Genomic DNA, 72,089 nt, shown 5'->3' with positions numbered 1-72,089 from the left:
ATGTGATAGAAAATACCCAATGAAATGCATAAAATATCTTATGTCTTGGGTCACGGATGGACTGTATAACTTTTCATGGATGCTTATGCGGCAGATCAAAGATAAGATTAAGTTACCCATTGTACTTAAGAATTACCACAGAACTTAAATTCGATTGAAAACGTTAATCTATTATCTTGTCGACTTAAAAGCGCGCAAAGACAGATAGCTTATATTCTGAGAAGAGACCTTGATGAATTTCGAAATAAGCTTCACAGGAACGCAGATTTTGTAAAAATGTTATAGTTACTAGATCACCAACGACGTAATTTAAAGTACTAGTAATAAGATGTCAAGGTCGAAAATAGTTCTAGCTCATAATGAAGAAAATGTCAACCGTCTTATATTTTGATTTGAGCGTCACTGATGAGTCTTATGGAGACGAAACGCGCGTCAGGCGTACTTAACTATAATCCTGGTACTTTTGATAACTATTATATTTTTGGTCCATCTGATTTTTAAAGTTCGTTCTTATGTTGTACAGTTATAGTCGCTATATATAATACCACTGTCCCCTGGTTAGGGGGAGGCTTTGGATCCCGCTCACATGTTTAACCCCGCCACATTCTGTATGTATGTGCCATATTTCGATATCATTGGTAATGAATCCATGCAACTTTTAATTTGATTTTTGGACAGAGATGGTTTGTGCATATGCACAGCAAGTTAAGTTATTCATTGAAAGGTTAAAAAATAATTTCAAAATTGAAGCAAGGAATGCATTTTTTCCAATTGGTTATTTACTACTGAATTATTCACTTTAAAAATTTGTGTTGATGTGTAGTCTTCCATTCAATATGGACCTCCAACGAAGTTTTCCGCACCATATTGAGTATAAGGCCAAACACTTACACACCTTTTCAAAGTAAACAATTCAATGGTTTATTTTTGTTTCACTTCAGTGTTCTTTTCGTTCCTTTATTTCCTTTTGTATTTGATATGTTTCCCTCGTTTTCTCACTCTCAGTCGATTCATGACTTTTAAACACCGGTATATACTACAGTAGCTTTTATTTACAGATATGACGTCGTTGATACAAATTTTAAACAGAAAAAAATCATTGGTCTACTATGAAAATCATTCTATATCTATATTGTAACACAAAATGTTGTCGTTCACCTGTTTATCACTATGTGGTCTTAAACAAAGGGTCAATATACTAGTATAAGATTTTTTAACAAGCACAGTATATATTGACCGTTTACTTGGAAAACCGATGACATCCAGAAATTATGGATCTGATTTGTGTCCAACAAAGATCTACATCTTTCATCACCTTACTGAATTGACATTCCAATTATTCAAGTGTCCTTTAAACAATGTTATATTACTTTATTGCATAATACACAACAGCCGACTTCTGTACCATAAGTAACTCACAATTTGTAAAGGTAACCTTCTGGTAAGAAATAATGTTCTGTAACTGACATCTTTAAGATAATAAGAAAGTTTTTGACAAAATATGTATCACCTTAGTGTACTGAATATTTAACAAACATAACTTGAGTATTTTTATGAAAATTAAATAAAATTGAAAACGAAAATGAAGAATGTATCAAACAGACAACAATCCGATTTAAATTTATTCGAGCGACTTGATTCTTTATTCCTGATACCAAAGCTTGTAAAGACCCATATTTGCCTTTATACTTATGTTTTTCTAAATCGAGGATTTCCTTTCTTTGATTGTAGTTAGTAGTTATCAAAGGTACCAGGATTGTAATTTAGAACGCCAGACGCGCGTTTCGTATACTAGTACATCAAACGCACCAATGACGCTCATATCAAAATATTTATAAAGCCAAACAAGTACAAAGTTAAAAAAAGTTTGGTTAACGTGACTATAGTGATCGCCTATACATGTATGTCATTGAAATTGTAATGCAGGATTACACAGATACAGCTAAGTTTGTTCATATTTTAACTTACGTCATACATATCATTTATATTGAGGGTAGTTTTAGTTCTCGACATAACAGCACCAGAGTTTTACGGTGTATACTTGTGTTAACTGTTATGGAACACTTTTGGGTACACGAATAGCAATAAAAACACTTTTTTAATTGGCAATTAAAATATTAAACAAATAGAATGAAGGGAAACTATCTTTATTTGCAACATAACTACAGTTTAACATTTAAGATCTTGTTTTCCTTTAATCCAAAGACCTGCGTGTTTATCTTTCTTCAAGGTGCTTATCTTAAACAAATAGTAATTTTGCTTACTAATGAAGAGAAAAGTATATGGACCAATTCCGGTGACAGCATCTATACGTTTTGGTTGGATATTTTTGTACGTTGATCTATATGGGTTATACCTGTTCCTACTGCGGAATGGTCTGATGACCATATGATCATTAGATGCATCATAAACGTAATTCCTTGAAAATATATGAGTGGACGAACCGTTGACGATCAAACCATCTATTCTATTTGGCACATCAGGACGAAAGTGTTCATACACAGTTTCTCTTTTAATTGAACTTGCATGCCATAAAGATGAGTATGTAAATACACTGGAACCTAAATAAAAATAAAACAAACTCGTTACATATGACGATAGTATACTGTATTATGTCAAGTTTAGAATTCACAAGTCCTGGTCTAGATAGAATACCACGAGAAAATGTAGATTGAGACAAGCTGTACTTTACTGTTTATAACTTTTTATTTTCAGCTTCATTGGTATCAAGTTTTGTGGTTAGAGAAAAAAACCCACACCAATATTTTGATTTTTATATTATTTTCAATAAGGAAACGTGATTTTTAAATAGAAAGACTCGTTAAGATATTAGGAATTTTTAAGACTTGTCTAGTCAGAAGACTGTAAGCATTACATTTAAGTGCCAAACTATTAAAGTTTTTTGTATGAATTAGATAAATAGAAGAGCGTATTCCTAAATTTAATAGTTAACGTTTTAAGAAATATTTATCGATATTTTTTTTATTCATGACTTTTTCCGATATTTGACTAGAGTTGTCGTGATAAACAATGTTTCATTAATAATGACTTCTAAATGTGTGATAAGAAGCAATGTCCATAAACACAATATGTAATGCTGCTTTCAGTTTATGCCAGTGGTTGAATATTACTCCAACTAGATGGTGACATGCAGTCCTTTGTTATCATTAATCAAGTACGAACGATCGATACCAAAAGTTAAGAAAAACATTAGAATAACATGCAAGTTGTTGACAGCATAAAGATCAAAAGACCTTGAACACTGTAGTGGTGAAGAATGACACCATAATCTATAATTTATAAATTTATTCTCTTTTCATGACAGAAATCGACTATAAAATCGATTCAAATTGATTCATAGATTCATAAACCTTTCATCAATTGTATTGAGAAAAAATATTCTCTAGAATAAAACCGATGGATAACAACGATAAAAGATAAAGTTTGATAAAATGTGATTCTTTTCCTGAAAATACCATTTTAACTTGATAATAGAAATATAATAGAACCAAATCTGCTTTATATTAAAAAAATATTTCTCTCAATATGACCAATTCTCATATGTTTTCAGTTTGTTTTGATCTTCTGTACACTGATTTCTATTATGAATGTTGCAATTGTAATAACGCTGTATGAAGTGAGCTATCAAAGTTTTCTTCCTTTATATTCTAAATGTAAGAATTGTACATTTTATTTAATCAAATTTCTTTTATCCGAAAATTCCATTGCCGAAAGACATGTAAATTGTAGGAATTCTCTCGACATAAGAGCTTCCGTAAAAGTATTTTTTTCATTTTACAGATACATGTACTAGTATATTGTTCCTTGTAAACAAATCTAACGGTAACATTTTTTTTAAAATTAAACAAGAATAATACATTTGTACTCATATGAATTTTCTACAAAACCTTTATATAAGCGTTTTTTCAAGTAAACGGAAGATACCCAAACGATAACTATTATTTCAGCGAAATTTTTGCATCTCAAATATACCAGTGAACTTGTTAAAGTTTATCAGGTGGATATTTTTTTTTTCAGAATTGATTCATATGTAAAATCTCCCCTAACAGACATTTATATTGATTTTATAATCTTTAAAAAAAGAACATAGATATAGGCAGATGTGGTGTGGGTTCCAATGAGACAACTTTCCATCTAAATAACAATTTTCAAAAGTAAACCATTATAGGTCAATACTTACCTACAATTAAATAAACTCGTTTGTCCTTAGAATATCCGGCTGTAACTGGACCTGGTAGATCGGCAAACCTTTCCTTAATTGGTCTTCTTCTAAAATCTTCTATACCTAACGCATCAGATGAACTGTAGATGTACAACCAAAGGTCAGAAAACAACCATATTTCTTTTAGCATACTGATGAAAACTGCGCCAACTATTTTACACACAGAACTTGTCGTAGTTGGTGTAGCAGTTGGTAGTGACATTTGTTTGGTTGGTGGTGGATAACATTCTTTTAAGTTCTAAAAAGAAAAGAGTACAATAAAGGCAACAGTAGTATACCGCTGTTCAAAACTCATAAATACATGGACAAAAACAAAATCGGGGTAACAAACTAAAACCGAGTGAAACGCATTAAATATAAGAGGAGAAAAACGACACAACACAGAAACGGACCAAGCATCAGACAAAACACCACGAGAATAACAAATATAACATGAAAACCAAATACATGAATTTGGGATAGACAAGTACCGTGCCACGTCTTATCTCAATATCTCAAAAATAAGAGAAAACACAAACGACTCAACGTTAACATGCAACACACACAGAAACGAACAATAATATAACAATGGCAATCTTTCTGACTTGGTACAGGGCACTTTTAAAGGGGAATAAAAGTGGTGGGTTGAACCTGGTTTTGTGGCATGCTAAACCTCGCACTTTAATGGCAAAGTTAAACATTGTGTTACTGCTTATATTTAGTAATGTTTTTAAAAAGAAAGGGTTTTTGATGACTTGTTTACTTTAGAAGGTATGCGACATTTTAGTTCATTTTTCTATTAATTCAATAAAAAAAAAAAAAAAAAAAAAATCGGGAAAATTTCCCGAATTTTTCATTGTACTAATGAACTCAAAATCGTTAACTTTTTTTTCAGATCTAGTTCCTGTTCCGGTTTTCCCGCATTTTCGCAGAAATCTGTCTTGTTTGCATGAGACTTTGATTTTTTTTTATATTTACCAGTCTAGTAAAACATAAGATTGGATCTCAATACAAATTCAATTTTAATAATTGTTTGATATGAAAAAAACCCGTTACGTTTCCTGATGAAAGCGTTTCTTTTGTTTACATCGAATATGACGTCATAACTTAAAGAACGTCACAGCTAATTCCCTAACAACAGAACCAAAATCGGGAACGTTACGTACGGTATTTCGGTTTCTTTTATCAACATGATTGAATTAAGAAATTAATACATACAGACTTCGTCCCCATTCACAGGTTATGCCTGCCTCATATTATTTCTGCTTCTCCTTTAAAAAACCATTATGACTTTAAATTTTTGAATTGAAAAACATCCAGTACTTTATTGACAGTCCATTTTCCTAAAAGACATTTATTTTTTCTAGGAACACAAACGTATGTATGATACATTGATATACTTGATAAGGTTATCAAATTATCTATGATTACGGTTTTATTTAAAGACCAGGTACAAATATATCATAGTTATACATATTTATGATTTGGAATTAAAGATAGTATCATTTATACCGAGAAGATATATAATTTTGATTTTCTATCCAAAAAGAAGACTAAAAACTATTTTTTGTTTGTTTCCATTTTTCTACTAGGAAAATACATGATATCAGCCTTTCATATATATTTCAGACTTTTAAAGTGCATTCTAAAATAAAACCAATAAAAATTAAAATCACAAAAATACTGAACTCCGAGGAAAATTCAAAAAAGAAAGTCCGTAATCAAAAGGCAAAAACAATTGGTATTAATGATTTTCCCATAGAATTTAAATTTGAATTTCATGCACTAGTATTTTTAGACATTTAATGTAAGATATTTACAGGACAAACATTAAATGATCATGATGATTATGACTTACTTATATTCGATATTAAAACACTTACCTGTGGTTTAATTCTCCCATGTTTGGCAATAATAACAGTATTTTCTCGGTATTGTTTAGCCTCTATGAGTTCTGATCTCATGAGAAAAACACATTCAGCTGTCAAATTACCTCCGTCACATTCTTCGTTTTTCAAACAGGTGCCCGCTGCTGAGGTATTGAGAAGTGAATGTAACTGAAGACCGTCGCATTCATTTTGTGCTGCACACTTTCTAGCACACTGTATCAAGCTTCTTACTGGAAAAATATCCTTTTCCAAAAAACAGTTAATACTCACTTTCATAAAATCTATGATAACTATATTAGATTTCATATAATTTATGTTTAACATGGAAACGTACAAGCTGAAGTACAGAGACGTGTTTTTCATGCTCGGTCTTTCATTTCATATAACTAGAAATGCATTTCGTATTATTAAATTATAGTACCAAAATTGCCATAGAATGATAACAATAACTTTATCGTAAGGGTGTTTCTTATTGCAATAAAAGATTTTTTATCGCCCAAGGCGATGTTTCAATCTAGGAATTACACCAAATGCGTAACCTGTTTCTAACAGAGAAACAATGATAACGTATTGCGCATGGCTCATTTATGATATTAATTTCACTCCAAATCATCATTACTGGCCGGCAATAGAAAATATTTCTTAAAAAAAAGATAATATTATGCAGCTTTACAACTGAAATTACCAGGATATAATCACATTGATAAGGTATAAAACAACTTTTAAGAGCACGTCCTGTAAAACTTTTGACAATTCATGATTCTTAAATATCATTGCTTTCTATGGATATTACTATCTTAATACACAAATAACTAAATAAATCCTTTTGAACCTTAGAATGTAAAGTTTTAATAGCCAGATTTTGAAAGATAATTATACTTATATGGTCCAACCCTTTAATCATCAAAACGAGAACAGAATCACATGGTGAAACCATACGCGTATAGTCAGACCATATAAGTATACACATATTTGGTCAACTTTGTTTGGTGGAAGCCAATGCTTCGTGTTGAGGGCCATACTTTGACTTTCAATGATTTGCTTTTTACAAATTGTGATTTGGATGGAGAGTTATCTCATTGGTACCCATCTTCTAACATCTAATGATTAAACGCTTATGGTCAAATTACTCATATGTTCCGAAACAAATGCATAAATCAGTTGATATCAAGCGATATCCGATTCTCAGGCGTTATGAACATTACATATTTGTGATTATCGAACTCATTTTGTGATATAAGACATTTTTCAATGACGATATGCACCAACATAAGTGTCATTTTGAAAGTCATGTAAATAATAACTAAAAATAAAATATCAAATATTTGAAAGTTAACGTTAATTGACCATTTGAATTTTCTTAATGGAAGTGATGGCACTTAATAAAAATGAATTTAACATTAAGTTAACTGATGTGAAGCATTATTCAATTACTTTCTATCGTGACTACTTTCTATATATATTAATAGCTCTATCGTAATTAATGATATTTTACAGGAATAATCTTTCAGCAACAATTAACTTGTACATGCAGCTTATAGAACTTTAATGGAAACGAAAATTGTAAATTAACTACCTTGATGCCTTGTAACTATAATTATAAACGTAATTAGCTATAGTGCAGAATTTTAACGAAACATCTCCCCTGAGAACAATTCTGTTATAATACAAATTTCACTAGGTTTAAATGAATAATACTTTTCTCAACATGATCTTTTAAATATAACGATCTAACTCCAATTTTACTACTAGTAATTTAGAATTTTAAGTTCTTTAAAACAATGACGGGTCTAACATTTCAAATATCATTTATTTTGACATGAATTTGATTTTCCATAAATGACGATTTCTGTACAATTTGCATGAAATTTGCCTATCGTCGTATCTAAAAAATCATAATGAGATAGATAAAATTAATTAATGAAACATGTTTACTCAACAATTCATGGACTACATTTAAAAAAATGGATAATTATTACTGTATGTCAAAAAAGTTTGAGTTAGGTAATTAATTATTTAAACGTAAGATAATCAAGGAGGATGTTACACATTACCATGAGAATAGTCCCCCCCTGGTGCATGTAAAACATTATATGTGTCTCTGTACGAATGAAAAATTTGATACTGCTTTATATCAACTCGAGATATTAATTTTTGATGAAATGATAAACTAGATGCGTACAAGCAAAAAGAACAGAAGAGGCCTAAACAGAACACCCATATACGTCTAATGTTAACTCTACTCTGCATAATTAGCGGAACAATTTAAAAGAGCAGCACATGCTAATAGACAGATCTTGAAATAAGATAGTGAAAAGTATAATTCAAAGAAAAATTGGAATAAGTGAAGCTCTAATGGTATAGAATAATTATCTAATACATCTTAATCCATTGCAGTTTATCAAAAATAGAGCAATGTACATGAGCTGATTAAAAACCAATCTTGTTGTAGATAGGTTTCACTGTATACACATATGCTGTATTCAAATTAATGTTGTATGTTAGATGTGTATGACTTTTGTGTTAAGTTGAACATACTGACTTGAATAAAACGGCTACCATGTGTAATCTTATAAGTAAAATTGACATTCAACTCGCCTGCTTTCCGTTGACAGGAGCGAGAAAGTAATATAATGACCCTTAGTACTGTAATTGTAACATGAAAAAAACCAATATTAAAACCAAACTAAAAAAACAACATATTTTTAATAACTGTTGCTTCTTGGATGATGATACACACACAAGCATTAGAATAGACACAGTGGATGTAAAAACTCATCAAAGTTTCCAGGATTTTGGTTAAGAACGCCAGCCACATGTTTCATTTCATTTCACTAGATTCATTAGTGGTACTGAACTCAAGACAATTGGAAGTCTAAGTTATTGAAAGAATTATAAGGAGTATTGAAAATTCAATAAGTTTGGCAAAGGTCATATGTTAGTATCGTGATTGATAAACTGTAATGTTGAGATTGTTTTTAAAGTTTTCTGAACAATGAACGGAACACATAAGTGTACCAATGATATGGTATATCAGCACATGAAAACTTGCGACCAATCTCACTAAAATATATGTTTTTGTTAACATCATATAAGAAAGTTAAGATAAATACGTCATTTTAATTAGATGTACTTGCTAAAGGGTTGGACAAGATAATTGCTTCGGAAGTGACATCGAACCATTTATTGAAAAACTCATCAAATCTATCAGGCCTTTAATTTAGTTCGACAAAGTCATGTTTTGACTACAGCTGATTTATTGTGCTCGTATTCATTGCAAAACATTCCAACAAGATGTTTTAAGTAGAAGGTTATATCCATGCAACAAGCTCTTGTTCATCAATTCATATATATACTCATGGAAAAAAGTATTGGAACACCTTGATTTTTTAAAAATTGAAAAATCAGTCTCTTTTTTTTTGATGGAATATGATAAAATATTTGTAAAATAATATTGAAACGTAATTAATGATTACATTGGCTTTAAAACGAACAAAAATGTATGAAAAAAAGGTTTTATCGAACCAAAATTTTTATAACAAAATGAAGTGTTTTTTGCACAAAAAAATGCATTTTACACGTTTTACTGTAGTCGAACTTTACAATGTCAGACATTTCAAAATTAATCTTAAGATGATTGTTCACATCATGGTTGGTCGATATACGCCAAATAATTAGTACTTTGTGCGCAGCTTCCATTCAAACGGATAACCGCATCTTAATGTCTTCTGATTCCTGCCATAAGTCGACTCATTTGTTGCTAAGCTAGCAGCAACCATTCTTGCCAAGGGTATTGTTTATTTCATGACCTGTTTGAACTGGGGTGTCCTTTCGTGCACTTTACGCCCAACAGTGTCCCATATATGCTCGATATGGTTCAAATTCGGGCTACGATAGGGCCAAGGAAGATAAACCGAATTCCATTGGAACAATGGATCTTCCTCCACGACGTTAATTTCCAACTTTGGCGAGCTCTGCACAATATTGGATACGGGCAGCTGTGTGTCTGTTCGTAGGCAAAGGTCCCCGAAATGGTATTATCGCACGATAACCAGTAGCGATGAGCCGATCTTGAACAGTTCTTGCTTAAAGGCTCCTGTATGGTCACTATTCTCTTTTTAGGATTGTATTGTTTGCAATGGGTTTCCTTCTGTCCAACCTTCATTATGCTTAATTCCCCTTGCAGATGTTATAGGGGGTCTTCTTGACCTTGGAAGGTCTTTAACATCGTTTCTTGCCTGATTTTTACTTATAGTGAAATGAAGATGACCAACAATACGTGCAATTATCACAGCGGCATACCTGCTTCCCTCATGCTGGATATCAGCGATCTTGCTGCAGTTATGAGTTGTGGATGACCAATTACAAGGTGTCAATAACATAAATTTATAAACTTGGTTATTTTAAGTGTTGAAAACAATAAGGATTAAAACATCTGTTTTAGTGTTTACGAGTACAGTAGCTGCATGTGCAGATAAGAACTGATAGAGTCGATATGTATTGATTAAACTCAGGTGATATTTAAATAATGTTTAACTAGTTCTATTTCAACAAATTATTTAACAAAAAAATAAAAAGTATTTTTTTAATTTGAATTTGAATTTGGGTTTGCAATACTTTTTTCCAGGTGTATACATACAAATCAGTATTACACTGATATATTACTGCCTCTAACAGGAAAACTATTGAAACAAGGCTTTCTTTGATATATCTAAAGACGTATTGTACAGGAAAGTATAATTAACTTTAAATTTAGATTCTATCTCTCTATTTGAAATTAAGAAAAGGGGATACAACAAATGCACCAACCGCTGTCTCATATATTTACTTGCACATAGAAATAAACTATAATTTTCGGTTTAAAATATGTGATGAAAAAAGTACGATTCAAAATTTATGGCAATTATGACAGTCTGACAAAGTATTTTGAAATCGTGAGAGCAGTAAGCAAATCCAATTGAAATATTCAAAAAGAAAAAGAAAATGAATATTTCATATCAAAGAAATTAGAATAAAATAAAAAAATTTCACATGAAATGTACATATTCGTCTGTTGAAATTTAATTGAAAAATCAATTCGATAATCGATCTGATTATGTCTAAATGTTTCTTGATATGCAATGTGTACACATTTAAAAACGAATACCATTATATTTTACCGAAAGTTATATGTCAACTAAAACATTCAGGAACAATTACTTGCTATATGATTGTTATACTTTGTCTAGTCATGACAAATACATCATACATGTATCTATTTATAAATATAACTTTATTATCAAACAAAGGCGAATACAAGTACTTTTTCAGTTAGGTCTGGAGATATTAAGCTGTAAATCATTTATTAATATGAGAAAGGTTTTATTACAGTGTGTAGATAAAGTAAGAAAAACAATACAATTATGAGTATAGATTTTTAATCAAGTCGTGGACATTGAGTAAATGATGATAATTTCGAATTGTACGTTGTTAGGGAACATTGATTTAGAATATGAATAATGTGATGTAATCATGTAATCATGTTAACATGATTAACATGCATTCACAGAAAACTACATACAATGCAGGAAGTGTATAAATATAACTCGGATCAGGTTTTTTTAGTATTATATAATCTTCATGTACTATATATTTTGTACAACAAGCAGATCCAAAATATTTCAGATTAATTGTAAGTAATTTCTTGGAATGCGCGGTAGTTGAACACATCGCGCGATCATTAGACTGTCAATATCGTAGGACAATTGGACGATATAACTTATAATGTTCAGTGGAAATTATTAGAAAACAAAGTGTATTAATTCTTCGGATGGCTGATCGTATTTTCAATGTATATTTAGTTTAGAAATCAACCAGTCTTCCAGAACACAGTTTGAATAACCACCATATTCAATCCACGACAGGAATAGATTGTTTTTAAGTGCTATTTATAGATTAGTGATTTTTATTCCTTTAATTATTTAAAAATCTACTGAACTTTGTTACATTCATGGATGTTAATCAATGGATTAGACAAGAATAAAAAAATCGAATTTGATTTTGAAGTTAGCCTTTCATAGGATTTATCGTTAATCAATACTGTGATCTATAACAAGCTAAACCAAAAATGTCAATTGCAGTTTAGTAATATCGGATATAAAGTGTGTTTTCACGTCTGTTTTAATATAACATGCTTAATTTCCAAATGTAAATTGACAAGTTATTTGATTGGCAATATTCCTGGTAATTATTCAAGGAAACTTGTAATAAATGGACCTTTTATGATTCCCAATACGGAAAAAAAAGGATTGAAGTTTTGAAGTGAAGTAAAAATTGGCAATGAGGCGAATTTTAAGGACCAGTCATGAACATAGAAGACGTGCAAGTTTAAAATCAGATGAGGAAAACTTGATAAATCCGCCAGAAAGAAGACACTCTTTAGCGCCAATTATTGATAGCAGACGCCGTAAATCACTCCCAGCTTACGCATTCTTCACCGGGCAAAACAATCAACCAAAAACGCAGACATATACTGCGCGGAAGAAACTTCGAAGGTTTTTGACAATTAAAGATGAAGCGTTTGAATCTAAGTACTTAGTTACTGTTGGAATAATATGTGTAGTAGTTTTGTTGATTATTATTCTGTCTTTGTACCAGCTGCTTATTGATTAGGAGTTTTTAATTATTTACCAGTATATATTGCTATTGGATCTCAACAAGCATATTCAGGTACGGTAGTTTAATTTAGATTTATGATGGGCAGTGAACGATGGATAGAATGTATTATTGTTATATTGTGTCTTGTTTAAGATGGATGCTGGAAGCAATGAAATAAAACGACTTTCTTATTGGAAATTCAATTTTCTAATGAAAAGAATGTCGACTTTTCATAGCCATGATTTACTTAACAATGTCGTTAAATGACAGAAACCTTGGAAATGTTTTTGATATTAATCTGTGATTCAATATCTTAAGATACAAAACCTTATCAATATTTATTTTTATATTGTTATAGATGTATTATGATAATGGTTTTTTTTTTTATTAAAACTAAAATTACATGATGTACGATTAATTTCGGTTTAGCTGTTCTCTCCCTTTTGACCCAAATGTATCTAATTCGTAAATATTCGATGACTTCTCCAGGCTTACGATTTTGTAGACTAGCAACCCGGTTCAGCTGTATAATAAAATTAAGAATGGAAATGGGAATGTGTTAAGTAACTAATGTATAGACTATGAAATCAAATCAATGGGTCAGACAAAAAATAATGAATACTTTTCAATTGGTAATTTGTATTTGTATTCGTATTCGTAATGTATAGCTCATATGACCTGATTAAATACAGCACTTATACCGGAAAGAGACCGCGATAAAATCAATAACAATTTATCAGTGAAATGAATTTAATGAATGTTTACCAAGCCATTATTGTTCATTTCCAAAGAAATATTTTGACTGCTAATTGTTTTTCGATTACCCTGGATACAAGCAATGTTTATTTCGGCATTGAAAATGCCTGTACCAATTCAGGAATATGACAGTTCTTGTCCATTCGTTTTTGATGCGTTTTGTTATTTGATTTTGCCATGTGATTATGGACTTTCCAAATTGATTTTCCTCTGAGTTCAGTATTTTTGTGATTTTACTTTTTTCTGACTGAATTGAACACATCTTAATGTCGATGATACAAAAATGTAACAAATGAAGGAAGGTAGGACCATCATGATCCTTATATTCTAAAAAAGAAGCATTACAAGATTTGTCCCGAAACGCAAATCTACAACAAAGAAATGCACAGAAACAGGTGTGAAAGTAAAGCTTCAGAATCACCGTGTCATCATTTGAGATTTTGACAAAACTAAACATGAAATCATTAAAAAAAATGTTATAATTGTACCTTTCAAAAGTAACTCTCTTTGTTAGAGAGAATGGTAACCCTCATTTTCGCAGAAAAACAATCCACCAATCTGTTTTTCCCGTTCAAAATGTTTCATTTTATAACATGAGCACAAAAACACTGGCTGTTAGGCTGATGATGATTCCTTATAAAAGTCATATGAAACTTCAAATTAAAAAAAAGTTGAATATCTTTAATATACTTGAATGGCTAAGTTTTACTATTAAACAAGTCTACGTGAACTGTCTTGTATACATAAGAAAATCCTGTATTTGTTAAAAATCTTTATAAATGTACTGATATTGACATATTGTCTTCCCTTTTATAAATTTGCTCGCCGATATTGTTCCTTCGCAGTGACTTTACGACGAGACCTCTCGTTAGACTTCGGCTACCACACAGCGCAAGTACGAGATGAAAACATTTATAAAATAATGAAAATAAAAGTACACTGGAAGGTAAACAGTAACTATCTAATTCCTTAAGAACAACAAAATGATTAAACAATTGTGTAGAACCATTCTGATTAATAAATTGGGTCACATGAAGTTATGTAAAAAATCAAGTGGCTCTGTCAATTCACTTCAATTTTCATGTGCTTCCAACGCTCTTTGTTAATTTCTTATCAACGTCACTATCCGGTAAACTCCGGTAATAAACACGAAAATTGATAAGCTGAACGCTGCATTGAATATTGTTTATTGATAATATGTTATAGATTCGTAATATATGTAAAATAAAAAAATCGTTCAACCATAGTTGTATGTATGCATGCATTGGTCTAAAACCCGTTAATTTCGATAATATTATGAATAAATGAAACGTGTTTGCTTAGGGACTTTCGGCTTATAATTGTTTTCAGAGTTGGATATGTTTTGTTATTTTACTTTTTTCATGTGACTTAAACAAAAGTATTTGTAAGCCAAGTAAATTAGACTTTCTGAAGCATTGAAACTTCAAGACCTTCACTAAACAACCGTATTACATTAATTCTACCTTAGTTTAATGTATTCTAATCCTTTATACATGTTATCATAGTGCAAACACTATATTCAAGTATGTACATAACCTATAACCATATCATATTATATACACTTATATTTTAAGGATTGTCATTCGGAATGTTTGAAACTAATCATTTAAAAAAAAAGCCTTAAAGTATTTCAATAATTCAAAGTTTTTGTACATTTAATTTATACTGATGACCATATCAATGATAAAGCATGTCAACACAGAAGTTCTGACTACTAAGCAATTGGTGTTCTCGTGGAATGCAAACTCCACCAGCAGTGGCATCGATCCAACAAACCAAGGCTTCGTAATTGAAGGCCATATGTTGACCTAAAGTTGTTTAATTTTTACTCGGAGTTAATAATTTTTGTAATTTTACATTATACCTTATTACTTAGTTGGAGAATTGGTTGCATTGGCACTCGTACCACATGTTCTTAGTGTCCTTCATGTCCTTCATGTCCTTCTCCATCCCGATTATTCAGTTGCGGAAAACTATTAATTTATGATTTTTAACAATTGATCGTTTATATAAAATTTTATGATATAAAAAGAATAGAGTGAAAAGAAAATCTGAGTTAATCTGATTATCCAGCATTTTAAGAAGATATTACAGCATTTCCATTGGCTATTCGTTAGGTCATTGATGACTTTCAAAGATTACGATGATATAGATTTCGTACATGGCAATGGACATACTCAAATTCGTCAATAATATACAAAACACTGACACTTTTCACCAGACAATCTTCTTTTTGCCTTTCTGGAATGTGCAAAAGACTAGATCATCGTTTCAAGGAGCTGTTGATAAAACACAATGAAAATGTTGACCATAAGAGAAATACCAAACTAAGTAGGTTGAATATCTTATGAGAATGAATACTGCTTAATATCAACTCTCGTTATTTAATCTTAATAGAAATTATATACTCGCCCAAGACTCGTTTATTATTATATTGAAATACAATAACTCTCGTGGTTTTCTCTTTGTGTTGAAGACCAATTGGTGGCCTTCGGCTGTTGTCTTTTTATTGTTGGGTTATTGTCTCTTTCACACATTCCCCATTTCAATTCACATTCTCAACTTTAATTTGTTGATTAGAATGAGTGGAAGTAAAGTTAAAACAGTTGAAATGTCAAAACTTCCAACCGAATTGAAAGGACCAAAAACAACACATAATTTATCTAAACCATCTGAAGAATTGTCTACACTAAGTATAATAGTTCAGTCTACTCTTTTTATATGCTTTATTACATAAGTTAATGATAAGTCCTCTGATAGTTTTTAAGGAACTAGCTTAAAGCAATGATAGATTAACTGTTAAATGCTAACGAGTTGCTTACCGAGATGAAACTATATTTCACGGGTTTGATGTAACTTCAAAGGTACAGAAGATGCATTAAGCTTAGATGTGGTGATAATGTAATTGTTTACTGTATATATGACTCTCTGTGGAGTGCACGAACCTAGAAGTAGAAGAATTTATAATTTCATTACGATGAAATTTCTCGTAGTGTTTACGTCATACCTTAGTATTGACAACTGAACTGGTGTTACCCTACTGGACTGATAGTACACCCACTGATATAACGACCAAGTGCTGTAAAAAAATTAACTCATTTTAAATTGCATTCGTAATTAAGTATTAAATGATAGAGTCATTAGATATATTTGATAAGTTGTTAAAAAAATCAATACCTCTGTTAATAAATTTGATTTTCAGAAAATTGAGTTTATGGCCTTTAGATGCACAGGAACATGATGACAAACATGACATTTAATGCTATGCGTACATTCAAATGGTAAACATGAGATCTTACCTAGCAAATATCGTGTTATTTACAAATGTACAAATTGTTATTTGACCAAGTCTACACAATAATTGATGGTTACCACTTTTGTTTCTGATAATAGTGTAAACGATGCTTAATTTGTTTCATTTTATTGAAAGTGTAGCAAAACCGATGGTCCAAAAAATGCTTCTGCTATCCTTTTCATTCTTTTTCTGACATTTACTAGTATATACTTTTAGGCGCTCAGTATGATTATCTCGTATGTTTCCTGAGAAATTAACTTTCACACGAACGACAATTTGCTTGAATATGCAGTACTATCAAAACCACGAAATTAGATATCCACCAATATGCAAGTTTTAGTACCCAGAAATTGGTACCCATGAAAATAAATGTATCCACGGTAACACAAACGGTCACAATGTTACTGCATAAGCTTCTGCATTTCTAAACAGTGATGAATCCAAATAAAGGCAAAAGTAGATTACCGCTGTTCAATAGTTATAAATCGATTTAACTGAAATAAATCCGGGCTGCTAATCAAAACTGAGGGAAACACATTTACTACAAGACAACACTAAACTGCTACAAAAACAAACGCCAACATACATAGAAACGGACAATTTGATAACTACTGCCATGTTCATGACTTAGTACAGGACATATAACGATAACAATGGTGGGAGAAATATTTTAACAAGTCCAAAACCTAATAAAATCATTAAAGAGCTGATAAAACTTAAATGACCAAAAGTAAACATAATAGTTATCAAAGGTACCAGGATTATAATTTAGTACGCCAGACGCGCGTTTCGTCTACATAAGACTCACCGGTGACGCTCATATCGAAATAGTTATAAACCAAACAAATACAAAGTTGAAGAGCATTGAGGATCCCAAATTTCAAAAAGTTGTGCCAAATACGGCTAAGGTAATCTATGCCTGGGATAAGAAAATCCTTAGTTTTTTCGAAAAATTCAAAGTTTTGTAAACAGGAAATTTATAAAAATGACCACATAATTGATATTCATTTCAACACCGAAGTGCTGACTACTGGGCTGGTGATACCCTCGGGGACGAATCATAAACTAGGACATGGAGCCAATGAAGGAGATACATTCCCTATTTTTTAAGTTGATTCCAAACTTTTATAAATTCTGTTAATTCTGTTCTATTTAGACCATTTTGCGTTATATATATTTTGCATTACGAAATTACGAGTTAACTCAATTAAAGGTGTTGTTTTCATGGAAATCATTTATTTTGTTAATGTCATGTATCATAATGACTCTTCATCATGGATGTGTTAAAAACCATTTATTGAACACATGTCCTAATTGATATTTATGTAAACACCAAAGTTCCAAATTCGAAAACGTTGTGCCAAATACGGCTAAGGTAATCTGGCCTTCTTTTACTTTAGGGGTCCCAAACCTAATACAGCATTTCTAAACTATTCTAAACCTAAAATCTTAACCTAACCTATACCCAACCATACCACTTGCCCTAACCATGAAACATAATCCGAACCTAAAACATCCCTAAACCTAACCATTACCCATAAATGAACTCTACCCCTAAAGTATAGGAACCCTTAAAGTAAAAGATGGCCGGTAATCTATGCTTGGGATAAGAAAATGATTAGTTTTTCGAATAATTCAAACATTTGCAAACAGTACATTTATAAAAAATAAAACACGAATAGAATGACGGATAGGATGAGAAGGTGTCTCAACTCAATAGCGACATTTTGCACAGTATTATATAGATTGATACCAGCATAGGCGTCTGATCTGTAGTTTTACAAATTATATTCTATTTCCTTTATCGACATTTTGACAGGATAATAGTTTGAATGGCGACTGACTCATGAATAGCAGATGACGCTTGCCCTGTCGATGCGTCTGGTATCTTCTCTTTCCATTTCATGTGATTCCCTAAATATTTTGTTTGTTTCCTTAATTTGTCCGCTTCAGAACAATCTGTACGCGTTTCCTTAATTTGGCATTACGAGATGATGATGTTATTCAAGCGGAGACGTTATTCTAATGGAAATCATGTTTGGTTTTTATCATGTTGGACTCTCAAACATGGCTGTTTACAAAGCGCTTTGAATTTCTAGTTTATATGTCCTTATCTCTTACAATATAATTGTATTGTCATACATCATTTTAGAACATGGATAAAGACCATGATAGACTGTCATCAATAATTCTCTTATAATTAAACTCATTATAGATATCAGACTTAAAAGGTGTCATTACATCGGCTTGAAGAGAATATATGTGGTTTGATTGTAGATAACATCATTATTCAGAAAGGATCATAAACGTGAAAATATATTGGTAGAACAATAAAATCGAAATCCTAAAGTAAGATATTAATGTGACCTACCGAATTACACTATTTACTGGGTTTGTAATAACATGAGCAATACGACGGGTGCCACATGTGGAACAAGATCTGCTTACCCTTCTGAAGCACCTGAGATCACCCCCTGTTGCTGGTGTTCTTGTTGCTAAGTATTTTGTTTTCTATGTTGTGTCTTGTTTACTATTATTTGTCTGTTTGTCTTTTTTTTCTTTTTCAGTCATGGCTTTGTCAGTTTATTTTCAGTCTATGAGTTAGAATGTCACTCTTGTATCTTTTGCCCCCCTTTTCAAATGTCCCAGGATAACAAACTCTTTAAAAATTCTAAATAATGACATCAACGAAAGATCATCACGTGGTTAAAGGTTCCTTGCCTCAGATAGGAAAATATAGACTATGGTAGGGTTATTTATGTTTGTTAGATATGAGGATCCCCTAATCTTTGAAAAAGATATAACAACAAAAGACCAATAAAAAGAGAAATTCAGAAAATGCGAATTTTGTTATACGTTAAGCGATTAACAAATTCAAAAAAAAAAGTTTGCACATTGTTCTTAACTGTGATTACTCTTGGGTAATGAAAAAGTACAATTTTAAAAAAAATGAACTCCAAGGAAAATCCAAAACGGAAAGTCCCTATTCAAATGGCAAAATAAAAAGCTCAAAAACATCAAACGAATGGATAACAACTGTCATATTACTTACTTGGTACAGATATTTTGTAAAAAGTGGTGGATTGAACCTGGTTTTATAGCTAGCTTTAATTTTCACGTGTGTGACAGTCGCATCAAATTCCATGATATTAACAATGATCCATGAATAGAGCAAACAGACTCATTAGGTAAAAATGACAAAAATACAGTTGTCAACATTGTGTTATAAATCAAAACCCAAACAAACACGTAACAAAGAAGCACAAACTTGAACGCATCATTGTAAATAAAATGGAATTTGATGAGACTGTCATCAAAGTGAGAGGGTTAGCGCTATAAAACCAGGTTTAATCCACCATTTTTACATTTGAAAATGCTTGTACCAATTTAGGAATATGACTGCTTTTTTCCATTCGTGTTTTATGCGTTTTGTCATTTGATTTTGCCATGTGATTCTGGACTTTCCGATTAGATTTTCCTCTAAGTTCAGTATTGTTGTGAGTTACTTTTTGCATATACACCAAACAATTAGCAAAAATCAATGACGAGATTAGACACATTTACCATAGCTGTTTCAAAACCAAAGTCTATCTTTTTAATAAATAAATGAAATTGAGAATTGAAATGTGGAATGTGTCAAAGCGACAACAACCCAAAATTAGGGCAGACAACAACCGAAGGCCACCAAACCATGTTTTCAAGCGCTCAAATATTTACCAGCACCAGAAAATCCAACGAATCTAATGAAAAGATTACAAGCTGTCTGAGAAAAGCTAGACTTTGTGAAACTTAAAAATATCAATGTAGAAAAAATGTGTTAACACAATAAGTGCAAATAATAGGACAGAATCAAACATCAAGTCATGCAGACATCAATTCAGAGCCAATAATAATAAGGACATAATTAAAAAATGAGAACATCACGTTAAAATCGTAAACTTAAAGCTTATTCAAAAGACCCACTAGTCTCATATGGTCGCCACCACCGCAAACATTATAGTGTCATTCATGTTTGTAATAAGATTGCACAGATGCAGTCAAATTAATACACTAAATGTTTGTAACTTTAAACGAAAACTCTGATTATATAATGCATAACCTATTCAGGTAAAAGAAACAGATATGTCAAACGACGCTTAGAAATAAACAAACAGCAAGGAGAGACATATCTGTCTAAAAAACAAATTGAATTATAAGCCTGGTTTGTTGGTAACTATTTACACCTATGCGTCGATGTGTCTGCTGGTGGAAATTTCGTCACCTAGGGTATTACCAGCCTGCACTTTGGTGTTGACATAAATATCAATTATATGGTCATTTTTATAAATTTCGAAAGTTACAAAACTTTGAATTATTAGAAAAAACTAAGGATTTTTTCATCCCAGGAATAGATTATCTTAGGCGTATTTGAAACAACATTTTAGGAATTTTGGGTCATCAATGCTCTTCAGCTGTTTCCTTGTTTGGCTTTACAACTATTTTGTTTTGAGCGTCACTGATGAGTCGACGAAACACCGTCTGGCGTATTAAATTATAATACTGGAACCTTTGATAACTATTAACAGTATTCATTACTTAACATATTTTGTTAACGCTTTAGACTTTTGAAAACCACGATACTCTCTGTATGTAGTATTGATACCTTTCTCGCATTTGTTATTTCACTGATATTTACCTCACAAATTATTTTATTCACATTTGTTGCGTTACAAAATAATGATTTCCGTTTAGATCTTATAAAATTGCAGGCAAATGTAGTGTAAAGAGTCGAAATATCATAGCTGTGGTTTGATATGACAATTAAAGTCATGTTATTAATTTAAGAAAGAAAAAAAAAAGATGTCCATACGTCATTACTTCTAAATTTAACATGTTATGGGGATAAGTTGGCAGGACAAGATCTTAAAAGTATGAAGACTCATTTTCTTGCACTTTTGTGTATTCTTTATTGACCTACACGAACACAAATTGTTTCAGCGTACTTTTTTATGAATGTATTTTGTTTAAGCAGGGAACTGACAATAAAGTTTTTTTGGCATGTAGAAGTTTACATCTGTCTTGTTAGCTCATTATGAATATGTTAATTAATTCATTTTCATCGGGTTATTTCTTACAGCGATTTACAAGGCAGAGAATACACTCTCAATACAATCACTTCACTACTTATAGTGGAGCGGCGAATGTTGAAAAAGTCGCTTAGTTAACGATTTTAAATTACCTAAGTACCTCATGGAATTTTAAGGTCCTAAAATGTTTATCGATTATTCAGCTTTAGAGGAATATTTGTCGTCAATATCAAATGTGGTACAAATGACGTTAAAAATAGCCTTTACTGACGTTACCCAACTTGCATCGAATACCCCACTGCCGATTCGGTAGTCAAATTTCACAACAAACCCGTTCTAAAAAATAATTTTTGAATGAAATTGGTAAATATAGTTATTCGTGAATTTCATACAATGTTAAGGCATTTCCAAATAGTCCTAAATTTAATGCTTAATGCATTTGAAAATGGTTGAAAATAACACTGTAAAAATCATCGTTTTTCATCTAGCATTATTTGCACGTGCAGTATATGTGTATTTTAAAGACACAAAAATGAAGCCGCCGTACAATACGTCAATCGACCCGATTTACTTTTTGAAGTTAATTCCTAATAATATAAATATTTGACTAAATATCTGCTTTTTATCCAGATTTCAAGTCCGAATATTTGTCACAGATTTACCGACATTGTTCTGGTTTCTAGTTATAGTCACACATTCAGCGATTTAGCGAAGGTCATTTGTAGTAATTATTAAGCATATTTCTTGTTCATTTTATAATTTCCAAAGCCTTGTGTTTAATTTATGTTGTTTGGTATTGTTGTATACTCGTTTTTGTTGAATTGAACTGGGAAAGTGAATTTCATTTTAGGGTTCGTTTGGTTTTCAGGTGTGTTTGATTTGGTTTTTTTATTCAATCACATGGACAATTTAACAATCTCGTTAAAACTGGTACCGCTAGATGCCAAAAAAAAAGGAAAGTGGATGTTTGTGTTGACAAATGCATTATCTGCGATTCTATTGTTGATGAAATATTAATAACGTCAACAGAATCTGGAAGCAAAAGTCTGATTACTGCTGCAGCAACGAGACGTGAACATTATTTGTTCAGTTATTTGAACGAATTCTGCAATGAAACAGCAAGTGAATTACCCATATTTAGGTATCAAAGGTTATGTTATAAAAGGTACACAAGTAAGCAGAATTTAAAATCAGTATTAGCTGAAAAGGAATCACCAGATATAGATTTCGATTTATCTTTAAATTGTTTGGTGCCTGGAAAAATGACCACAATACATAAAAGTGTATTATTCGCCAAAAAAATCTCATAAAAGGGTGAAAACATGACATACAATTTCATCTGCTGAAAGGTTAGTCAATCTTATAGATGCTGCTTTTAGAGCATGCGACGGTGAAATGATTAATCGAATAGAGCAAGATAATTTGCTCAATAATGCAGTGTACCACAAGGCATGTCTGACCACAAACTTGGCATATAGACTAAAATCCACTGATCAATCTGCGTATGATTTGGCATTTAGCAGTAGTTTTAATTATAGACAGAGACCTTATTCTTGACAAAAAAGTATCTTGATTTACATCACTTTTGACAAGGTATCAGTCTTTTTTACCTGATAAAATAAGTAAGACATACTGTAATTCCTCTGAACATAAGGCTAAACTTGAGAGGTACTACAGGGATGCCATTGCCTTTTTTGCTCAACAAGGGCAATATAAATCTAGCATTGTATTTGCTAGCAATATTTCCATTGGAGACGCTGTTAAGACAGCGAATAACATCAAAGCATAATTAAAAATGGTTGAGATAAAAGCCGACTTAAGTATATGTAGCTCCACCAAAACCAACGACAAATCGGTATGCATGTACTTTATGAAGCAGCCGCAATTTTATGACAAAAAATGGAAAATGTTTATATATCTATGGATTATTATCATACAAATAACCAAGTACAAATGCATATCGTTGGAAATATCAGAAGCAATGTTGTCAACCTGTTAGATAAGTTTTGTTACTTGTCTCTTGACAAAGTCTTTTGAAACATTTTCTTCAATATCAATGTATATTTCGCATGACATTCGGAGAAAATGTGCAACTCTCGCAGAGTGTCTGGTGTCAAATTGTAATAACATAATTACTCCATTTAAAGTCTTATTATGCCGGTCGTTCAAGCTCTGGGTGGGTGTGACTTCACTTCAAGTTATTTTTGGAATCGGTTAAAAGTTGGTATTCAACCTCTTTAGGACAAAACCGGGCCGTTTCAGTAATCTTGTAGCCTTATGTCAACTTAAAGCCTTCAACAATGAACAAAGCCCAAATGGCCATACCGCAGTCAGCTATAAAAGGCCCCGATAAGACAGTGTAAAACAATTCAAACGAAAAGCTTTCGGCATGTGAATTCATATTTAAGCATCACGTACTACGTACAATGTGGCAAAGCTAAGTTTGGTTGTCGGCAAATCTAGCCAACCGAAGTAATGGCTCCCCATGTGCCTTTGTAACTGCGCAACATGACAAGTTAGGGCCAGTTTTCTTCGAAGGACAAATGGTATCGGACTTTCTACAAGATCTAATTAGTTCATGTAAGGTGGAAAACATGCTAGGCAGCACGTGTTTGCAAGAAGCAGGGTCTTCCTTGCACTGATTTATGTTTTTTTGTCAAAATGTAGGTAGTTGTAATGAAATATCATGAAAATAGTAATATTTGGTAACTTTATTTTAATTTGCTATAATGGTTTCGACGTTTCATTTGGTATGAAAATAAACTCATCATAGATACCATAACGGTCATGTCTCAATTTTAGGAATTTGTTCTACAACACGCTTGCACTAATTGAGTGATATATCAAAGTCCAATAACTATATTAAACAAAAAGGTATCTTGTATTGAGATAGTTTGAATTCATTTTAAGAAAACTCAGTGACACGTCAAATCCTTGAAAACTGAAACGATTTTTTTCATCGCTGCATATTTGGTTTGATTTATAAACTATGCATTTCAGATACTCGTTGAAAACTTTTTAACTATTAAAATATTCAAGAAATGCTATTTATCGATGTCAATTATCAATTTTAATATGTTCCTGTTTTCAATTAGGCATTAAAATTTGTATGTACCATGGACTACCTTAAAAAAAGTTAAATAAAACGTTGTTCTGACGTCATGTGCAAATATGAAAAAGATTTTGTATGAACTAACGTTTTTCTACAAAATACTACTCGTATAATTTATTGAATATAGTATTAATTTTGAAAAATATCAATGGTATTGTTTCTCTAGATGAAAGAAGGATTTTTTAAGTGATGACCTTTGACCTTGATTTTCGATATTATTGTACCAGATTTGATATTGACGACACATATTTTCAAAAAGTACAGGATTTCAGCTTTCCAATGAGCTATTAAAATCCAATGAGGTATTTAGGTAATTTAAATTTCTAAAATTGTCCTCTCCGCCGCTCCACTATTAGGATTATATTGAAAACGTATGATAAACACTACTCATATATCAATAATATAGAATCATCGTTATATAGCCTCAAAATGTCTTGAGGACAATTCGCTCTGTTATTGAAAAATATGCATTTCTTGCCAATCAATATCACAAATCGATGGACAAACAACAACATTATCCACGAGTTTAATCTGACTTTAATTCAAAATCAATGGAAATTTGTATATATGATGTTGATTAAACCTACTTGGTGATGGAGACAGTCCTTGTACGCTTCTTAAATAATTTGTTTTAAACCTACAAGTATTTCAAACATCACCACCTGGGGAAGATGTTATACCTTGACAGTGACTCAAAAGACTGATTTGCATTGCTGATTACACTAAGGCTAGAAGTTTATACAAAGTTTTCTTAAGCATTTGGTAGACCAAAGTATATAATGTCTGTAAGGAAAATCATGTATATTCGATTTCCAGTAAAATATAGGAATATCCCATTTCAAAGAAGTGTAAAACAGATCTATGATTGTTCAGTTTTCTTCTTTGATAATTAATATCATCGGTTTACATGTATGATTTCCAATCAACAGTAAACTAAGCAGATGACAAAATACATATATACACATAATAATAGTACTTTTTTTTTTGTCTCATTAAAATATGTTATTTTGATTGTCTAAATAAAACAGTAGTGTACGGCTGTTTAAAAGTCATCAATCGATTGAGAGAAAACAAATCCGTATTACAAACTTAAACCGCGGGAAAAAAGTAAATTCACAAAAATATCAAACTATGAGGAAAATTCAAAAAAGGAAAACCCTTATCAAATAGAAAAATCAAACAAATGAATGAAAAATGTCATATATGCCTGACTTTGTACATACATTTTCTGATGTAGCAAATAATGGATTAAACCTGGTTTTATAGCTAGTTAAATATAAGTAACAGTAGTATATCGCTGTTCAAAACTCGTAAATCTATGGACAAAAAAACGAAACTTAAACTGACGGAAACGCATTAGATATAAGAGGAGAACAACGACACAACATTAAAATGTAACACACACAGAAACAGACTAAGCATTAGACAAAATCCGATGAGAATAACAAATATAACATCAAAACCAAATACATGAATTTGGGATAGAAAAGTACCGTGACACGTCTTAAAGTATTGTGAATTCACACTCAAATATAAGAGAAAACAAACGACACAAACTCGCATTTATATGACAGTCGCATACAATTCCAGTGTATTGATAACGATTTGCGAACAAAACAAACATACAAATAGGTAAAAATGTCAAAATAGGGGTACAACGGAAATACATCAACTATGGGAGGAAAAGAACAGAACAAACGAAACACTGAAGTGCTACAAAATAACAAAAAAGTCAAAAAAGGAAAACCCTTATAAAATAGAAAAATCAAACAAATGAATGAAAAATGTCATATATGCCTGACTTTGTACATACATTTTCTGATGTAGCAAATAATGGATTAAACCTGGTTTTATAGCTAGTTAAATATAAGTAACAGTAGTATATCGCTGTTCAAAACTCGTAAATCTATGGACAAAAAACCAAAACTTAAACTGACGGAAACGCATTAGATATAAGAGGAGAACAACGACACAACATTAAAATGTAACACACACAGAAACAGACTAAGCATTAGACAAAAACCGATGAGAATAACAAATATAACATCAAAACCAAATACATGAATTTGGGATAGAAAAGTACCGTGACACGTCTTAAAGTATTGTGAATTCACACTCAAATATAAGAGAAAACAAACGACACAAACTCGCATTTATATGACAGTCGCATACAATTCCAGTGTATTGATAACGATTTGCGAACAAAACAAACATACAAATAGGTAAAAATGTCAAAATAGGGGTACAACGGAAATACATCAACTATGGGAGGAAAAGAACAGAACAAACGAAACACTGAAGTGCTACAAAATAACTCTTTGTTTTTAAGCTTCCTTGTGAGCAGCAATACTCTATCAAGGAAATCATGAAAAAAATACAAGCCCGAGAATATCGTTTCAATTGGAGATATATACTCCGTATGCAGGCACTGCTGGAATGTTACTACATAGAAAAGGAAAGTTCACAATTGACAAATATGATGTTGTTCCCGCAGATAAAGCCCCAAACAACATCACTTTTGTTTGAAAATCTCATAAGATAAACTACTTGATAAATGAAAAAGGTTATTGAAAATTCACTTGGAAATTAAACATATATCCCTACGATACTTAACACAGAGGAAATAATGGATAATCATAGGTTTGTTCTATGTTCCTTTGGAATGTCAACCAAAGATGAAGAACTGGATCTTCCATCACTTAATTGGACACCTAAGGTGGTGACAGTACAGAAGACACAATATAGAAAACTAATGACTAAGCAACACGAACCCCACCTGCATACGGATTTTATATCTCCCAATTGAAACGGGCTTGTATTTCCTATCATGATTTATCTTGTTAGAGGGTTGTTACTCACAAAGAAGCAAATACACCAAAAGTTCTAAATGATGAAGTTGAGGTAATTCCTTCGTTAATTCTACAGACGCCATCACGAGTTGGTTGACGTTATGGAATATTTGTTTCACAGATGATATATGATATATAAAAAAAGAAGATAAGTTATGGTTGTAAATGAAACAACTTATGTGCCTTTTGACGTAACTACAATCCCGTTCCCTTTTCACAAATTTGACCTACCGAATTATACTATTTACCCGGTATGTAAAAACCACGTGTGGAGGATGATTTGCCTTTCCTTCCGGAACACCTGGCATCACCCCAAGTTGTGGGTGGTGTTCGTGTTGCTTTGTCTTTAGTTTTCATCGTTTTGTCTTGTGTACTTAGGTTTGTTTGTTTTTGTTTTTCTTTTTAGCTATGACGTTGTCAGTTTTTTCCGATCTATGTGTGTGTTTGAATGTGCCTCTGGTATCTTTTTGGTTTTATTGACGAGTTCAGTCATGTTTGACTTATTTGTAGGTCTTAATATATATTTCTAAACATTTTTCTTGTTAATTTTCTATATTTAGTACACATGTATATGAATTCAAGGCAAAAAAGGCAAGACATCTGTTTTTCTGGGTTTTTTTCATAAAAAGTCAAAAGAGATTAGTTATTGACAATGCCTCCTGTAAAGATAAGCAATCGCATTTGACGATATTGATCTAGTTGATATACCTAAAATATTTAAAATAAAAAGGATACAAATTATCATTAAAACTTCAATAGTAATCGTCCTTGTTTGTTGATGGATCGAATATCATATGGCATCCTAAAAATCAAACCAATTACATCACATATATCAAAAAGTTTCAAATTTAAAACAAGTCGTCATAAGAAGCAGAGTTTACAATATGGACAGGGGATTTAAAAATGTCAATTTGAATTAATCATGAATCGTTGTCAGTTTGTTTTTGATCAACGAGTTTGAATGTCCCTCTGGGTTCTTTCGCCACTATTTGTCGGTTGGTGTATTTATAATTTCCAACGGTTCGATAGTATAGTGGGAACTTATTGTAATAACGGTACTAGTGAATACTATTGATACGGGTACTTATGTACACGTATATACATACATGTATCACGTGATACTGATATTGAGCGGGAATATTTTCCCTTGTTGGTCACTTCTAGCCAAGCATCAGACTGGACAACAGTGAAATATGACGGACCCCGGTTTAGATAATTCCGTAAAGCAAGTTATTGTCCAAGAAGTACAAAATGCAGTATCTGCTTCACAACAAGATACCCTTAACCAAATCACCGCTTTGATAGATAACAGGCTATCCACATTCCAGGGAAATATCCAGCAATCTCAGCGAGATATCAGTCAATCCCAGATGTCCAAGATTGAAGAGACTTTATCGGAGAACTATACTTTCCAACGGAAGGGGAACGAAAACCAGTACAAGCACGAGGTTAAAGTCCTGACGAAGTTAACGGAGGCAAAAGCACAGTTAGACGGACCTGATTTGTCCGTAGAATCCATTCATCAAGCTAGAGACAAGATTGTTGAAGGTATGGCCATTGTAAGAGACAGGCAGAAACTCATTAAACTCGCTGATTCATCCGAATTGGGTTGGAGAGTCGTGAGGGAGTACACAACTAATCCAATTGCCGACGACTCCGAAGATGAAAAGAAGATGATAAGAGCGCAAAATAGAGCTGAACGTAGGAGCAAGTCAGACAAGCTTAAAAAGTCAACGAAGACGGTCAGGAAAGTGCCCTATTCCACCAAAGAGAGAGATCCAAACCCTACTTGGAGAACAGGGAGATGTTTTAATTTTTGCAACAAGGGCCATTGGGCGAATGATTGTCCTGAGAAGAAAGATAAGATAAGTATATTTAAAAATTTTGAATGTACTAATTTGTATTATAATATGAAAAAATGTTCTATTGGTCCAGCTGAAAATTCATTCAGTGCAAATGTAAACAAAGTAGAAGATAAACATACGATAGAAATTACTCAATCGAGACCAAGTGTCATTGGTGATCACTTTTTACTAGAAGTTGATATACCTGTCTCGCCAGTAGGTAAATTGAGGTCAAAATTACATGAATGGAAAACTATTACTACTAGTACACATATTATTGATGTTATTGAAAACGGGTATAAGTTACCGTTAAAAACGGAACCAGAGGTTACGCATTTGAGAAATAACAGATCATCTTTAAACAATGCAGAATTTGTTGTTGAAGAAATTCACAAGCTTCTTAAAAAAGGTTGCATTTCTGAGGTTTATTCGAAACCAACTGTAATAAATCCGCTTACAGTAGCATTTAATAAAAATAAACCAAGATTAGTACTAGATTGTAGGCATTTGAATCCACATCTGTTTAAATTTAGATACAAGTACGAGGATACTAAGATAGCAAGAGATCTCTTTCAAAAAGGAGATTACTTATTTAGTTTCGATATTAGATCTGCTTATCACCATTTGGAAATCTCAGATATTCAGAGAACTTTCTTAGGTTTTGCTTGGAATTTTGATGGTAACACAAGATATTTCGTTTTCAATGTTCTTCCTTTCGGTATATCAACTGCAGGGTACATATTTACAAAAGTACTTAGAGAAGTAGTTAAGCATTTGAGATCTGAAGGCAAAAGGATAATAATGTTTCTAGACTACGGGTTGGGTGGAGATAGCAATTTTGAAAAATGCATAGAGAGCAGTCGAATAGTTAAATATAAACTAGAAAATTTGGGTTTTTTGATTGCACACGAGAAGTGTTTTTGGTTACCAAGCCAGAGATTAAAATGGCTAGGGTATACTTGGGATACAAATATAGGTAAAATATTTGTTAATGAAGATAGAATTATGAAAACTGAGAAAAAGATTAGTTTTTTATTGGAAGAAACAAACGAAGGGGTAGAAATATTTGGATCTAGATTTTTAGCTAGCATTGTTGGTCAGTTGATATCTATGCAGAAAGTCATTGGTGACTTAGTTAGATTGAACACTAGATACCTTTATGATTGTATCTTGGGTAGAGCAAGTTGGGATGCACCAGTCAAAATTTGCAAAAAAGCAATTAATGAAATACATTTTTGGTCTATTTCATTGCAAAAGCTCAATGATGCTGGAGTCGACATTTGTAAAGTCGATCAGTTTGATATTGTTGATATAGAAATGTTTTGTGACGCCTCAGATGTAGGCTTTGGTGGTTATTTAACCTCAGATTTGAATGCAAAACTTTTTTTGCAAGGAAATGTCCGGTAACTGGACAGAACGAGAAAGGAACGAAAGTTCCACATGGCGCGAATTAGAATGCGTCAATAGGTTTGTACAAACTTTCGATAATACATTTAGTGACAAAACCGTCAAAATTTATACAGACAATCAAAACGTACCTCACATATTAAGAGTTGGAAGTAAGAAACAGAAATTACAAGATATAGCTATTGACATTAAACAAACTTGTGTTGATAGCAATATAAACATAATCACACAATGGGTTCCGAGAGAGAACAACACACACGCAGACAAGCTCAGTCGACACACTGATCACGACGATTGGGCTATTCATTCTGATATATTTGATGAAATCAATAGCTTATGGGGTCCATATACAATAGACAGATTCGCCACACACTATAATACACAGTGTGAACGATTTAACTCTAAAATATGGTATCCCGGTACAGAAGCAGTTGACGCATTTAGTCAAAACTGGAACACAGAAACAAATTGGTTAGTTCCACCACCATCACTCATTTCCATGGTCGTACGCAAAGTAGAAAACGACAAAGCCAACAGCATGCTTGTTATACCGGAATGGAAATCAGCTCCATTTTGGCCGTTGCTATTCGCATCGAACAATCTCACCAAATTTATTAAAGGCACAAAGTTTTTACCAAAACAACACTCAGTCGTTAAAGGTAGTGGTAAAAATGGCGTATTTGGTGAACGTATTCTGAAATTTCATATGTTAGCAATCAAACTAGAATTTTAATGTAATCAATATTATTTGCAGGTTTAAGATTGGAACAAAACGTCCAGGCTGCCATAGACAACAGTGGTATATCCCCGGACAACAAACTTAGAAATTTAGCCAACAAGATGTCCAGCTTTATCGTGGAATCCAAAGCCGAAAATACCAGTAAAAAGTACTTTTATGGTTTTAAACGATGGAAAACTTTTATTAATGAACACAACATGTCAGAATTACCTGCTAACCCAGTTCATGTGGCGCTTTATTTGACATATCTTATCGACAAACATTGTTCTCCCAGTGTAATAGACTCCGCTGTATATTCTATCAAATGGGCCCATGAGCTTAATGGCTTCAATGATCCTACTAACAATTCGTATGTTAAATCACTGGCCGAATCTGTAAAACGTTTGAACGGTAGACCAGTAGTCAAAAAGGATCCAATTAACAATAATATTCTTTTTATATTTTTGATTTATGTTCATTGTACGAAAGTTCAGAAGATTTATTGATAGTTCGTGATTTGACCATGATTTTGATAGGTTATTCAGGGTTTTTGCGTTACGATGAACTTAGCTCTTTAAAATGTAAAGATATCACAGTTTTCGATGATTATTTAGAGATACACATTTCACGTAGTAAAACTGATCAATACCGACAGGGTAATAAAATTTTGATTTCAAAAGGTATCACTTTAGCTTGTCCATTCAAAATGTACAATAGATATATTAAGTTAGCTATTCTAGATGAGAAATCTGATTTATTTGTTTTTAGACCTATATTTAGATCTAAGGGTATAGCTAAATTGATACGTAAGAATAAGAAGATGAGTTACACATCAGCTAAGGAGAATATTGTAAAAAGAATTAGAATTGTCGCCCCTAATCTTAATCTAGGTTTACATTCTCTTCGTTCAGGCGGTGCTACCGCTGCTGCCCAGTCTGATGTGAACGAAAGGTGCATTAAGAGACACGGGAGGTGGAAGTCCGACACAAGTAAGGACGGGTACATTGATGATACATTTGAAAAGAGAATGTCAGTTTCACAAACACTTGGGTTGTAAACTGAACTGTGCCCGCCCTTTCTTTGTGGTTCTAGTATTGCTGGGCTATCGGCTATATATTTTAGTATTTATTGATATGCCTAGAAATAGTATTTAGTAAAGTTGATACTTATAATTTCCAACGGTTCGATAGTATAGTGGGAAATTATTGTAATAACGGTACTAGTGAATACTATTGATACGGGTACTTATGTACACGTATATACATACATGTATCACGTGATACTGATATTGAGCGGGAATATTTTCCCTTGTTGGTCACTTCTAGCCAAGCATCAGACTGGACAACAGTGAAATAAATTTCATTTTATATTGAATTGTTATTCTAATTTGTATTTAGTAGGGATTTATATTTTACTATTTAGTAAATTGAATTATTATTTCAAATAGTATATTTATTCAGTTATATACAGTCCAAGTGTACCTCTCGAGACGGTCTTCCGAGCATTTTGGTTTGGACACAGGTTTCCAAAATTTTCCACTTTATTTAAAATGTAGTCTTTTGACTGCAGTTTAAATGGAGTTTGAACCGAGGTAACTCGTTTTTGTTGGTTTTTCCTGGCCGGCGGGATCGTTGATGACAGAGCCCATATTTTTACACAATTTACTGGTTTTTCTACAGAATTCCTTATGAAAGTTGATTCATAGTGCATTGATACTTATGCTTCATGTATATTGTGTATATATATATTATATTTATATTTAATAAAATATGGGGTCCACCAGTATTGCTGGGCTATCGGCTATATATAGTATTTTAGTATTTATTGATATGCCTAGAAATAGTATTTAGTAAAGTTGATACAAAAAGGTATATACTATGAAAATAAGAGCGCGGGGCTTAGAAGACAAATTCAAGCAGTTTGATTGGACGAAAAGTTGTAAGTTTGTGCTAACCTGTGATACTGCACAGTATATATTTAAATACAATGATTACCATGTAGGCGAACTAGAGTCACTCATTAATATGAAGTTAATGATATTTAAACTGTTTTGCTCCTGGGTATATCTGTTTCAAGTAATATCCAAATCGCTTAGTATTATTAGTTTTATGTATTTTTTTATGATTAAAATTCAGGTCAAAAGTTTTATATAGACAGCTATATTAAATTCTGTTAAGCATTTCTATCTTTGTTTAAAATTGAACAGACATACTATAAACGTACATAAATGCTGTTATAAGGTATATATGTCGTAAAACCTATAACAAGTCTATTTCTAAAACTTAACAGTCTTGTTATCAAAAGGTTTGACTTTGTAAGGAAATATCTAATGTGATAAAAAAAAGAAGAAGGCCTTTATTAAGATAATAAAAGAACAATATCTCGAAACCTAGCATCATCTATGCATTAACCCACAAACCTTAAGTAGAATTAATATATGAACATGTTAGGTTAGTCTACATAAAAAAAACTGCCACTCTAAGAATCTTAATAAATAAACCAAAAATAGACAATTATAAGTTAAATGTTTCCTAAATATGCTGCAGGTATCATCGAACTAAAAATACACATCTGCTTTACTTTTAGATATGCGCATTTCTTTATTAATCTACTGAAATTGAACTTCGTTTAATTGTAAAATGAATAAGTTAAAAAAAGAATAACTATTTTTTGGTCAGACATATCTACCTCAAGTACATACTGAATAGAAACATGGTTACCACTTGTTGTCGGCAGTAACCCTCTCACGAAACCAAAGCGTTCTTTTGTTTATTCGGGTTGTTTAAAACGGATTGCAACATATTACCCGTAAATCCTTTGTCTTGTGAAGAGAGAGTTAAATCAAAAACTACAACAAATCTCTGAATAATAAATTCGTAGGTACAATTTCTTTCCATATCCTATAACCATAATTTTCAACGGCAGTCTCGCCAATTATTCATGAAAACCCGACCATGCAGAACTTTTCTATTGACTTCGTTGTATTTGTGTCATCTAACTGTTTAATCTAGCATACGTTTTTCTTCGTAAGTGCTGTCAGTACGCTGTTTATTTTGAAAATTGAACTCACAAAAAAACTGAACTCCGAGGGAAATTCAAAACGGAAAGTCCCTAATGAAATAGCAAAATCAAATGATAAAACACATCAAATGAATGGACAACAACTGTCATTCCTGACTTGGTACAGACATTTTCAAATGTAGAAAATGATAAATGTATTTATAGCGCTAAACCTCACACTTGAATGACAGTCGCATCAAACTCCAGGTGCTTGAACAAAACAAACATAATAGGTATAATTCTCAAAATAGGGGTACAGCAGTAATCACCGTGTCACAATCTCAATTAGAATAAAAACAAACAAACCCATCTTCTTATACCTAAATATTTAACAAAGAAGCACAATAAACATCTATCAAATTTTACAACCACAATCATTGCATACTTATAAATGTATTGTAAATCAAGCCATAAAGGATTGAAATATTTGAAGTCCATTGACTGAATGGCAAAATTCACACCAACTCTAGTATAGAGTCGCGTGATTGACGTCAGAATTTACATGTCACACAGGAAGAGATATAAAACAATTTTGTCGTTCAAAGTGCGCATGTGTGTGTAGGTGTCTGTTTATAATATTCCTACGAAAAAGTGTATTAACAAAAATACCGAACTCTTATATAAATTCAAAAAGAGCGAAGTCATGTAAACACGGACAAAATCAAACATTTCTAACTCAACGGAACAAATGAAAAACAAGTCAACATAAAATGACTTGATACAATTATTTCCAAATGAAACTGAATAGAGGATTAAAACTCCAATTAGTTTGACAGTTGTGTATAGGTCCGTTAAACTGACATAATTGGTTAGTTTGACGTGCGTATTGCTTTTCCGCTAATTTTTCAAAGTCCCAATACTACGTTTCCGCAAATTTGAAATATACGTTTCCGCAATTTGTATTTATTACTTTTCCGCAAATTTACCTGGTAAATTAAAAACATTTGAATGTACATGTATGATAAATTATTTATTTTTTCTTTCTAATAAAGAAAATGTTCTGATCTCAGTATAGCTACAATTTACTAGATATAACTACTGACTCGGGTATGGATGAGTTAAACTTCATTGAGAAATCTTTGATTTGGCTTACTTGCCAACTGACATGATTTAAGAATGCTTTGTTGAATTAATTGCCGATGCTCAATCTGACGATAAATGCATGAGGTCTGCCGATTATATATTTGAATTTTATATAAATGGCAATTGAGATTTCCACCAACCATTGGGCATCACCCCTGACCCCGAGGAAAAGAGAACAACGAATGGTGTCGAGTCTTTTCGTGCCTACCTGAACGAGCAGTTTTACGCTAGCCATCCTACCATATTTGTCTTTGTCGATGTGTTATTGAAACTGAAGACAACATCTTACATAAAGATGAGAACTCTAACTGTAAAAGCACCCGTTCGGAAATATGAAAAGGTGAAGATGGCCTTCCTTCCTGAACAAAATACAAAATTTGTAAACGGTGAATGTGCTTATATGGACTTTTTACGACGTGTTGGCTACAAATATTCTGCCAGAACTGACTTATGACCTCATATCAAGATCTTTTTTAACATACGTTTTCATACATTTTAATGATGTATTTTACTTACATGTTATGATGACCTTTAACTTAATACATATTAATTTTTTATTATAGCTTTGCTTTCGATCAATAGGTATTCCTTAATTATTTGCGGAAAAGTAATAATTTATTTTTTCCGGAATAGTTACTTTTTTTCCGGAAAAGAAAGATATTTTTTTGCGGAAACGTAAACTTTTTTTTCCGGAAACGTCATCTTTTTTTCGCGGAAAAGTAATGCCAATTTGCAGAAACGTAAAACGCCGAGTTTGACAGATGCCCAGCAAAACTGTGTAAACATATCACACCCTAACATTACAACTGACTTAAAAAAAAAGTTAAAAAAATATTCAAATAATGCTGACAAAGACGCCAACAAAAAAGTTATTGTACATAAAACCGAATGCCGTACTAATATACATTATATACATAGATTGATATAAACGATATAATACTGACTTTTATTCAAAACATTATCTTTACCAAATATCTATATTTTATGAAAATACCAATTAAGTATATATAATATCATACAGCGTCAAATAATCTGATTACACATTCTGTTGATTTGAAATTGACGATGTTTGCTAATCGTTTTCATTTTTACACACTATTACAGGAACGAGTGAATGATGCAAAACATAGTCACTAACGCTACCTAATAATGTTCTCCGTATTTTACCCAGTCCCCTACTTCCGACAACTACATATACCGCTTTCTCTCTATTTGCCACATCAACAATACCTGGCCCTGCATCGCCGTTAACTCGTACTACTTTACCATTTATCTAAAATATAATACAGATAATTTTTACAAAGGTATCACCAGCATCTTCCATGGTAAACGGAAAAGAAATATTAACAAGATCAAGTCTTATTTAGAACCGTTAATTTGGGGAAAAGTAATCTTTGGGTACTGCATTTTACCATGTTTAATAGAGAAAAACAATTAGATAAGGATATGATAAATGAAAAACAAACATTGTTTTTATAAACGTGATTTTTTACCATCCATTTAAAGCCAGGTCAGGGTTGTTTCTGTGATGTATTGCGTCTTAACATTTTCTGTATCTCAAAATCTAGTATATCTAAACTATATTTGAGAAATAAACTTGTGTGGTTTTAATTTTGTACTGGTTAGTGCTTAAGTACATGTATGTTCCGATTGATCGGTCAGCTTGGATTTGTTTCATGTAAAACCTATCTGATAACAATACATATCCTCAGTGTGTTCTAGCCAGATCGATTCCTACCTTATGCTTTTTTACGAGAGCGTTGAATTTCTCTGCTATTTCCTTTACATGTTCTTCTTCTTGTGCCACAAGATTTGTAACTAGAGTCGGGTCTACAGACATCAATGTTACAGCTACAAAAACAGCACACATTTATAAAATTCCGAGTCCTATATTGAATGTGGATGCAAAAGTTTGGTAATATTGCTTATAAGTTTTTGAATTTTAGTTACTTCTGTGTATATATTTGTGTTATGATATCTTTGCATTAGAGAGGCAAACGATACCACAGGTCAGTAGTTTTGTTTTTTTTAGGATAGTTTAAGGTTCGTAAATTTTAGTGAAAAAGAAATCATCTGAAATAAACACGATTGATAGTTTGAAAATATTTTATAGATAGATAGATAAAAGATCAACATATCGCATCACACCGAAATTAAAGTATTAAAGATGTTGCTGTATCTGTCCTATTTCTATATGCGTAACATTTGTACTTTCAGTAATGCGGACATTCTTCGAGTTGATATTACGTGTAAGAAGTATTTTATTTTAAATTGTAACCGTTGACTGATTATATATGTCTATGCCATTCTTGGACATGTTTAAGTTTTTTCATGGGAGATTTTAAACATAATGTTAAACTCAATTCTCAGAATTTCAAGAGTTTAGGGGACTGAGAGTTCGTGTTGATTAGTTAGTTTTCTCTGTTGTGTTTTGTATATTAGTGTTTGTCAATTGGTCATTTTCTTTTGTCCCATGGCGCTGTCGATTTATTTTTATCTATGATTTGAATGTGCCTTTTGTATCTGATATGAACAATAATGCTTCAAACTTTTAGCTTTTTAATGAACTGTTTTGTGACTTGTTTGTACTTTTGTCGTCTGTAGTTTTGTTTTAGCCATGGTACTGGCAGTTTCTTTCTTCGACCTATAACCTTTGTATCTTCCGCCTTTTCTTGAAAACTGAATGTTGATCTCTAGTTTCAGTGTGTTAACCTCCGGTTGACATTTAGATAGCTCACATTCCTAATTATTCATTATAATATTTTGCAACTTACGTTGTGAATTTATGCGATTGTATTCTGCGCAATAAACAATTACCAGTCTGTCACTTGATCTAAAACCATTCTTTACGTACCCTAAAATTGGAGAATATACTTTGTTAACTATAGGTATTATATAGAAGAGTTGTCATTCATTTGGCAAACAACAACAAAAAAACAGGACGTATTCATTGAATTTATTTTCACAAAAGTTATTAGCAATTATCACAATCGTCAGATCTCGTTAGTAAAATCAAAAGTAAAACTAATTAATATACATTTATTGTAAAAAACGTTTTTGTCTGTAGATTAATTCCAATATCCCGCAAAACTTTAATAGATTCTATGAGAATCATTACGAATTGGGTTTTTCAAGATAAAGGACTTTTTACCATTTTTTCATATTTACGGAGAAAACTTTGGTTTTATATAATAAAAACTGTAACCAGCAAAAATGATTACTAGTAGCTAGACATATCTGCACATATGTGAACTTAGTCGAAATTTTCAGTCGCTTTATATAGTAATCATTGCTCTAAAAATTACGATTTTGACAATCTTTACATAGATCCGATTGAGCAACACATATGCTCCTTAGACACAGGCACTTGTCTCAAAAAAATAATTTCTTATTAAGGTATTTAGGCATTTTTTTTTTAGACAAGTGCCTGTGTCCTTAGAGCCTCTAGTAAGCTCACCTTACCCAATGGACCAAGTGAGCATTTCTCATCACTTTGCGTCCGTCGTCAGCTAACAATTACAAAAAGCTTCTCCTTTGAAACTATTGGGCTAAAGTTAAACAATGTCTGCAAAGATCATTATTAGAAAATTTAGTGAAATAGAAATTTGTCCGTTGACCCCGCCTGACAACCATCATAGCTACCATGGCTAAGAAAGAATACAGGCAAAAATAGTCATTTTTTTTGAAAATCTGACACGCGCAAAAATGTAAGGATTGTTTAGCTCTACAAATTTTTACAATGTTTTGGCGTTTTTGCCTTACATCTTAAAAAATAATATATATAGATAGAAACTTGAATAATCAAAAATAACCAGCAATACAACATCTACAATTAAGACAATATAGAGGATATCGTCTGACGTCTCATTGGAGTAATTGTCCTTAATGACAATATTTGTCATTTTGGTTGGTTCTGTCTAACTTAAGAGAAATTTTAATAGATACACAGACACTTTTAATAACAAAAATAATCAACAAGGCAAGCTCTAATAACAAGTTATATTTCGCTTGTCGAGTTACTTGGCAGTCATAGTTTATAGGAGTGACTTTCCAGTCCCTTACATAGATAAAGAAGATGGAGAAACTAAACAGACTAAATGATCAGTGATACAAGATCACCAATACATATTTTTGTCATGAATTCTATTCTCGTATACAATGTCGGAAAGTGTCCTTTGTTGAATGTGATCATAGACCAAGGTGAGCGCTTTCCCTTTGTATGCTTTAATTCACTTGACAAAATCCCATAGGAATAAGGATAAACTACATGCATTTGGAATAAATGAATCTTCTTTACTGACTTTTGACGTAACAGTAACATTTCCTTATAGAGTAGTAGTGCGGTGACTGAAGGTAGATTTTTTTTAATTTAATCTCCCCACCGAACACACACCTATATAATATATCATTGGAAAGAGGAAATAGTTTACTATAATAATATGCCTGTCGTCAGGACTTGGTATGGTCACAATTTTTTTAAATTGAGGTCAAAGGTCATATGTGAAAATCTGTGAAAATTTGGGAGGGTTTCAATTTTGACATTTTTTTCTATTTCTAAACTCTTCATAAATACAAACGATACTGTTTTGGCTTTATTAATGTTTGTTATTATACATAAACCTTAATCATTAAGATTTGTTTTATCAAAAAAATCCTAAAACGACGTTTTAAAAACAAAACTTCAAAAATTAAGTTTTCAACCTATAATATGTTTAGAGCACCTTAACCTTTTATAAAATTTCAATTTCAGGTAAAAATCAAGTGTCATGCAGGACAATACTTTAAAATTATTTTTTAAACTATCATATTGGGTGAGGTATCAAATCGAAGCAATAGAACACTACAGTCAAATATGACCTCAAATTGAATTGCGGATACTTCAGGTTTTATTATAGACTATTCGTTGCTTTTGTTTTTTTTTTCACTATTATTACTGCTTCCATATAGTTTTATCTGTTGTTGCGTATTTTACTCTGGTTAATACCTATTACATTATAAGTTTTGTACCTATATCCCCCCTTTTTTTCCTTGCAACGTACCACAAACTTCAAAAGTATTCCATATAAAAAAAGAAGATGTGATATGATTGCAAATGAGGCAACCCTCCAAATGAGACATAAATTACCAATACGTCCAGTACGGGCTTCAACAATGAGTAAAATTTATACTGCATAGTCTTCAATTCACGAAATGAATATTGTAAAACAAACGAAAAATCTCTCGATCTGATTGATGTACAAAATGAATAGGAAACAAAAAAAATATAGTATATAGAAACATACGACAAACACTGCATTACCGTCTCGTGACTTGAAACAGACACAAACAGAATGTGGCGGGGTTTGACTTTTTTAAGGGCACGCCAACACTCACCAAACCCGGGGGCTGGGACCGTGTGTTTCAGTTCAACAAACTCTGTACCTAATCAACCGTTATCTCCATCATCTTCATTTTCTCCAACCGTCACAAGACATGTTTTTAATATTTATATACATTTCACTCATGGCCACAGGTATGCACATGAAAGGTTCTGCTCAAAGCAAACACGTTATTTTGAGTTTTGAGTACAGACAAGGTATTGTAGGAAGTCCGAAGACATTTGTTCCCAAAAAAAATACCAGCTTCAAACCATCCCTTTCAATTCATCCAACTTTGAATATTTAACAGAGATCTAAAATGGGGTTAAGATGACATCCATATGCTTGTCTGCAAAGATGATGGGGAAACATTCTGCATGAGACATACACACTATCTTGATGTCGCTCAATTTCACATTAGATATTAGATGTAGCGTCGCACTCTACTTTAAGAAGCATAAAATCCATTGGCATTCAATATTTCAACAAGGTGTTTCGAACCAAAATCATGGTACATTTGTAAAGCCAATCCTAAATGAAAAGGAGTAAACAAAAAATGGTCACACAAACGGTTGACCCAACAACTGCTTAAGCAATTGCGCAATTTCTGTGATGCCATTTCCTGAGAATAGTCTTGGCTATGCAGTTTCATCGAGTTACCATAAAATGAATTGCAATAAAGACGAAGTCATTGACTGAATTGAAGAAGAAAGAGACAATTCATCCGAAGTTGGGTATATTTCTGTAGAGTTTGTAGAGCTGTCTTTTCTATTGTATACTTGCAGTGGAATGACATATCTGTCCGTTATTTGTGTCTATTACATTTGACATAAAAATTTTGAGTTCAGTTTCCAATCGACTAACAGCTGATATGGCATCTCAAATAGTTATTTTGCTACAAAATATTGTTATATTTGCCTTGAACCTGTTGAAATTTTTTGACAACTGAATTTCTATAGAAATCAATGAGTTAAGACTGCATTTTAAGTAGAATATTTTAAATTAGAATCAGCTGGAAGAAAAGATCTACTACTAAGTAGTATATTTATCTAGTAACGGTGTCATGAGGAATGACCATTACATCGTTGTCAATTGCCAAAATAAAATTAGTAAAAGCAGTATCGTGATCTGAGATATCTGCTTTTTTTTCGTTTTTAGCAAATAATTTGTAATGCAACCAAAATGACAGAGTGCTCAAGAAGTTTAAAAGATGGACGGGAAACTATTTCAACTTTAACTTTATCTGACACGGTTAAAACATTCTTAATACGCTCATCTGATTCAAACTTGAGTAGTTTTTTATCTTTCTAAAACGTTTTGTTGCAACAAAATATACAAGCGCTCCAGTTGAACGACTGCATTCTAGAACGCGTACACATACCCGAAACTGAGGGACAACAGACCGATAATTGTATGTCGTCATTAAATATCAGATTAGAAGCTTCCTCGCTCTAAAAGGGGGGACAAATATGTTTACTTGTGTAACTTTTGAAGCATGAACAATGATACACAGCCTGCACGGAGTTCTGTAAATTAACAGCTTTCGCATGAAACAGTTTGATGTTCACCTCATCTAATCTTTTATTCAATACAGATACAAAAATCGACTTTCCTATACTGGGAAATTGACTCAAAATTTCAACCATTTTTTCTTTTCTTTGCAAATTAAGCACTGTATAAAATTTAACAACTTTTGTCTTTTCTTTGGACTTAATGGAGCAAGTTGAAACATACTTGACATATCACGGAATATTTACTTAAACTATCCGTCAATTATTTTGATTTTGCAATTAGACTTTTCTGACAAAGTATATTTAATGTTTTTATAACAAAAAAACAGAGAATATAAACACATACAAACAAAGAATGTAGCATATATCAGTGCAAATATGTGTATATACTAGCGAAGAGGTAGTAATAGGTGGCACGGTAGTATTTCCTGGCCATAAGGGATAATGATAGCCTTTTTAGAATTTTCACCACTTTCTAACACTGCAAAAAATTCTACATTCACAGTTAACTGAAGTACTTTCATTTTACCATTCAGAAATGAATTTGGATATGTACCATGACCGTTTACTTTTTTTGCTATTTTTAAAATCCTGAGGCCACTAGTACTTTTAGGTCTTTTATGGTGCAGTGAATGCAAAATTTAAAAAAATTCTCAAAAATTCATTTTCATCTGTATATAAAATTATTTGATATTTTTCTACACCTGATTCATCACTCAGTTTGGGAAAGTATGTTCAGTTGATACTGTATGTTTTGTCCAATCACACTGTTTAGATACATTTACCTAAGTAGGGTACACAAAAGAGCAACCTAAATTCTGGAAAGCAAATACTACCGTGCCACCAATATCATATATCAGTTGAGAGCAAATTATTGACTAATATACAAAATGTGACGGGAGGCAAGTGATTAAGTTCCGTGTTGAAATTGAAGTTTTTTATTCCATTCTTTTTCCATTGATTTCTTAAGTTTTTTTTTCATATTTTGGTTCCGAAATTTTTTATCACTGATTAGTTTTATGAAATACTATATGCTAAAAACATTATGGAATAATTTTTATTGCTACTATGAAGAAGAAACTAAAGTTTGTGTCTGAATTTGCAATTAAAAATACCTCAATTTTTAACAGTCTTAACTTCGCAAATTTTATAGAGTATAAGAAAATGAAACACTAAATAGAATATTTCGATATATGAAAATAGCTTCAGGAAAAACTAATTCGGTTAAATGTAAGTGAACATACACAATTTTTCATTTTGAAAAAGGGGGGTTGAAACTCTCCAATATACTACTAGTCATTAAAACGACTTTTTAGAAAAATGTGACCGTACGAAATTCTGACGACAGGGCAAAAACTTAAGAAGACATATTTGTCTTTAAGTTAAGACCATTTTTAGCCGTGTGTTATTTGGGGAGATTAAACTCGCGATCTAGACGACTTTTTACACTTCTGCCACCGCACTATAGGCAGTCTACTTCAAGAGATAATATACAAAAACAAAAGAAACCATGGCCAAAAAGACTTTTAACATGTCAAAGTTAAGTTATAGTTATTGACCAAGCTAGTCGGTATATTGGATTTAATCTGCACGGCTCGGGTGACCCTGATCAACCCGAACGACGTAGGGTTAAAGGGTCACACGAGCCCGTGCAGATTAAATCCAATATACCTATAATGCGCTTTGTCAACATTACTGCCAATCATTTTCCATATTTGCCGATGGTTCTGTTTAGTTTAGCATAAGATTTTCGTACTTTCTGCTTGCATCCATTGAGTATGTACAGTAATATCCCACATTATTTTGTGGTAACAGATGATCGTGCATAGTATATTTAAAATAGATTTAAAGTAAAAATCAAAGGTGGACAAACAAAAAACTCATCAGGCTTCATCTCAGTACTTAACGACAACTAAGTCAAGTTTAGAATACGGATTATTGAAATTTTTATTTAAATAGACGTATAATGTCAAAATGATGCATTATTTGAACATGGTGTATTGGTCGACTAGCCTTTACATGATCGTACTTCAAGGCTGTGGCCTCATTTATGGTCATTAAAGGGTTTGCATTCTTTCGTATCCACGAGACTGACAACCTTGGTGAATGATAAAAGTCAATTTAAGAAATATTGTCTATCTTAAATGAAAAAAAATATATGATATGAAAAACATATATTTTTACATACACTAATATTAAACAATATGTCAACGAGCTGTATTGATGAAAGCCGTAGGACATCTTGAGACAACAGATGTCTATAAATGGGACATACATTCAAATGAAATGTAGTTACTTAACTGTCTTTTCTTCTTTTCAATAAATGGCGAAAAATAGATTATTTTCCTTCAAACAGTCAAAAAGCATCTTCATTTTTTTTTATGATAATTCACCTTATGTATAAATTCGCAAGGTCAGAAGGGCAATGAAACAAGAATTTATTGAACTTCAACAATCAAATGAATTTAAACAATCTGATAAACATATTGAAAGGATTTTAAAAACTTACAGTTAAATGCATTTTCCGCATGTTCACTTCCATCCATTGCCACCACTACGGTTCTTTCTTCTCCGGACATTTTTAAATTTTATTATGTTATATTTTTAATCAAATTTGATAAACGAAATATTTATCAGGTCGAATAGATTACATACGTAAACACGTAAGACAACATGTGTACATAGAGAAGTCACTATCGACTGGTTTCCGTTGTTAAAACAATCAGTTAAAAAATGTGTACCAGATGCATTGAGGTGTTGCATTATCCTTCAAAGTAATTGTTTCGTATTTTAAAATTTTACTTTTGGAAAATGTTTTAAATTGTGTATGCATTTAATGAGCATGAGGTAAAAGTGTCTCTTAAGGCATTAATCTAATATATTTTTATGCTGTTTATATCTGATGTATAATATATTATGTATAATGTTAGATTGTGACACTGAAATAAACTAATCACTTACTTACTTACTATATAAAACTTTGAAAATCAATTAAATGATTAAAAAAAATATTGCTGTTTTAACACACAATTCTTAAATTTTAAATACCGAGTGCTAAATTGACTAAAATGTGAATTGAGACTGACAAATTTAGTTATACTAACACTTCATTTAGAAACAGAAAATGTTATTTTTGTTAAATAAAATTGAGAATAGAAGTCTTTAATAATAAAAAATAACGGGCGCACATATCAACCAATCAAGATTAGCTATACTTGTAATTCTGAATACCATGTTACGCCAATTAAATCTAATGATTTATTGTAACCTTCAACGCAGTGAAAAATTCCTGCACCCGCTTCAGCTGGCACCTTACAAAATGTGTACTGATTCAGTGATAATGGATGTCATACTTAACTCCGAAATATACAAATGAGCAATGCAACAAAATTGATAAGATAAAAGAAAAGAAGCTGCATGATATACGCCGATAAGATCTCAATATACTTACCTATTGTCATACAGTCTGATATCGGTGACTGAACTTTAAAGAATTCCTTACAATAACGTCAATGCATGGTATATAGGAACACACAATCTTGAGCAAGTATCACAACAAATTGTACATTTGAGTCTTCAAAAACTCATTACAGAATCCAGGCTCATTTTTTGTAATGCTAAATGCACGTTCCGTTTACAAATAACTCCCATAGTGTCGCTGTTTTAAAAAAAAAAGTTGAAATGTAATATAAAGCACTAAGTTGGAGAACTTTACAAACCAAGAAATGCCGTAAAAGTAGTGCCAAAAAGTGGAAAACATGATTTATTTATTGTTCGAAACTAATCGACTTTGAACTATCCATAGGTTATTTCATTTGAACTTTGGTGTATAGCTGTCTCATTGGTAATCATATCATATCTCCTTACTTTTATATTTTTCAAAAATGACTGTTAAATGTGAGTACTCTTAGATTGGTAATTAAAAAAAAATATAGGTTTTATTTTGTATCAATGATACTATTGAAACAAAAAGAGATTTTCAATTTGGATGTAGAAAGAGATTCGATTTGGATGCAAAACACCATTTTACTGCCTTATCACTCGATGAAGCTTATCAGCGTACTGTATAGGAGTAACACGATGGGTGTCACATATTTAGCAGGATCTTCTAATCTTTCGTGAGTACATGCGATCATCCACAATTCTTAGTGGGGTTCGAGTTGCTCAGTCTTCTGTACTAAAAATCTGAAGTACTAGAAATTTACTTTTAATATTCAGTACTATTTTGTTACTTTAAAATAATTGTAATATTTAGGTATTAACAACTCTCTTTCGGTAGTCCTCTTGCCGGTATTGTTAGTTACTGTATATAAAACAGGTTGTCATATGGAGATATAACGAAAAGACGTGAAAACGACGAATTCCGCTGTCAAAGATGGTGCAATTATAGTTATCTACGATTGTGAGTTTTTTAGAATGTGTTAGTCTATAACTGTTTATTTGGTTAAATAACAACTGTTGGTTGATACCCTTGTTTTTAGATAGATTAAGATATTTGCTGGTGTCCTGGCTGAATTAATATTTGACTACCGTCAGTTAGTACGAGAACGGGTTTTTTGTTGACAAGGGTAAGCATGAAGTTCCTCAGTAGACAGGACAGTCTTTTTAGTTGTCTCTTGCACCTTTATTCCACATCATATTACTAGTACTTTCCTTTTTCCTATAATCAAAGGGTTACTATATATATAAAGCTGCTAAGCGCTTTCTCTATAATTGGATTTTATTTTTAGCTGCTTAGTTTGGACGTTGGCGCATGGACAATTATTGCATATACATTCTCATTTATATAAATCATACTGCTAGGTTTTCTTTTTGTGATATTTTGTAATTTGTTGTTTTGTTGGATCATTGTCTTATGGACAATTATTCAACTTCTCATTATATTGCACGAAAAGAAAACAAACTAGAATACGATATAATTATAAAATTTATTTTACATTTTCAGCCCCACTAGTAAAACAACAGAGTAATCAGCTGTAATATAATATATATATAAAACAGTAAAAAAGATCTTAAGTTTTACTCAGTATTGCATATTTGAGCATTATGAAACCACTAAATGTTAGACATAGTCCAGCAGATAGGTGAATAATTGTGCACTTTGTGTTAAAAGCATAAAATTTGGTAGAAACATTGTTTGGACCGTTCTAAACAAAATTAGATATGGAGGCAAGCTTGATTTTATCCACTTCCGGTTTTATCATCAAAATGGCGGACATGCATTTAATAACTGATTAAAGGTTATTTAATTGTCACAACTGATGGCCAAAATTTGCTTTGTAGGCTATAATAATATTGTGTATTCATGGTTTTAAATTATGTATCATTCATTTTCTTTGAAACCCTCGGGGTATTTTTTTCAGATTCTTGTCACTTCCGGTAAAAAAATATCACAATAATGAATAAGCAATGTTGTCAAAAAAAGGTTGAATATCATTGACCTTCTCTGATATATTTGTCTGATCATATATCAGAATAGCGAATCGTTCGAGTAATTGTGTAATAGTGGTTTCGACATTCAGAGTACTTGCCAGGATTGTGTTCAATATCGTAGCGGCTACATAGGGCTATGTAGATTAATGACTAGCCTAACTGCTAAAAGTTAGCAAGCTCACGAATTAAAATATATCTGAAGTGTTTTCCTGTCCTTAAGCAACCCATAAATATCAGCTGCATTTGTGACATGAAAGCAGGACACAGCAAGTACTACTACATCGGTATCAACTGTAGCAATAATTCTCCTCCCGAAAATGTGTTCATCCATCAGTTTATTTGACAGAAATAAAATGAACTCTGTTTTGTTTTTATCTACACCTGAGAAAATCTATCAGTTTCGTGGTTAGCAGGTTTGCCTTTGACAACGTCTCCTTGTATCGTCAATCTTTATATTGTCTACAATAGTTACATCTTGTCAATGTTTCGAAAGACTTCGTATTAAAGTAAATCAGACTAAATGCTGGTAGATGGAGGTGATTTTCTTGTGTAAAGGACTCGTCCAAGTTTCCTCTGAGATAAACTTTTCATTGTGGTACTGTCCATCTATTTATATTCATCGAACAACGAAAAGTATCAACAACTGCTGAGGGAGCTATATCTTTAATTAGTATACAGTTCGTTGCTGTCTTCAATAAATTGTTTTCCTAACTCTTCTATCACAGACGCTACATCATGGATAAACGACATGTGAGCACTTAGTTTCTGTTCGTGGTGAGTTAGGTCCTCCTCCTCAAGAAATCGATATATGACTGTCCCTCTGTTATCGTTCGGTCCTTTTTTAAACTCTTAAGCAAGTCTTGCAGTTTCTTGTTAAGCTATCATCCATCTTCGAAGGTCTAAAGGGTTTTCTGTTAACTATACCTCCATCTGACTTAAGAACATGTTTATTTCATGTTGTTTGTCTGATAGTCAACCATTATTCCTAAGTGCATACAAAAGAGGTTTCTTGAGATGCTGCACGATGAGAGATCGTTGGAGAGTTAATGTTACAGTAAGGATTCGTGTGCAGCTGTGGAATATTAACATCTAAGCAATCGTTAGTGTTTCCTGCTAATAAGAGTCGGTTGTTAAAGTTTGTTCATACAACAACATACTAACAAGAGTAACGAGAGATCTTAGAACAGAAGTTTCCTCACAGTGAACTGGAAAACTATCGTCAAACGTAAATGTAACAATAAACATGTCGCTGCGAATTATTTAACTGCTTTATAAATCTGCATTTAGTTTGAGTCAATATCATTATCACCTCATGTCTGTAACGAGGGTCTTATATCACCTTTGAAAGCAAGTTAATTATCTCTCCCTTGTTTTATTCCTGAACATCAGGTAAATAAGCAAGCATTAGATATAAGAAGTTGTTGTACGAGTGCCATTGAGACAACTCTTTATCTAAGTCAAACATGTGAAAGCTCTCTCACAGACAAACAACCCATAATTGTAAAATGTAAGAAGTCTATTTTTTATCTTTTACTATAAACTCTGTCTTCAATGTCCACATCTAGATTCCTTATTCGCCTTGGCATCTTGAATAATGGTGCTAAATCTTCTTCGGTTATGGAATCTTCAATGTAGCTGGTGAATTCAGCTAATGCGATGCCATGGCTTATTCGTGTTTCTCTTCCTTATTCAGTCCCATCTTCACTAAAGACTTTTGGTGATAAAGGAGGGACAAAAAATACCAGAAGGACAGTCAAACTCATAAATCGAAAATAACTGACCACACCATGACTAAAAATGAAAACAAACCAATAATACACATGACACAACATAGAAAACTGAAGAATAAAAAACGCGAACCCCACCAAAAACTAGGGGTGATCTCAGGTGCTCCGGAAGGGTAATCAAATCTTGCTCCACATGTGGCACCCGTGGTGTTGCTTATATGATAACAAATCCGGTAAATAGTCTAATTCGGTAGTTCACATTCATGAAGGGGAAGGGGATTGTAGTTACGACGTAAGGAACATATCCTATACCATTTGTGAAACGGTTATTCCAAAACGGTCAACCAACTCGTGATGGTGTGCGTAAAATATATGAAAGTGATAAAATTTAGTAAGTAATTGGACATGATATTTCGTTTCTTACATACAATAAGGTCCCCTGCACTGATATTCTCTAATAAAGTTGTGTACTGAAGCTATAGTGCACATCGACGAAAAGGGATATCAACATTACTTGTTGTTTCTTCGTGGCGGTTCTCATCTGGTTTATACGAACAACAAGAGTAACATACACATGCTGTCATGGCTAATTTTCATGGTAAGCTGGTTTCAAGCTGCGATTGCCTATTTGTTTGTTTTTACATATATCATCTGTATTCTTTTGATGTCTTATTTAAGCTCTCTTTAGTTATGTGTTAAGATGGCAGGCCTTTTGACATGTGGCATTGTTTTTTTGTGCATAGTACAAAGAAGACCTCTACCATCATATTGTGTATACAGATTGGTCGTAGACAGTTAAACATGGAAGTTCTTTGTATATAACGAGATTTACCGCCAAAGTAACATATCCGGCACCATTGTTACACTTTTGGGGCGTAGGGCATTGCAGCTATTCGTCTGTCATATTTTGACATATTATACATTTAACATTGAGAATGGAAATGGGAATATGTCAAAGAGACAACAAACTGACCAAAGAGCAGACACAGCCGAATGCCACTAATGGGTGTTCAATGCAGCAAGAAATTTCCGCACCCGGAGGTGGTCTTCAGCTGGTCTCTATACAAAATTGTCAAACTAAACTTCAAAACATATAAATGAACTTAAAATAAAGTCCAGCTAACCTCTTCAACATTTGAGGAAAAACCATCTGATGTCTCAAAAAGTTTAAATCTTTAAGAGCTCATCTTTTAAGTATTATTTAGACTCTTGATTGTCTGGATGTCTATCTTCATTCAAATATGATAATGAAAAAATATTGTTCACCATATAAATTGAATTTTAAGGGTTACTAAATAGATAAATCCATGATTCTATAACATCATTCTTCTCACTTTTTGCAAATTAAAAGTCGACATTTTTCTTGAATTTTAACATGAAATTTCGACCGGAAGTTGATCAAACGTCCCCAAATTGCTGCTTCAAAAAAACTGAAAACCGTTTAATGTGATTCAGATCAATTTAAACATCAGTTCTTGTAGTTTAAACTAAAAAAATTGAGAGAGAATTAAAAAAAGTTGAAATTTTAACATGCATCCGCCATTTTGATTTTACCGGAAGTTAACTGTATTTCCTGCTTGCCTCCATATCTTAAATTAAAGAGTATAGACAGAAGTATGTTTGAGCAAAATTTGGTGCTTTTAACACGAAGTGCACAATTCCTTCATATATTGCACGTATCTGCTGGACTAACAAGGTTTAGTAAGAATAAAATACATCACTTTGTTACAAAACACAATTACTGAAAATGACAATCAACGTTTACAACCAATATTGATACATATATATTAAATTTTCTCCTGAGTACCAAAAACAGTGAAAAAGACGGCAAATGTAAATGGATTTCGCTAAATACTGAAATCTTCAAGAAAAATTTGATTGCTTTACTGACTAGACAAAAAATAATCACATCCGTTAGTATGCCTTTGAGTATCACGTCAAAAAATAAAATATATATCAATTATTAAACTACATTACAGAAAAGTACAATATCATAACAGATATTTTTCTGTACATAATATGGAAATACTTACACAGTTAAAAATCACCTGAGTATAAAGAAATACTTTTTAAAAACCTAGCAAGCTTAAGTGAGCTACATCTCTCAGCATGAAAGCAGATGTATTGGTGTGGAATAAATAAGAAGGAGACAACGCATTTTAAAACAACTAAAATGGCTGTTTTATCTATAGCATATTATTCTTGTCACCAACCAACCCTCTATCATACAACCTGACCATAGTCAAATACTATTACAACCAAGACACCAGCCATTTGCTTTATCTATGCAATAACTCGGGTACCAAGCAACAGTTAATATTCGGTTCCAGGTAGCTACTCGTCCCTATTATCATAACTCGGTGGTACCAAGCACCAGTTTATACCATTCGCTACACGGCGGTTGCTTATTCCTGTTCTCGCCGGAACACCACTAACATATACACATATCTTTTTGTCGTCTCTCATTTGCAGTTCACGTCATAAAATCATTTTAAAATAGGTCTGATGACAGATTGTTACCTGTATAATTTTCAGTGGCAAATAAATCATTTACTTTTGGTATATTGAAGACTAAATTGAGATAATGATTAATTCAATAAATAGGTTCTGCAAGGTATGTCGACCATTCTAGAGGGTGTACCATTTTAGCTGGTACTGAAAAATAAAGGTAATATGCTAGATTGTGGAATACATTTGTACATTCCGCCATTAAAGGATCCGTCTGAGAATTGTTGCAAGGGTTCTTTAACATTCAGAGATCGCGAAACTCACCCTCGGACTTAACATGGAATCGGGATTTTACATCAATACTCCGACATGATGTGTCTACGTATTTATACATCTTACACAGACAGACGCCTTATTTTATCAAGGGTTTAGTTGTCGGTCGGAGCATATTGAGGGATTACAGTATTTATAAACCTCGTACAAGGGAAGAAGTTTTTGCCAACAAAAGAATGTTACAACTGATATTTTTGTGTATTTTTTATTTTATGAGAGTGCAGATATTATAATCAAGAAAGACTAAGTGTGTCTGAGGTTGTTTCTTTAAAACTTGTAGCTGAGTTATTAAACCAATCAATATCTCTTGAATTAAAGAAGGTGCTGAAACATTCTTTTATTCAAGTTAATTAGTAATCGTGTAAAACATCCTTAGTATTGTGTTTAACCTCTTCTAATAAGTTAAACACTTTTTCATATTTTTTACTTATCTATATATCCCTTTTCCCCGTTGTACAGTTAAAAACTTTCATTGAAGAACCATTCATCAAACACAACGTTTATGCATCAGAATACACCATAAGATACAACTTAAAAACATCTTTTCGAAACTGTTATTCTTTTAGTAATGTGTATTTCATTAGTATAATCAACAATAGATTGGAATTGGTAAGCTACATTTAAATAATTTATCACATTTTAATGTGTACTTTAAACTCGTTAATGGTCTCATTATCCGACATGGTATTATATTAATGATTAGCAGACGACATAAATCGATCGTATCACGTTCTACTGAGTCATTAAATTAATGTATCGTATTTATAAAGTGATTTTCCATAGCAACGGACTAGTGAGCTCATTAAATAGTTAAGATACAACTCTCAAGGACAAAGAAAAGGTTATAATTTGTCTGTTGAATAATTCTCGTTATAAAATACGCGTATAAATTTTGTGTACACCTGTTAGAATTTAGAGGACAATAAAATGGATACGAATAGACGCTTTGATCAATTTTCGGGTTATATGTTTGGGAAGTCGAAAAGGATTCGTAACAAAAATTGGGAATTGTTGGAAATACAAGTACTGAAGAAAATGATTGACAACCATTACGAACTACTTAATTCGCGCCACACTAATGCCATGATAAATGCCAGGAAAAATCTTGTTTGGAAAAGAATAACTGATAGTATAAATGCACTAGGATTACATAGACGAACTGTTAGAGAATTAAAAATTAAATGGTCTAACATGAGATTGACAGAGAAGAGAAAGTCATCCGGAAGTCTACACACATCAGGTTCACAAGGTTATGACGCCGAACGTACAGACGATGTAGTAGATGTTTCGCAGTCGTCGTACGAGTCTGAGAGCCAGCTTCATTCACCAATTGAACAAGGTTGGTACTACATTAGTTTTAGATATTAATTTTTTTTGGTGCTAAGATGCCTTCAAACGTATAAGCTATTGACGTCACCACTTGGCGTCCGTCCTAGTCTGTCGTGCGATTTTGTAAAATGTTCTGCTTTTAGCCACCAACCCTATTCCAAGCATCATGACCAACCAATTAAGCATCAAGTCCAAAACGGTTATAGATGAGGCTAATCCGTCACAGTTAAACAGAGTTTAAACGTTTCATTCAACATGTTCAATGAACCCAACTCTTATATGGAAGCAGAAGAAGAATCATCCATGGTTGCATCATTGCATGGTTCACCCACTTATATTTTCGTCTAATTCTTATTTAAAATACATACGACGCTAACAAAAGTCAAGAACTCCTTACTTGCGACAGAATCAATAGCTGTCATTGCCCTTTAACCATTGCTTTTCGTAATATCACACTTTGAAATGACTAATTTTTACCAATTCTTTTTTTTTAGGGGTTATTTTTGGTGTATTTTTTATCCGTTTTAAAACCTTGAAAACACAAATAAACTGAATACAGAAAAAAAATCATCACCACTTCAGGAACTACGTACATGTATGTGTATAATGACTGCATTCATTTATTGACTACACTTGTACTGATAATAATACTTTTAGAACTAATTGCATCTATTGAATGACGATAGCTCGCCTATAAAATGAATGATTGATTCTTCAATTGTTGCTTGCGTATTATCAAGTCACAATTACTGCATGCATATTGAGTACGAAAAACCTATTAATAATTGATACAATGGTTAAATTTTTATAAGAAATCGTGACTTAATGAAATGAGGACATATTAGAGATGGGGACAGAAAATCAGCCAGTCATAACAGTATCATTAGTATATTGTTTTTTTGTAGGATATTTATATAAGTGTAAAAACAATTGAGTTGTTCCTCTTTGACAGATAAAATATACACATTGCTGAAAGTTTTATATGTAATATGATGTCTGCTTTGATATTGCAGGACAAACACAAAATCAAGAAGATGTAATCATTTCAAATAACGTTACAAGCGTCAATAGTACTTTACAACACCAACAACTTTCGTTTTGTGACTCTAATATTATTCAAAACCATCACCTTGGAAATAATAATGAATTAAACAGACCTACCGGGAGGCTGAATACTGTCGAACCAACCTTGCCAGTCCAAAAGCACCATTCCGTTAATATTGAAAATGAAATGTCAACTAGTCAAATAACATCATGGCCTCTTGCAGAATATTCCTCGACAAAACTCAGACAAAACTCAGGTGAACATGGTGAAAGTACATTTCAAAATTCGTCAAAAGACAATGTTTTGGACTTTAGTCAGGATAGAATCTTTATGCCGGGTGTAGTGATAAAACCAGAACCAAACAACTTTCAACAAATGGTTAATGTGAGGGACACAGACAGTTCTGTTCGTCGAATTCCAGAACTTCGATCGACTGCCATCCAAACCGAATGGAAATTATCTGATGTCGAAGATTACGTGTGTCCATCATTATCTTTTTCCGAGAGAGATATTTCAGCTATTAAATTCGAGATTTTGAATCTTGAAAAAACAAATCTACTCTTGAAAAACGAAAACATGGAATTACAAAATGACAAATTAAGATTGGAAATATCAAGACATCAAAGTGGCTTGTAACATATAGAGCCAACATATATACATATGCAAATGCAAAATCATCATATTTCTCTCGAACAAAGGCCAGGATATCCGTTTTACTTTGTCTGTATAATAGTAGCTAGATCTATGTTCAAAACTTTGATAACCATCTGTAAAAATACAGTATCTATGATTTGTTGTCATAAAGGGGTATAATTATCGCTCAATAGGCAACTCTATTGACATAAAATTATCTTATCATTTGCATTAATAAAAAATGTATCGGTGAATGCCTTTCATGTCATAATTTTAACATGCATCCTTACATAAACCTATAATGGTTTACTTTCAGGAAAATTTTACTTTGATAAATAAACTTACCACTTGTGAACTTTCCATTTCTAAGTAGCAACATTCCAGCAGCACCTGCATACGAGGTATATTCCTGTGCTGGCATTTCCTATCATGATTTTCTTGATAGAGGGTTGCAGCTCACAAGGAAGCTATTAAACCAAGAGTTTCAAATGGTAAAGTTGAAATCATCCCTTCGTAATTTTTACGGACGCCATCATGAGTTGGTTGACCGTTATGGAATAACCGTTTCACAAATGATATCGGAAATGTTCCTTACGTCGTTACTACAATCCTCTTCCCTTTCATGAATGTGACCTACCGAATTAGACTATTTACCGGATTTGATATCACATAATCATCACGACGGGTGCCACATGTGGAGCAGGATCTGCTTACCCATCTGGAGCACCTGAGATCACCCCTAGTTCTTGGTGGGGTTCGTGTTGTTTATTCTTTGGTTTTCTTTATTGTGTAATGTGTGATATTGTTTGTCTGTTTGTCTTTTTCATTTTTAGCCATGGCTTTGTCAGTTTGTTTTAGATTTATGAGTGTAACTGTCCCTTTGGTATCTTACGTCTCTCTTTTACCTAAAGTTGTTAATTTCTGTGTCATTTTCTAATCTTGTGGAGAGTTGTTTCATTGGCAATCATATCACATCTTCTTTTAACATGTTAAATATTTATCATAATTAGCAATATTGAAATATTATATTTGCACTGAACGCGCGTTTCGTCTACAAAATACCCATCAGTTTTAGTTTAAACATATTTTATTTGCTCAAAGCGAAAAAGGATCAGACACAAGTAAAACATACTTATAAAGTCTTCTCCACAATACAATATATACAACAATACAAATTGAACATGAGCATGCATCATATAATATAAACAACATAAATATTACTTATCTATACTGAAAAAAGTAAAGGGAATGAGAAAAGAACGACAGAGATTAAATTGATGATGATAATGATGATGATGTGCGTTTTACCTATGTTGATACTATACTACGAGGAATCGTTTTGATCTCTTTATAAAATTGAATACTTGTTTGAGAATTTGCACATTTTGATCATAGGAAAGAGTTTCTTTTCCAAAAACCAGTAGTGTTAAGTCCAAATCGCAGCCTTCGGGAAGCCAGCTGAGACCATTAAACAGAATAGCCCTTTCATTTAAATAGAAAGGACAATCGAAGAAAAAATGGTGCATGTCCTCAATATCCAAACCACATTTACATGTTGGATCAGATATAATGTTAGCTCTAAACAAGTCACAATTCAAGAACGATGCCGAACATCTAAATTGGGTTAATATTATGTTCAATTTTCTTGGACCATATAAATAATGTTTTAAAATAGATTGATTCTCATTTCGAATTTCGTAGTTTTTTAATTCTACTTTGAATTTTGATAACGAGTCTACATTTCGAACTGCTATGTTCAAATTATTCCAAAGTTTAATTGTTGATGGGATAAAGGATTGGGAAGTCAGTGTCAGCCTGCAAAATGGTAAAATGATATCTTGTCCATTTCGCAAGGGATATTGTGTTGTACATTGAATTTTAGGGGGCACAAGGTTACATAAATATTCAGGGGCATTATTATTCTGAATTTTATAAAATAATTGTAGTTTTCTTCTCTTTCTTCGTCAGTGGCGCTCGAATAAAAAAAATGTCAAAAAGGCCGAACAAACTACGAAGTTGAAGAGCATTGTGACTAAAATTCTTGAAAAGTTTGCCAAATACAGCTAAGTGTTATTTATTCTTGAGGTAGAAAAGCCTCAGTCATGTTAGTATTTCAAGTTTTGTAAACAGTTAATTTATAATATGAACATATCAATGATAACTCAAGTCAACACATACGTGCTGACTTTGACCTGGTGATACCCTCGAGGAGTTAAAACTCCAGCAGTGGTATATACACAGTTTAAATAAACTCATCATAGATACCAGGATTGAAATGTTATTTTTGCGCAAGATGCGCGTTTCGTCTACAAATGACTCACTAGCTTTAATCAAATGGAGAGTTGTCTTTTGGCACTCATACCCCATCTTCTTATATCTATCAATTTATTATTGTTGACGACAAAATCGACATAGCAGAAGTAGGTAGAAGGTGACGTTACTTCAAGTATCATTATTATGGTAAAAACGGAAAATCTAACGAAACACAATTTAACAATGCACATGTATTTACCATGAATGTTTATATCTGAATATAGTCAATGTCTAGAAAAGGGATAACGCAATAAATAAGTTAAAAAAGTAAAATAAAAATAAAAGTATTCTGTATTGTCTGGAGATAAGAACAAATATGTTTTAAATGACGTGAAAACATTTAAAGTATTTATTTCGTCATGTCATGCATGTGGTAAATCATAAATAGTGTCAAAAAACACGGCAAATTTGAAGGTGGCAACAGGCCAACCATTTTCTACGTAAGAAAATGCCTGCACCAAGTTAGCCATTCGTTTGATGTGTTTAAGCTTTTGAATTTGATATTTGATTGTGGACTTTCCGTTTTGGATTTTCATCAGAGTTCGTTTTTTTTTGTGATTGTACTATATAAACTATACAAATTGAAACAATGGATATATATATATATATATATTCAAAAACTGTAAAGTATTCCATAATATACGAAAACCTGAAAGCTACTTGATGTAATGGAGCCTTCAAATTTTTAAGAGGACCACACAGCTACTTTTGAATAGGTACTATTTCTGTACTAAAAATTTGTAGGACTGGAAATCTACTATTAAAATTCATGCCACACCAATTAAATTTCTTGTTCTACGGATTTTTGGACTCCAAATTTGGGGCGAGCGAGCGATTTGAAAATTTTAATAAAAAAATATTTAATTTGCAAATATTTGAGACGAAGCTTGAAAAGAAAGGACGAGCAATTATAATTTTTTTTTGTAAAGATAAAATAGAAGGTTTTGACAATATTAAAACTTGATTGATCACTTGTACTTTGACATTTCTTTAATTTATGAAAAAAATTTCCCTGTTCACCAAGAAATAATTAAATCTGGTCTATGTATGTGTGACTGACAATGAGACAATTATCCATCCAAGTCATAATCAGTTTGAAATTTAGGTAATACAGATTTTTGGTTACTACCGTTACATTTTCAGCATTTTGAAAGTTTTTCTATTTTAAATCTCTTAAAGTTGTGATTTTCAAACATGGAAAATTGCATTATTTCTGTACCAAAATATTTAGTACAAATCAAGTACTGTAAATATTTAGTCCTAAGGTGGTGTTCTCGAAAGTATCCTAAGATTCGTCCTAAGACACACCTTAGACAAATTTTAGGATGGACTTAAGATCAACTTAGGACACTCTTAAGTTGTGTCTCGAAGCTATCTCAGACGAATCTTATGTTAGGACGTCCTAAACATATCCTAAGTCGAAATTTTAAATTGTTCAAAATATCTTTTGATAAAACATTTATTAATGACGAAATTGTTTAATAAAATAGTTTACGAGTTTTATAATAACATGTACAGAATTAAAATGCATAATTACTAATGTAATTATATAAAAAAAGATTGTTATTCAAACTGGAAAACAATTTGATTTGAAAAGAGAACTAAATATGTAGTGTAATCGTATCGTGAAACACGAAGTTCAAAGTTTAAAATCATGCACAATTTCTTTATATACCAGTTAATAACCGACGGTGCGTTTCATTTCATGTTCATTTTTACGTAAAGTAATGAGCAAAAAACGAAATCCAAACTTTATTACACTAGGATGAAGATAGGATGCTTTTAAGACACCTTATTGGGTGTCCTAAAGTTAGGACGAACAATTAGATATATCATAAGTTAAACACGACTTAGGACAAAGACTTGTCATAAGATAGACTTAGGACACGTTCTCATCCTAAGATAGCTTCGAGAACACCACCCCTGGTATCTATGTTGAGTTTATTTACAAGTACCTACATATTACAATAGTTTAAAGTAAAGAAATAGTACTAAATATTTAAAGTAAATTTCCAGTACTGCATTTTTTTAGTACAAAGATAGTACCTATGCAAAAGTAGCTGTGAACGTCTTATAAGAATGATTTTTTTTTTACAGGAAAACACGATACTGTAAACCAACTTATTTTCGCGGATACTTTATTTCGCGTTTTAACCTTTCAAGATCACTTCGCGGTTATTTGATTTCTCGATTTTCCGATTAACTTGATGAAGTTTAATAAGGACAGATCCAAGTTAAACATATTCTCGGAGATTTTTATTCGCGTTATTTTACCACTCGCAAAAGTCGCGAAAATAAATCGCTTGCGAAAATAAGTTGGTTTACAGTATAAAAATAACAACAGGTTTAAACTCTTCAAATTGTTGAATAGAATTACATGTCTTGCAACATCCGTCTACAAAGAACTTTGTTTTACTATACACATGCCTACGTTATGTGAAATGCCAAATAAATATCAAAGTTAATAAAAAAAAAACTTTAAAAACAATTGGAACATATTGGCTACCTTTCTTGAAAACTATTTCAGAATGAACTTATCTGAGATGCCAGGATTATAAATTGAACGCCAGACGTGCATATTGTCTTCAAAGATTCATCAGTGATGCTCGAATCAAAAACTTCAAACTATCGAAGTTGAATAGCTTTCCGAGTCAATAACAAAGTTAAAACTAGTCCTTTCACACACTATTGCCTTTAAATGACTATAATTTTGCGATATGGCTATTGACTTTAATTTCATAAAAAAAATAACGAGAAATGTTTGGCAAAAAGGTAAAGTGATTAAAAAAATCGCAGAAATCGTCAATTGACTCTTTATCGGAAGTATTATCCTTAAATGACCACTTCACGGTGTTTGCAATTAGTATGTATCTGAAAATGCAGAAACTAGTGATAATATACATTTTCCATACACTTGGTACATGTATTAATTATAGAACTATATTGATGTTTATAAATGAAAGGGTCCGTCATATAATACGTTCATATAAAAAAGTTCAAAAATAATTTTTAAAATCCATAGTAACACTACGAAGAAGTATTCCCCTAAACTCATAATTTAAACAGTGCTTTGGGGGTTGACAAATGGTATCGTTGACACTTTACATCCCAATACAAATACGAGATGCGCAGAATCATTTAGAATTAAAACGAATTTAAGCGACACGCACCTGTTTGCGTTATTCCTATATTTAGGAGACGTTTATTTGTTTAAATGCAATTCAAATGAATGAAAGACTATAACAAACAAAAACATATATCCATGTTATTTTCCGTATCGATTGTATTGATTTTATAAGTTTTGATGTTACCAATGAGAAATACTTTTATACAAAAGCCGCTAGGTAATCACCACACTCGCACGATACTTCATTCATAACCCCCTTTCTAAACGTCATTATCTGTTCAGTTTTTGTTTGGAAACCACTGTTACAAACCTTCATTCAAACCAATACAAACTTACATCTATAATTTAGGATATTGCAAGTCACAGACTTTTCAAGCCAGTCAACATTGGAAAAAATGAAAAAGAGAAAAGATCTTTCCTTAATCTTTCCTTTGCTAACAAAGGTCTCGATGTGGTCAACTTAGGAAATATCATTCACCACAAATAAGTTAAATCGAAAATACCTCCTTATTTCAAAGATAAGTCTGTACCAATCGTCGGTTGAAAACAAAACTTTACGATAAAAGAGATGTCTTCAGCTTTCCAATTGTGAACTTTCTATTTCTAAGTAGTAACATTCCAGCAGCATCAGCACGGGGTATATATTTCCCAATTGATACGATATTCCCGTGCTTGCATTTCCTATCATGATTTTCTTGATAGAGGGTTGCTGCTCACAAGGAGGCTAATAAATGGTTCTAAATGGTGAAGTTGAAATTATCCCTTCGTAAGTTGTACGGACGACGTCACGAGTTGGTCGACCGTTATGGAATAATAGTTTCACAAATGATATCGGATATGTTCCTAACGTCCTAACTACAATCCCTTCTCTTTCATGAATTTGACCTCCCGAATTAGACTATTTACCGGATTTCTTATCACATAAGCAACACGAAGATGCCACATGTGGAGCAGGCTGTGCTTACCCTTTCGGAGCATCTGAGATCACCACTAGTTTTTGGTGTGGTTCGTGTTGCGTATTCTTTAGTTTTCTATGTTGTGTTATGTGTACTATTGTTTGTCTTTTTGATTTTTAGCCATGACGTTGTCAGTTTATTCTCGATTTATGAGTTTGACTGACTCTCTGATATCTTTCGTCCCTCATTTATAAAAAAGTCAACATTTTAAAATGCTAAAACGAAGAAAAAAAAACACAACTTGTAAAGATAGAAACACTAAAAAAAACCAGTGACTACCTAAGTTACACCTGAATACCAGTAGACCAAACAATAATAAAATATACTACACAACTAAATATTAGAATGACAATTTTCTCATGACTCAATTTCAATGGGGTAAAGCTGATGACCGTAACTGCATTCCACGGTCTTCCCAAGATGTCAGATGAAAAATAGGTCAGTATTTGTATTGTCTGTTAAAGTGTTTCTATGTCATTTTCTTTACAAAGCATAGATTGATACGATGTAAATGTATAAAAGATTCACACGGAAATTTCTTATTACTACCGAAAATGTGCATAAAACAGGAAATTCGATTTGAAAAAATCTACTAAATGTGTGCTGGACTATCAACCACAAAAACCTTTTTTTGGTGGCGTCTTAGAAGATTTATTTGTATGTCTTTTATCAACCGATGGGGAAGTCTAGGTCGTTGCCCCCTCCCCCTGGTTTCCTTAGACGTCATCAACATACCGTAAAAATATAATAATTATATCAAGATTTGTATACTAGTTCTTGAGGTACAGAAAAATCATAGTCTTCGGAGAGAAATTATGTAAATGATTAATAATTGTCAGATTTTACTTGTAAACCTATAAGGGCATATATTAAGAAGTAAACGCAAACAGATTTATTTGAATTGTTCTCTGTTGTAATTTCTTAATTGATGAAGGGAACACGGGTTGTGTTTTCAATAATTGTTATATTGTCAAAAAGACTAACTGACTAAATGAAATTTTACCGATATAAATCTTGAATACTGTCCGATTCACTGAAATGTATAAAGTCGGGTATAAAATATTTTATTTTTTTTACTGTTAAAGGGGCACTAGCTAAAAGATATATGAAAACATATAATTTATTATTTTTTTAGACTCAATCATTAATGAAATGCAAAAAGTGAAATAATTATTCGCTTTTAGCAGCTATTATGGTTCAATTTTGTCAAAATAAGCCATAAAAAACCCCATTGATTATGAACTATTCACATGCAGGAACATAATTCAACCTCATTGAATTGTATTCATGCGAACTTCAATTGAACCCCGTAGCTTGAGAGACGTGAATACTATGTGTAAAATTATTTAAAGAAAAAGAAGGTCAACATGGAAAGAAAAACAAAGGTAAATCATTTGATTGACTGATTCGATCTACAAAATGTTTTCTATAACAAGTAAACACGATATAAACATTTATTGATCATCTATAATATGAAGTTAAATAGATCTAGAAAAATCCAACAACACAAGTTTGCTTAATCTATTTATATCTATATCTATGTTTACATCGCTTATTTGGTCATCGACTGACTTTAGAGGTCAACTCGATAGTTAATTAGATAGCGTCTAGACTTAAATACCCACGAAACGAGGCTATGTATTTACGTGCCAGTGCACTGTTGATGGTTTAATTAAGATTAAGTTTGGATAAATGTTTTACATTGTTTTAAATTAAATATGAAAAATAAAATACAATCGGTGAACATGAATTTGACAGCTAGTGCCCATTTAACACTAATAATTTTAATCTTTTTGTCAGTTGGTTAATATATGATTTAGTGCAACTCAGGAACCGGTTATACAGTGATTAAAAAGTTCGATTTCTTTCTTTCATGAACAAGCTTTTAGAATTGATTTATCATAATTATTCAAAACTCATTGCTCTCACGTTTTTGTGGAAATAATAATCGCTAAGATGATTTCTGAATTGAAATCTAAAATTTATAAATTCTGTTTGTTATAATATTATGATAAAAACAATAATAGTTTAATAATAAGCATACACATTTCCGTTCTCAATTTAAAAAAAAAAGATTTTCGAAAACACATCTTCCTTCAATTTAACCTTATGACGGTATATGAACAAGAAACCAACAAAAAAATCTTTTAATACGATATCTGTCTTTAGAATTAACAACAATGGTCCTACCTATCATGTGAAATTTGATAGAATTATTTCCCTCTCGGGTCCATATTTATGACGTTCAGTGCTTCAGTACACAGGATACACGTCCGATATAATTTCCATTTACAAGTACACTAGAACGAAGTGACAAATAAAAAACCTGTTGTGAAAAAGTATTTAAAAAATGTTTTTGAATGTTCCAAAAAAAAAAAAAGAAGCATTTTAGAAAATAGATCTTTAACAATAACGTTGTTCACATTTTGTCTTTATTTTATTTTATTTGTTATTATGTTTTAAACACGAAGAAACTAATTTTGATCTTTTTTTATTGTTATTTCGACAAAAGTTAATCGATGTTTATATCTATAATCAGTTAGGAAGAGGCAAATCAAGTTTACAAGAAAAATCTGAGTAAATCGCATTAAAACAAAAGGAACAAAACCGGGGTCGTAGTTGACGATGGTAAAACGATTGCATAGTTAATTGACAATTGTCATACATGTATATTTTTTTCTGAGGGTCCCCTCTGAATTAAAAGTAGTTTTAATTCAACAATAATTTATTTTTCATATAATACAAGTTATGCTTAAGCATCAAAGAAAACAAATATGTATTTTTTTCCGTAATTTACTATGAGAATAGTTTAATCAACTTTTTTTAACATTTACAAAACTTAGATATATTTCGGCTTGTTATTACATCCCACATAATTACATAGTTACTCAAATTCTTTAACTCATTTAAATAGAATAAATTGCAAGTACCTTTTTCAAGACTACGTTTTACAGGATTTATATAACATTTCGGTCTAAACATTCGTATTTTCAAGAGCAAGGATACAAATCCACTACCATATACATCCTCCAACCATAAAAATGGAACTTTGCTTGTAGCATGATACATTTTTTTAACAATGTCTATTGACATAATAGAACTGTGTCCAGCACAGTATGGTAAGAATTTTGAAAATGGATATTCCTCTAAAGTTGTATACCATTTATCTTTACGTCCACGTTGAGGCTTGTTTTGAGTTATAACGTGACATTCCAATATATCAGATGTAATGTTGTTTCGGATTTTCTTTGAGAGGTACGAAACTAAAAGTGGAACGTTGATTATAATATCTTCGTCCATTTTAATAACAAATGTAGCATTAGAACAGAAAGTATTCACCCAGAACAAACTAAAGACAAGTTTGTATGTTAAATTTCTATACGAATCTATAAAAGATCCCTGAATAATATCTTTGTGTCTTTTACTTTCAAGTTCAATATACCGTTGACGTTTGACATCTGACGTCTGTCCAAGCACAAAAACATACTCAATGTGTTTATGATCAAAATTAGAAATAGATCCAAACGTCGAACGAATCAAATGACGTCCTTCAAAGTTCGATGTTGATATATGAACAAACACCAAAAGAAAGATGTCTTTTCCGAAACATCTCATTTCATTGTTGAGCAACACTTTATATCGATGTTGGTGGATGAGAGAGTCATTTAGTTTACTATCAGACACATTCTTATAAAACGTTTCAAAATTATTCAATATATCCTTATTTTTTATAAGTCTTGTTACGTTAGTTACACTCGGCGATATTGTCTCAGTTGTAGGCCTTCTATTCAAATTCTCTTTCATCTGCTTTTCAAAATGTTTTGATGATAATGATACAATCCCATTGTTTACCGTTGCCATTTCATAATGTCCCTGAACCAATATTTCCTTAACTGTGCGATTGCAGGTTGAACAACCATAACCGATTTTTTTACTGTAATAATGAACTACGATCCAAGATAAAATAGTAAATAAATATATAATAAGTATTGTTTTAATCAACTTCATAGTTATAGTATGAAGTTATCTGAGGAAGTTTTGTGCGTACCAAAAAGAATGTCACTAATAAAAGACGAGATGTTATGTATCATATTTGTTGATTACGTGACCTTTTGTAACTTAATGATATTTTCATCCTCATTTTCACATTGGCTTTTGTGTAACATGTAACTTATACTCAGAATTGAATGCAAGAGGGACTATGTACAAAGCGGTAGACATTTTCTCGCGGTATTTGTGTAATTGACCATTTTGAATGAGTTAACTTTTGAATGTTGTGAAAACCGTCAGATCGTTCAGTGTCAATGTTTTATATACGTTACTTACAATGAGTAGACATATTTTTGAACAGTTTTTAAATATGTTATCGCGCAACATGGCATTGACAACAACCTTGTTCAAAATAAAATCTTAAAATTCGAATTCAACACGTAGATTTGCAAATCTAAGGTCTTTTTTGCATATCGATAAGCTAGTGATTCAAATATTTCTGAAACGATAATGGATGGAATCAAATTCCAATATTCGATAAAAAATTAACACTCTATGGTTACATCATGTTTACAAATTCCTGATACATTACTCCCTAGACCACTCTACTTTCCGTTTTGATTATTTTCTTACACATGAATTATACTGAAAAGTCATGGACTTGCTGTAAGAACAAAACGTTTCGATAATCAAGGCTTCAAAAGTATACTACGAAGTGGTTGATTGATATCAGATTTGATTTTTATGCCTCACCTACGATAGGAGAGGGGCATTATGTTTTCTGGTCTGTGTGTCCAGACGTCCGTTCGTCCATTCGTCTGTCGGACCATTCGTCTGTCCGTCCGTTCGTACAACTTCAGGTTAAAATTTTTGGTCAAGGTAGTTTTTGATGAAACTGAAGTCCAATCAACTTGAAACTTAGTACACATGTTCCTTATGATATGATCTTTCTTATTTTGAAATAAAATTAGACTGTTGACCCCATTCTCATGGTCCAATGAACATAGAAATTAAAAGTGTGAGTTTCAGATTAAAGTTTTTGGTCAAGGTAGTTTTTGAAGAAGCTGAAGTCCATTCAACTTGAAACTTAGTACACATGTTCCTTATGATATGATCTTTCTTATTTTAAAACCAAATTATACTTTTGACCCCATGGTCCACTGAACATAAAAATTAAAAGTGTGAGTTTCAGGTTAAAGTGTTTGGTCAAGGTAGTTTTTGATGTAGTTAAAGTCCACTCAACTTGAAACTTAGTACACATGTTCCATATTGGTTGATCTTTTTACTTTTAAGGCCAAATTAAATTTTTTACCCGATTTCACGGTCCATTGAACATGGCAAATGATAAAACGAGTGGGACATCCGTGTACTTTGGACTCATTCTCGTTATGTTTGGAGTACAGGCAATGATATTCCATTCTTTTTATTATTTTTGGTAATAAACAACTGTGAACAAAAGTGAAAAGTTAATCATCAATAATCCAGTGTACAATGTTGATGCATTACAAATATAATGTGAGGTTTAACAAGAATGTACAATATAGGGAACAGTAGTATACCACTGTTCAATAATTCGATTGAGGGAAAACAAATCCGAGTTACAAACTAAAAGGAACTCCGGAACTAAGGATACACATAAATTTCAAGAGGAAAACAAAAGAACAAAAGGAACACTGTAGTGCAGCCAAAAAAAATGAGAAAAAAGTGACAAAGTTTGTTCATGATAAGAAGAATTTCGATTTGCCAAGCCTAACATCATTTGTTATGTATAAGTGCAAAAACGGATAGAAAATAAATCCCAGACTGATTTTCTATAACCACACCAATTTGAGTTGCAACAATTAACATAGTTTCATTTATACGTCAACATAATTAATTGAATGACAAAAATTTATAATAAACCTATATACATATTTCTTTATTTCTAATATCAGACGTGTATTTAGAATTGATGCCAGTCTGTATTATTTCTACTTGTATCAGCCTTCGCCGGAGCACATTTTTAGGTAGCACACTACAAAGATTTTCCTTAGTTCCCATCTCTAACTTTAAAAATGCTGTTACTTTTTTAAGACTGCATATAATTTAATAAAAAGAGGTATATATAAATAAATAAAAGAATAATCTATTTGCAATATGTTTGTTATGCAATCATTATGCAATCAATTAATGGCAACATCTTAGTCAGTTCACCTGAATGAATTTAGCTCTATCATCTCTATAACTATACAGGACATTTTAACATAATCTGAATCAACACAACAGAAGCTACAAAAGGGTTTCTCAAATTATCGCTATTGTATCTCATTCTCTCATAAATCTGTAATTAGAGTAAACATCCTAACCACATAAAAGTAGATAAAGTAGATGTAAAATGTGATCTATACATTCTATCCAAAATCTGAGACATCATTTTGTAGATAATAATAAAATCGACCCTCTCGGGGTATCTTTGAAGAAGCTAATGTCGAATTGAATGTGGAAATTTACTGTATTGTTTTCTAGACACAATTAATATTGTTGTATGATACAAACATTTCATTTATTTGAAAGAGTTATCAATAACTAAGACTTTTATAAGTTTTCAAGCATTATAAAGAAAGTTACAGCATTTTGAAACTGTGACTTTGGAGGTTATATTGTGCTACCTTAATACGAGAATTTCTTCCAAGAAAGATAAATCCAATTTTATACTTTTATTCTTTGAAAAACAACCTCTGATGTAACAACTGGCTTGGTTTTCACATTCTGTGTTTCTTTTTTGATAGTTGTCTCATTTGGAAGTATGCAACGTCCCCTTGCGTTCACAATTTTATATTTTAGTATTATCATCGTTAATTATACGATTTTTGAGATTACGGAATTAGTATAACGATTTAGAATCACACTTTTTAACATGGTCCGAAAGAAGTAAAATAACAAATATACTGAACTCCGAGAAAAATTCAAAACGGAAAGTCGCTTACAAAATGACAAAATTAAAGGATAAAACACATCAAACGAAAGGACAACAACTGGTCACATTCCTGACTTGATACAGGCATTTTCAAATGTAGGCAATGGTGGATTGAACGTGGTATTCATCATCAGCGATGACAAACATATCAAACATCCGACAAAGTCATGCTACTGGATGGTATATGAAACTTATGTTCTAGCGTTTATATATATATCTAATATATGTTTTGGGTATCCTTGTGTGACTTCTTTAATCCATTACGGCTGGATCAGTTTGTAGATTTGCGTGACTTGTTCTACTATGAACAATTATGTGTTTATTATCGTGATCGGATTCATTATCACTATCAGATATGTTTTTATACAATTTAAATTGATCAAATGAATGGCGGATTTCGTTGACGTAGGCAACATGAAAAAATACGAGTAAAGGCATGTAATTTAAAATACTTTCTAATGTTAATATTTTAAAACAAAACAAATTACAGCATTAAGTTGTCGTACGATGTCGGTTTATGGCATCAAATTTCTATTTAAATAAGAAAACTTATATATAATAGGTCATTAAGAAAAAGTTTAATTTTGCGAAGGTTAAAATGGAATACACTTGCTTTCAATATTTTCATATGAAACATATATATTTTTACGATCAGCACATTAAAACAAAATATATAATGATTATATAAGATGTAATCAAGATGATCGTGTGTAATTTTATAGCCGAGTATCTATATGTGAATTTATAAATACACAATTAAAAGGTACTACAGGTATGAATGCAGAAAACCATCGTTTTTGAGCAGCTGTTACTATTTTGGTCACAAATTGAATTGTATGGAACTTAAAAAATCTTCCATTTAAGTGCCAGTCTGCTTAAGAATCAGGCAGTGGTGAAAACATGATAAAAAAAACCACCCAATTTGACATTGATTTCATTTCATAATATGTAGTTATGCACAAAATTAACATTCATTTCTTTTTCTGTTCTGGTAATAGACGATACAATTTGGGTTGAAATGCACTAGAAATTAACGAATAAGGGGAGATTACTCTGTAATTTGCTATCATTCTAACCAAATTTCTAACCAAGTTATTTCATATTACCAGACACGCACAAACAAAAGACTGATAATTTTTAACTCAGGATGATGGGTCCTATTAAATAGAATGATTAGCTCGGTGGGAATTTTTCTGATCATGTTTTGATTTTTACCTAAATTGCCTGATTCTTACAAAGATTGGCACTTAAATGTAAAGCAAAATTTGCGAATAAAATGTTTTTTCATATATTTTTTTTAACACAAGTGAACACTACTATAATTTCATCGAGTTAAACAGAAAAAAAATCAACATGTCGTGTTTTCCTGGTCAATATTATATAAGCAATAGTATCCAAGACACTAGAAATATCTATTGGTTAGATATTGTACACAAAATCATCAAGGATGCCAGGTTTTAAATTGTGTATATGCTCTTTTCGACTACAAAGGAATCATCGTTGACTCTCATATCCAATAAGCTGAAAATGTCAAATGAAGTACGTTATTGTCGTTATGCCTTAATCGATATAGGTATAGAGGAGGGAGAAGGCCAAGTGTGTGTGCAAAAATCAAGGTTGCAATTTCTATATTCAAAGTTTAAGATAGCATCAACTGTTGGCACACGCACTTGGCCTTCTCCCTCCTCTATACCTATATCGATTAAGGCATAACGACAAAACGCACAATTTCATAGAGCCTGTGACCGTCGAGCATTTGTCTGGTGTAAAAAAAAGTATTGTAAAAAGCATACAACACCTAAAGGGAATTAAAAACTTAAAAATTTACAAAAAACGCGACGAGTTCATCCGTAATCCGTTCAAGAAAAAATAGAAGATGACGATGCATATAGCAGTATACGACAAATCTGCAGAACAACCTCCTCCACGAGCGGTTAATATCATCCTCTAAACTGCCGTCCAAAGAAAAGAGGCTTGGATGCCACTACAGGGACACAACCGTTGCCAAAACTTAAAAACGAAGTAGGATTCCGCATTTAAAATAAAAAACAGATGGCAAATCACATATTTATCAAAAATGAAAATATCAAATTCAAACCATTTTTTGTCAGTGTATAAATATCGGTGTCGATAGAATGTTTCGTATATACGACTTTCCGCAAATATCTAAGATTCGCATTTTGTCAAAACACAAGATACACATGTAGTCTTAATGTTAATCGTTATACCTTAACGCGAAATAGTTCCGAATTTTTTTTTTGTATAGTCCAAACGTTATTAATAGATATAAGAAGATGTGGTCTAAGTGCCAATGAGACCACTCATCACCCAAGTCACAATTTGTAAAAGTAAACCATTATAGGTCAACGTACGGCTTTCAAAGACAACCATAACTTTGCACACAATGCTGCCAAATAAAATAAAGTACAAAGATAAAAAAAAAAAAAATTGTTTATTGAGTACGGAAATGATTTAATAAAAATAAAAAAAAATTGTGGTTCATAGTACGAGAACAGATGGGAAAACTTATCGTCATACCAAAACATATCAAAAGTGGTATATAAAAAAAATTGGTAGATATCGGTTTTACTGTCTATGGATAACAATGCATCGAAACTAAGTTGATTTGATATCTGTACAATTTGTTTATATTGTTCACAAATAGAGTTGTCTCTCTTACACTTACTTGATAAATAATAGTTGGTCTTGACAACATAAAATAGAAGTTGCAATACTATAATATACTACCTCTAAAATTAGACAAATATTGACAGAAAATGTACAGCTTTAACAAGTATAATCATACATTAGAGAGTGTATAAGGCACTATTGGGTGAACTCAATGCGAGTAGATAAAGTTTCTTCTAATTAATTTAACCATTTTTGTGACGTCATTCTACTAGTATTTTTTTTCCATATTAGTTTATTTTTTTAGTACCAAATCTCCCTAAATAAGTAGTTGAAATGAATTCA

General features: G+C 32.1%; 4 protein-coding genes across 4 annotated transcripts; 1 reads left to right on the top strand and 3 right to left on the bottom strand.

Annotated features, from left to right (window-relative positions):
* Positions 1-2,169: 2,169 nt before the first annotated feature.
* LOC134716424 (uncharacterized) lies at positions 2,170-10,426 on the bottom strand. Its single transcript, XM_063579419.1, has 4 exons — positions 10,414-10,426; positions 6,106-6,341; positions 4,202-4,481; positions 2,170-2,561 (listed from the first exon to the last, which is right to left on the bottom strand). The coding sequence occupies exons 1-4, from the start codon at positions 10,424-10,426 to the stop codon at positions 2,170-2,172; spliced, it is 921 nt and encodes a 306-aa protein (XP_063435489.1).
* A 26,451-nt stretch (positions 10,427-36,877) lies between these two features.
* On the bottom strand, positions 36,878-45,528 carry LOC134713737 (universal stress protein Sll1388-like). Its single transcript, XM_063575027.1, has 4 exons — positions 45,336-45,528; positions 38,733-38,813; positions 37,697-37,809; positions 36,878-37,231 (listed from the first exon to the last, which is right to left on the bottom strand). The coding sequence occupies exons 1-4, from the start codon at positions 45,403-45,405 to the stop codon at positions 37,031-37,033; spliced, it is 465 nt and encodes a 154-aa protein (XP_063431097.1). The 5' UTR covers positions 45,406-45,528; the 3' UTR covers positions 36,878-37,030.
* Positions 45,529-53,473: 7,945 nt separating this feature from the next.
* LOC134713736 (uncharacterized) lies at positions 53,474-56,011 on the top strand. The gene is made up of 2 exons (XM_063575026.1): positions 53,474-54,106; positions 55,110-56,011. The coding sequence occupies exons 1-2, from the start codon at positions 53,695-53,697 to the stop codon at positions 55,775-55,777; spliced, it is 1,080 nt and encodes a 359-aa protein (XP_063431096.1). The 5' UTR covers positions 53,474-53,694; the 3' UTR covers positions 55,778-56,011.
* Positions 56,012-64,993: 8,982 nt separating this feature from the next.
* LOC134713735 (beta-1,3-galactosyltransferase 1-like) lies at positions 64,994-66,196 on the bottom strand. The gene has a single exon (XM_063575025.1). It carries the CDS (start codon positions 66,176-66,178, stop codon positions 64,994-64,996), a length of 1,185 nt encoding a protein of 394 aa, XP_063431095.1. The 5' UTR covers positions 66,179-66,196.
* Positions 66,197-72,089: the final 5,893 nt, after the last annotated feature.

Source organism: Mytilus trossulus, chromosome 4 (genome assembly GCF_036588685.1).
Source record: "Mytilus trossulus isolate FHL-02 chromosome 4, PNRI_Mtr1.1.1.hap1, whole genome shotgun sequence".
In the NCBI taxonomy this organism is placed as follows: domain Eukaryota; kingdom Metazoa; phylum Mollusca; class Bivalvia; order Mytilida; family Mytilidae; genus Mytilus; species Mytilus trossulus.
This window is presented reverse-complemented; position numbering and strand designations above follow the sequence as displayed.

Excerpts from the sequence above, each read along its gene's own strand:
- LOC134716424 (XM_063579419.1), bottom strand. Across the intron at positions 4,482-6,105 it reads ATGGGAGAATTAAACCACAG|AACTTAAAAGAATGTTATCC; the intron begins GTAAGTGTTTTA and ends TTTTCTTTTTAG. Across the intron at positions 2,562-4,201 it reads ACGAGTTTATTTAATTGTAG|GTTCCAGTGTATTTACATAC; the intron begins GTAAGTATTGAC and ends ATTTTTATTTAG.
- LOC134713737 (XM_063575027.1), bottom strand. The coding sequence starts at position 45,405 with ATGTCCGGAGAAGAAAGAACCGTAGTGGTGGCAATGGATGGAAGTGAA. Across the intron at positions 38,814-45,335 it reads TGCGGAAAATGCATTTAACT|GGTACGTAAAGAATGGTTTT; the intron begins GTAAGTTTTTAA and ends CTCCAATTTTAG. Across the intron at positions 37,232-37,696 it reads CTCTCGTAAAAAAGCATAAG|ATAAATGGTAAAGTAGTACG; the intron begins GTAGGAATCGAT and ends ATTATATTTTAG.
- LOC134713736 (XM_063575026.1), top strand. The coding sequence starts at position 53,695 with ATGGATACGAATAGACGCTTTGATCAATTTTCGGGTTATATGTTTGGG. Across the intron at positions 54,107-55,109 it reads TCATTCACCAATTGAACAAG|GACAAACACAAAATCAAGAA; the intron begins GTTGGTACTACA and ends TTGATATTGCAG.
- LOC134713735 (XM_063575025.1), bottom strand. The coding sequence starts at position 66,178 with ATGAAGTTGATTAAAACAATACTTATTATATATTTATTTACTATTTTA.